The 72089-nt window shown below is 46.7% G+C and overlaps 2 protein-coding genes across 2 annotated transcripts; both read left to right on the forward strand.

Moving 5' to 3' along the window:
- The first annotated feature begins 3277 nt into the window (after positions 1-3277).
- LOC127303407 (uncharacterized) lies at positions 3278-8840 on the forward strand. The gene is made up of 8 exons (XM_051334148.2): positions 3278-3468; positions 4159-4284; positions 4850-4948; positions 5441-5583; positions 7388-7496; positions 7619-7726; positions 8050-8190; positions 8266-8840. The coding sequence occupies exons 1-8, from the start codon at positions 3379-3381 to the stop codon at positions 8548-8550; spliced, it is 1101 nt and encodes a 366-aa protein (XP_051190108.1). The 5' UTR covers positions 3278-3378; the 3' UTR covers positions 8551-8840.
- A 1776-nt stretch (positions 8841-10616) lies between these two features.
- On the forward strand, positions 10617-11960 carry LOC127303415 (uncharacterized). The gene has a single exon (XM_051334154.2). It carries the CDS (start codon positions 10631-10633, stop codon positions 11756-11758), a length of 1128 nt encoding a protein of 375 aa, XP_051190114.1. The 5' UTR covers positions 10617-10630; the 3' UTR covers positions 11759-11960.
- Positions 11961-72089: the final 60129 nt, after the last annotated feature.

Here is a 72089-nt window from a genome sequence, read left to right on the forward strand (position 1 = left end):
CATGGAAACAGAGAAGGAAGAAGAAGCTCGACGAGAAGCTACACCGGAGTCTCAGGCCTCATAGACTCAAGACCAGAGTCTCCGACTCATCCAATACCGGAGTCTCCTGACCCCAAGGACCGGGACCAAGACATGAGTCTCCGCCCTACACGAGTGGAGTCTCCGGGCTAAGTGATCCGCCTGCACCAAATCAACTCGGGACATGGTCATGTACCTCCCTAGGATATTCCCTTTTATGTGTAGGGTACCCCTAGCTCGTGGCTGGCTATATATATGCCCCCCACCCCCACTTAGAAATTGTAGACGATGTTGTATTAGAATTAGGCTTATGCCTCTCTTTTTCCGGGAACTAGGGAACCCCCTCCTCTTTTACACATTAAATCTTAGAGTTGTATCCAAGGCTCCTCTATGTGTGGGTGGATCTTTTCTCTTTGGTGATCTCTTCACCATTCTAGAATTCTATCCCTTAGCAATATTGGGTCTCTTGCAACTCTACCAATTGGTCTCTTGCAAGTTGCAACTCTACCTTTGGGTGTGTTTTGACTGTGGATTCTATTGCATTGGTGAATTGGGCCAACGAGGGTTCTTCCTCGTGTTCTTCCTGTTTTTCGCATCTCCTAGCATACCCCCCTCGAATCCGTGAAGATCGAGCCACCCAAGAGGCTTGGCCTTCATCATTTTTTTATAGGGAGATTCTTGTCATTTTTTGTGGAGAGATTCTTTTGATATTTGAAATGCTCTTTTTTTATTTAGGCAGGAACATGTACTTATGGGAACTATTTATAATATCCGCGGGGTTCCTTTAATTTATCTATGTTTGTTACTTCTTCCGTTTCATAATTCTTGTCTTGATTGTAGTTCAAAATTGAACTAATACGATGATACACATCTTTTATCTTTTATCTCTAAATAGGAGATCCCTACTACATAATTTCTCTCAACATGCAAGCATGCCACATCATCAATCTACCACCTCACCAAATTCTCAGATTTAATCCTACTTTTTTTTTTAGAAAAGCACCTCTAAGTCATGGATAAATAGTCATTAAATTGCCCAACACTACTTTCATGCTAGCGCAAGTGCGCAGCTGATCTTTCAGAGAAACCAAACGGCGCCCTCTTCTCTCCCCACTATCATCGCATAATCACACGTCCCACTACTCTTTATTGTTCTGGAAACGTCTCCCTTCAGATTCTATTTGATTAGAAGTTGGAAATTGCAGAGGCATTATATACCCTGCTTTCCGTGCAAAAATTTCATCTCACCTCTGCAGGGCTCTAGGGCTCCTTGCTCTCAAGAAACTATCGAATTGGACTGTGCGTGGTCCGCCATCGTCCGCCATCAGGCAATTTCCGCAAGTAGAAGCAGTTCGGCATGTCACAACACTACACTACTACAGATTGTCGCCGTCAGTGCCTGGTCGTGGTTGCCGCCTGGGTGCCTGGTGCCCCGCTTGACGCTGCTAGCGCCTAGTCACGGCCGCTGCCTGGTGCCCCGCTCATCATCGTCAGCGCCTGGTCGTGGTCGCTGCCTGCTGCCGCGCTCTTCGTAACCTTGACCATGGGATGCCGTCCGGTTCACCGGTTCTCACTCGTGGCCCCGTGCTCTTCGCCCCATGCGGTTCGTGCCGCATCACAGGCAACACACAAAGCAAAAGGCTTAAAGTTTGTCGACGGCTCGTGAGAAGGCGATGGTCGAGTAGCGAGGTGAGGCGATGGTGAAGCTGTCAACCGGCTTCCTTTTTTTCTTCTTCCTCTGAACTTGACCGATCCAGATCAATGTCCTGTTCACCTCATATTTAGTCTACAATCATCATCCTTAATCATGTTTGTGAACTCATGCAGTCACAGGCTCACAGAAAATATGAAAGGAACGCTCATTGATTTACTGACATAACATGTATGCTTAGTCGAACGTCCCGATTGTTATATTTTTTTTTGCGATCCATGTAAGTCAATCACTTGGCAAGTTACATCTTCATCATCGAGTACACATAAACCCAGCTTACTCAATACATCTTGTGAATAATCGTGGCTGCAAGTGATAACAAGGATAAGGTTAAGGAATGGTTAGTATATACTACGTACATATATTACCGACCAAGCGTACTTTACCATCGAATAGCGTGATGCCTTACTACGTCTAATGTTCCATTTGAAATAAGGAAATATGATTAGGTTGACTGAATCATGAGTTTGTGTATCGAACAAAAAAAGTCTGCAATTTATACCTTTGAGTGAGCATGTGAACGAAGTCATGTTTAACACTCTTTTTGATGCCCATTTTTTTGAGGGTATGCCTTTGGCCGTACCCTTGAAAACAAAACACTCTTTTTGGCTGGGATTGATGCAGCTATTGGAGCTCTTGGGTTGTTTTCCTACATATTTCCTATTTAAAATGGGCATCACTCCCACATTTTGCGCATGTTAATATGTTACACTAATGTCCTGCAGAGATGCAATGCAAATGAGTATTAATTTCATAGATGGTTTATGCTTTTTTGCATCAAGAAAATCATCTCAAATGCCCGCAGCAACGCGCGGGCATCAACTAGTTATAAAATGGAAAATGATAGCTTTTTAGTCTAGTTTTCTTATAAATGAGTTGCAGGAGCCCTACATTTTCGAGGAGGTCGGTTCGAAAAGTAAGAATAAGCGAAAAAGCAGAGACAAATCGTGTTGTTCACGAAAATTTATCATACTTCCTCCATCAATAAAAGAATATCGAGATTTGTTTAAGAATGCCTAGATAGATCAAAATTTTAGATAAACTTGTGACATCCTTTTACGGAGAGATAGTACTATTTCGTTTCCTAGCTTGGTGTTGTGCGTCTCCCAGAAAAGAAAAAGCAAACCATCTTCTTCTGCGACAGGATCTAGATCTGAGATCGCCCGTGCAGCCATTTCCAAGTCGAGAGGGAGAAGAAGAAACTGTGCATCTCGTCCGGAGCCCCGTGTCGTGAAGTACACATCGGATCCCGCCAAGCGAAAAAGAGTTCTTCAACCGGGGTCCCGGTCCGTCCCCTCCACGCTGTGCCCCTCTCTTTTCTTCCCGATCAACCCCAGGTCCCGCCCACACCAAAATAACTATCTCACTGCCATCCCGGCCCCACATATCCTCCACCAGGACGGTCCAACCTGTCAGTGAGGTAAAACCACCAAAATAGCTGGCGAGGTAGGCAATCACTGCCCACGTGTAGCATGTCCGGACGCTTTCTCCTCGTGATCTGGCCGTGGGTCCGGACTGCCGGGCCCACTGTCATACAGGTAAAGCCCCCCTCGTCGCCGAGTCATTCAACTGGATGCGATTCGCCTCTTCTCCGATTTGCCGTCCGTCGCCCTTCCCTCCTCAGGTCGGCGGCTGACGGGCTGAGAGAGATGACGGGTCTAGGAGGAGGCAGCGGCGCCGCGGCGGCGCCTGGGGACTACGTCTACTTCAAGTCCGTCGTCCCGCTCCACAAGATCTCTGTAAGCGCCGCCCCTCCCCAATCGCCCTCCCTGTCCACAACCCACGCGCGCACGGGCTTTACCGCGCCGCCGTGGCGTGGTCTCTCTCGAGCTAGGGCCATCCTCGAGTACTGTATATTCGGGTTCCGTTTCGTTCCGGGGTCCCTCGAATTGGATCGTTCTTGCAAGTTTGAGCTTAGAATTGTTTGTTTTGGGATCTGTGCTTGACTTGTCTTAGATGGATGGCTGATGCAATTGTGTTTTACGGACTGGGGTTCCCCCCCGGATGGATCGGATGTTCACATTTGTGTGCTCGGTTCAGGGTTATCCTTATTCGACATTCTAATTACACAACGATGATGCTTAAAGTATCTAATCAGTTTATGACGGGCCGTTCTGTCCAGTATCCGTCTATACATTGCTGCTAACGATCTAGTCATAGTAGAGTATAGCAAGATGTACCTTCAATTGACTTTGTGCGTTCTGAGTTTAGCTTCAATTTCTTAAGTTCTTCACCACCATTCCTCAATGCATAATGTTTTAAGAGTTCACACCCCAATCGCGACACATGTAAAAAAAAAAAAGACCACAGTTCTCTGTGTTAACTCGGTAAAATTATAATCTTGCATGCTTGCCCTTTTGAAGGAAGAGAAAGGAAATATACCTTTCCTATGTGTCTCTTGTAAGTTGACTTGTTTCTGAATTTTGTAGATCGGATCGAAATTGTGGAGGTACTATGATTTTGGCCCCAAGGCTGTGCAACCCCTTATCTGCATCCCAGGAATTGCGGGGACGGCTGATGTGTACTACAAGCAGATAATGTCCCTATCTATGAAGGTGCTTACATTAAGAGTGAATGCATCTCATCTCTTCTGATTTTAATTAGCTGTTTCGAGTGTTTATATCATCATACGCACCTGCAAATGTTCACATATGTCATATGCACACACTTGTGCTGACATATATGTTTATGCACTTCAGTTTCTAGCACTAGGGGTTATTGATTTCTGACAATATGGAAGAACATACACCCATATTTCATTAATTAAGCTATGTAAAGAAACAAAGTACTTGCTCTAGCAATTTTCCTACCTTGATATTAATCACGAACAAAGACATCTTTTTATTCGAAATAGAAATACCAGAGTTAGTATTTATGAAGATCTGAATGATTTTGAAAACATTTTGCGCCTAGTGTGACATGAAACTGCAGTTACATCTTTTGCTTTGTTTGTGCCAAAGCACATTAGTGTGGGCAAAGAAGCCTCGTGTTCTTTGTGCTACTTTAGTATTCACTGTGAAGTGTCTCACATTTGATTTAGACTTTTCTGTTCTTTGGATTTTAATGATTGCTAGATACATACTAGACCAACCTAAGATTTATGTCTTAATTTTCTTTCAGGGTTATCGAGTGATATCTATTGATGTTCCCCAAGTATGGAATCACCATGAATGGATTCATTCATTTGAAAAGTTTTTGGACTCCATGAATATCCATCATGTAAGGAACATTGTTTTTTTTCCCCTTTTTATGAGGCTGTTAGCCTAGCAATGCGTCACAATCTCATCCGTTTCCACTATTTCTTGAAGTTAGGCGCCCGTATTGTCTATCCGATTCATTTTTCACTTTATGAGGGTTACTTCTGCACCTATAACACTGAATTATTTTTGTAATTTTTCTTAACTTTTTTATCGATATATCTAGATAAACATTAGAATGATATAATGAGCTATGGACATGTGAAATTAATCTAATTGTGGCTCCTACTTGTTCTCAAAATACACATGTTTTGATTAATTAAAAGTTGTACAATTTACCCACATGTTTTTGTATGATCCCCTTAAGAGATGGCTATAGCAGGATTGTTTTCATAATTTAATTGTTTATTCTATGAAAATTTACATCAGTTCATTTATTTTATTCCCTTAACTCCCGAGGGACTCTTCTGAATTACAGTAGTACTCATGCATATTCAACCATCTTATGAAGCAGGTTCATATTTATGGTACATCTCTTGGTGGATTTCTCGCACAAATATTCGCTCAACAACGTCCAAGGAGAGTAAAGTCCTTGGTGCTATCAAATACATTTCTTGAGACACACAAGTTTGCTGCTGCCATGCCATGGTCTCCAGTGTATGTATTCTTTCTGTTTAAAGAGGCTTTTGTAAGACCACACAATTGTTTTGTTATAAAACGGTCTATTTGATTATGTTTAAATGTCTACACACTTTTGTACATACATAAATTTTAGGCAATGCATATTAACACGCTGTATCGCAATAGCTGGAAATGCATCTCAAAAGTAACATGTATAGTTTGTTTCTTAATTATTAGAATACGACAGACATGACTTGCAAGGTTGATCCCAAGCTCCAGTGATCCCTATTCTTGATTTTTTTAAACACACTTACAGGATTAGCACACATGCATATCTGTGGAAGCGTTACAGATCTACACAATATAATTGATAAATGCTTTCATTTTATGCAGCCCACAAACTAAACTACATTAGCCTAAGTTCTACTGGTTCATTATTGTGTATTTCAAAATTTATACTTCCATCAGTTTTGGAGTTTATTGAAACTTATGTATTTTTTTTTGAAATTTAATATAAGGGTTGGTTCAGTGGAGCTCAGTGTTAGGAATATGCAGCTTGCATCCCATGAGGCCGTAGGCTGATATATATACACACACAAATGTGTTAAATATGCAGAAAACCCCTTACACAATGGTGATAGTACACAACTAGGACATGGAACGTATATACAACTCTAACACCTCCTCGGGTACTAATAGTGGATCGACAACACTGAGTTTGGAGAGGTAAAAGTGGTGTGCTTTAGTTTGGGCATCCGTGAAGAAATCTTGCAATTGAAGCTCGGAAGGCACACATTGAAGAGCAATCCTGCACATGGGACCTCATGAAGGAAGCATCAAAACCAATATGCTTGATGAGCTCAGGCTTCATAGGGTCACGAACAATGATAATGGCATCTATATCGTCGGACAAAAGAGGAGCCGGTGTAGTAATAGAAACAGCAGATCTGAAGCAAGCACTGTAGCCAAGTAACCTCTGCCATCAAAAGCAACTTATCCTTGGCAGTAAAACAGGGAAATACAGAAAATATATCCTGTTTCTTCATCTCTCTAGGCAACAAGACCCGCCAAGAAAACACAATAAGCAGAAAACGACTGACGATCCAAGGGATCACCTAGTCAGCATCCAAGTATGCACTGTAACAAACTAGAGCGTGGAAAAGAAAATACGGCGAGAGATAGTCCCCAATAGATATCAGAGAACCCGAAGGAATTGACTCCAGTGAACCTGAATGGGATTGGAGACAAAGTGACACAGAAGTGAATAAGATAACCTGAATGGGCATAAACTACTTAGTACAATTGATCATTAAGGAAAAACATCCATTCATCCATTTTTCATGAGGCAATTATAAACTTCGCACAGCTTCACTTAAACCTGACAATATTTGCACCAGTGTCTGCAAGATGACCAGATATGTGTATTAAATTACCTTAAGGCTTTTGTGTTGTGTATCTTTAATTTATTCTATATAATCAAGAACTAATTGAGAAGTTATTGACCATATTTTATTCTGTCGTGGAATATGTTATTTTGAAAAAAAACTATTTAGCTACAAAGAAAAGGAAGTTGCATATGGTAAATACACTTTTTTTTTAAGTTCAAAGAGAATCCAACTCCATTGTCCGGATTATGCTAGTTGGAAATACACATTGGCTGTTTGTAACGGCTACAGGGAAGCTCATGTCGTCCAAATTAATATTGTTTTTCTGAAAATGCTTCTTTCTTGCAACATTAGCTAATGTTTATGTTCATATTTTTGCCTGTAAAAATCATACTTTATTGCTAGATGTAGATAACATTCAATAATTCTATCTCAGTAACTCTTTTATGTTGCAGTCTCAATTGGACCCCTTCGTTTTTGCTGAAGAGGTACCTCTTGACAGGAATCCAAGATGGTCCACATGAACCGTTCATTGCTGATTCTGTTGATTTTGTTGTGGGTCAGGTTGTATCTCGTTTGACACTTATGCATGTTATATTAAATATTAAGTAATCTGAGGAATCGATCTTGATGCCCTTCTATCTGTTCCTAGTTTCTCATTTTGTAATTAAACTTCTGCATGTCAGGTAGAGACATTATCAAGAGAAGACCTTTCCTCAAGGTTGATGTTAAATGTTAATGTTGCATCAGTTGGACCATTGTCGCTACCTGATTGCTTCATCACTATAATGGATGTAAGTACCTAAGTTCAAGTAAACTGAACCTTACACAGTACAGCCTAAAGTTCTTCTTTATTATTTTACAACATTCCATCGATTTCCTGTAATAGTTTTGCTGTGCTCTTTGGTTTAAGTAAGATTGATAAATCAATTCTTAACCTCTATTACTATGTATGGCTGAGAGATAAACATGCTAAACTTTACATACCATACAACAACCTATGCATTTGAAACCGTCAATCGATAAGGACTGCAAAGAGTGATTGTTTCTACAATCCATTAGTTTTGACACAACACCCCTTGTATGATAACTATGTTTAGTGAACATCTATGCACAGACAAACGACTACTCTGCTGTTCCTCAGCAGTTGAAGGACCAAGTGAATGAAAGGTACCCTAGTGCAAGACGTGCAGTACTGAGGACTGGTGGTGATTTTCCCTTCTTGTCACGTCCAGATGAAGTTACTTTGTACCTTCAGGTATTGTCGATTATCTTCTATTCCTTTTAATTGTTAATGCGGACATTTGAAGAACAAATCGGAAAACACTGGCAGCTACACATGAGGCGAGTTGGAGTGGAACCAAGACCAGATCTGGTCCAGGGTTTCACACGTGGTGGTAGCTCCGGCAGCTCAAACGATCACAAGGATGGAAACAGTTTTGATGACCGTCCCAGAGATGATGGGGATCGTAGTTCAGGCGGCGATGACCGTGAGGTGGAGCCTTCTGTATCAGGATCACATGATTCCGATGAACCGATACCAACAAGCATACTGCTTGCCAATACCGTGCTAGGTACGGATAACTCAGCCCGCCATGTTTCACTATTATGCTCATGATACGTCATTGCTATACATCCCCTTTGTATAGTTCTGTACTCGTCTTGTAGAATATCAGCAGTCGTGACTCGCATAGCTGCATTGGAACTGGTTCTGTCTTTGTCACAGCTGCTAGGAAATCGTACATCAATTGATGGAAGTCATTTATGTATGTTTGTATAATAGGTTCTTTTCTCTTCTTTGTGTATCCGGATATTTTGTTTGTTTGTTCATAGCCTGTATATTGATGTATTCGAGGTGCCTGAGATATGACTGGTTGTTTGCTTTTCTTTGAAGTATACCCTTGGTGATTTTGGGGTCTCTTTCTAATTTTAGATCTACGAACGTTTTCTTTGCTTATCTTTTTTCTCCAGTTGGACTGTTCGGCCATAGGCTGATCACCAACAGTTCCGAGATGTTGTAATATGTTTTGGAAATTCTAAGTTTTATCAATTATCTTGTTTAAGTAGTCGTAAATTTTCCATTCTCACCATAAGTTGCATTCCCGGTCTGCTGGATGATGAGCACCTAGTCTCCCCTTACCTGCACCAGGTGGCGCCACATCACCCCACTGTCTGTCTCCCTACTACGCAGCTACCTCATTGTTGGATTCCGTACTCCCTTGTTCTTAAATAAGTGTACTTCTAGGTTTTGCTTTAAGTCAAATCTTTTAAGTTTGACCAATTTCATGGAAATTATATCAATATTTATGACATGAAATTTGTATATCATGTAACTACCCAAAATGTATCTAGTGATACAAATTTGATTTTGTAAATTTCTATAAAATTGGTCAAACTTAAATGGTTTGACTTATGAGTTATGACACAACCTAGAAGTACATATTTGAGGACACATGACGGTGGGAGTGGACACATTGTTTTTTTTTTTTTTTTGACGGGAAGAGAACTTCCATTACTCAACTTGCACAGCTATATCGCTGGCAACAATATCTTTTACACAATTGGGGGCAGAATCCTCCCAATAGCAGACAGGCAAATGAGACCTGACACTAAACTTTGCGAGCTCATGAGCTGCAGAATTACATTCCTGACGGTAGAAAAAAAAACTGGAAGGAGTCGAAACTTGTAACAAACTTCCTTTTTGCCGTCTTCACCAAATCACCAATGGCTGAGTTTAGTCATTCCTTTGCAAGGCCTGCACCAGTGAGGAGGAATCTGACTCGAAGACGATATTTTTTGTCCCCAATCTTTTGGCGCCATCAATCGCAGCAATGCAGACACATTGCTTCTGGACTCGACGTAAACACATCTTGATAGTGCGCTCTGAACGCTCGGAAGCACTGTATCTAAATTACCGTATATCATGTTTTCCAATCCAGCCAAGTATAGTATTCATCAGTGCATCGTTGTCTGCGTCGCCAAATCGATCCATCCAGCCGACGCTATTCAAGCGGTGCCCTCCTTTGTATTGGCAGTATATTACGACCGTTAAAATAGAGTGATAGGGATGAATCTAGATCAATCTCTCGGCTGCAACAGGATTATTATCGGTTTAGATTGTCTAGAAGTGGTGAAGACGATGAAGAACGGAGCCATAAGCCACGGAGTTGCAGCTGCGGTGTTCGATGACTGTTACCACATTGCATATGAGTTCATAAAAATTTCGATCGAACATATCCCAAGGGAAGTAAACGTAGTGGCACATGAATTAGCTAGATCAGCTAGGAATTCATCTCTGTCTGTTTGGATGGATGATCCTCCGGGCATTATTTTACAATCCCGGTTAAATGATGTAACTCTTGTGTGCAATGAATAAAGTGTGCTTAAGTTGTTCAAAAAAGAGTGATATATAAATTCCCTGTGTTAGACAAACTTTCTGAAGATTGCACACACTGGATGCTACGTATTCCACCAATCAGACTAACCACTCTTGGGGCAGATAAAAAGTGGAGGCAATAATCGTAGACCTAGCTCGAAGCATGCTTGGATTATTCAACCCAATCGCCTCACCAAGTCCCCTACTAATGCTTCAAGTAATGGAACAGGTGATACACTAACTCCAGCTCATCTAAACCCTCGCTATCACTCCTACTCCATCACCACCTTAGCTATATATACACACCTCAACATGCTACACCATGCACAACGAGAACCGCAAAGCAGCCAGCACACAAAGTAAAGGCCTACCTTGCTACCCAGCCATGGAAGTCCTCCCTTGCATAGCCGCCCTCCTCCTCTCCTGCTCCCTCGCAGTTCAGGCGACAGTGCCCACCGGCACGATAGAGCGCGTGTCCAAGCAGCAGATCCTGGCGAGCATCCCGCCAGGAGGGCACGCCAGCCCGCCGGTGCTATTCCTGACGTCTCCGTCCGGCAAGTACGCCGCCTACTTCGTACGCACCCACACCGTCCCAGGCGCCGGCGGGCTTGGCGCCGATTTCTGCTACGTCGAGGTGACGATGGCCGGTGGCGTCAAAGCCGGCGAGGGCGAAGGCAGCGGCGGGAGCGTGTGGGAGTCGGAGTGCCGGCCGGTGAGCACGGTGAACACGTGCACGCTGCTCTTCTCGTGGCACGGGCTTGAGGTGTTCGACGGGAGCGATGAGGTATGGCACGGGGAGACCAACACCGACGGGACCAACTTCCTCCAGACTCTCGAGCTGGTCGACGACGGCGACATGCGCGTCCGCGACAAGGACGGCGAGCTCGCCTGGCGAGCCAGCGACGAGGGGCGCCACGGGCAGCACTGTGGAGCGCCGGGATCCCCAGGTCTCAATGCCGCGCTGCCGCCTTTCGCGGAGCCCATCGGTGCGCACAGCAGCAACCTCCCCTTCGGTCAGGTGCAGGGCGGCAATGGCCACGCGGCCGAGCTACCGCAGGCGGCAGAGCTTGGCGATGGAGTTGCTACAGGGGTCGGAGCAGGTGCCTTGGGCGACGCCTACGGAATTGCACCGACGCCAGGGAATGCTGTCGCGGGAGCAGGACCATTGGGTGACGGGTACGGAATTCCTCAGACGGCCGGACCGCTGGGAGACGGCTACGGCATTGCACCGGGTGCTGGTGCAGGAGCCTTTGGTGACGTGGCCGGACAGGGAGAGGCGGTGACGGCGGCGGGGGCTGGGGGAGGTGTGGCGGGAACGACAGGATTCGGCAGCCAGCCGCTGGTGGATAACAGCCCCTACGACAGTGCAGCCTGCAAGGACGGCCGTGGGGCCTATCTTGCAGCCATTGGAGCTGCGGTATTTGTTAGTGCAATGGCCTTAGGTTTCTGATCAGGGGCACGAATAAGGTGCTCTGTTTGGTAATATGTGTGCGTGTGCGTGTGCGTGTGAGTGTGAGTGTGTGTGGGTGTGTTTTCTCTTTTCCTGTATCTGTGCATCAGTTGTTGCTGCTAAGGGGTGACAAATTTGTAACTGTTTGTCTGTGATTTAAGTAAATTTCAAACAATGAAAATACTTTTAATGTGCTCCACAAGATGTGAATTAGAAAGTTGTCTTCCTGCCCCTGTACTACAATTCAAAATGTTATTACCTTTATTTACTAATTGGAGGCGATGCCTCCATATTGGATACTACCTTTGTTTCATAAAACAAGGCATTTTAATTCTGAAATCAAACAATGTGAAGTTTGACCAAGATTATAGAAAAGAGATTTCTATTTTTCATCCCTTTGTTACTTAGTTGTACTCAGTTTTTTCCGGACTCTAAACTTTTTCTCACTTTTGCCCAACCTCTTGTCTGAAACTCTCACAAAGAGCTCGAACGACAGTTGCCGTTAGGTTGACCGTTATGCTGATGTGTGGGGCCGCATCGTGTGTGGTCGCGCGGTGTGGGTCTGCATCGTGTGGGCCCGCGTAGGGCCGGGACATGTGCGTTCTATCTCTCTCGCCCAAATTGGCAGTTTTCAGTGTCTCTCTCGCTCATGTCATTCATTCGTTTTTTCCCAAACTGGTAGAAAATCTATAGTAACTTCTATTTCAGTCTTTCTTACCCCATTCATTTATTTTGGCCCTTTTTCCAATCTAGTAGCAAATCTAGAGCAAAAATAGGATATCACACCAGCAACATACATTTAGAAAACAAAATAAATGAAGATAAGATGCTTACAACAGCCATCATAGCATAGATAGATTACCGATAGATCCAATAGTACTACATTTACAACCAACACAAACATACACTTCCCATACGCTGCTTACAACAACCAACACATACATACTACATTCCTCGGGATTTAAGCTTCTTACAGATGCAACAATCGCATACAGAGAGTTCAACGGGCCCCTTCGACGCCTGGAGCTACTGCAGGTGAAACCCAAGGGCCTTGTGGTGAGCCATGAATGAATACACGATCACAGTTGTTCCCACATTAGGGCGGGAGGAGCCAAGGGCTTTGGCATGGTTCAGGATGAAGTTGAAGTTGGTGGCACGGAGGTGCCTCTTGCATAATGTGCACTTGTAGACGCCTCCAACAAATTCGCCATCGTACTTGCCAGACTACAGCCTCCTGATGACGTGACGAGCCTTGGTGTGGAAGGCCTTGTCGTCGCTGCTCTGCACCTGTTACTTAACAACACCAAATTCCGAGTGAATTGCAACAACGATGGAACAAATACTATCATTCATGATGGACATGAAAAAAAGAGGCAACCCCAGTTACATTGGACATACTTATATCCAGGATTGTAGTTAGTAAACCGAAGATCATGCACACCAAATTTGTACACACCAATGATTCACTAACCCCACTGTGAACCAATTTGTGTCCAACAATTCATCACCAACACAAATTAACCGAATGAGATTGATTACTTGCATAAATTAACCAAATGAGATTGATTACTTGCATAAATTAACCAAATGAGATTGATTACTTGCATAAATAAACCGAGTGGGTTAAATTCCCCAGTCCCCAAATCTTAAACAAAATAAAAAATTATTCCAACTACAAATCGACGCTAGTATTAACTAGGGAATCCCTTAACTACGACTCGAAGCACAAATAAAAGAGGATTGAATGAACATTCAGATTCATGCAAACACAAGATCTAACACAAGAGGATTGAAATGCAGCCAAACCCTAAGAACATTAAATGTAACAGAAGAAAAGATGGAAATGGGAGAAGAATAAGGGAAGGGGAGAAAACCCTAATTAGCTCAGGCTCCGCGTCGATGATGCTGGTGTCGTAGGGGTTCTCCGATGGGACGTACTCCTCATGTTCGTAGGGGTCCCAACCTGATAAGGGTTGAACCCTAGGGGAGGTCCGATCTTCACAGATTTGGGTGGGATTCGTGGGGGAGGTGGTAGAACACAAAGAACACGGAAGGGGATCAGGGATATAAACTCTCACACACACAAATCGGTTTGTCCTCGTTGGCCTGAACCACCAACTCGATAGAAGTTGCAGAAAAATACCTTTCGGTGGAAGTCCTGCAAAAAGATCTACGAATCGAACCCAAGAGATCTAGAAGGGTGAAAAGATCAAGGTTGGTATAAGTGCAAGCAAACGACCCAAAGGTAGAAGTGCAAGCAAAAGACCAACAATTGATAGAAGTCACCAAAGAGATCACAAGGATTCAACAAGGAGATCGGGTGATACAAGATCTAAGATCTAATGTAGGGATTCCCACATGGGGCAAGAGCAAGGCTCAAGTTCTTTCTCAATTCAACTCTAACCCTAGATTTGAGCCAACAAGGCTATTTATAGGAGGTGGGGCGAAGGGATAAGTCACATGCTGAAACATGCAGTTTTGACTGAAATTCGTATCAGCGGAAGTTCCGATCCTTGGGGGCGGAAGTTCTGGTCGGGGCGGTTGTTCCGGTCAACTTCTGTTCTTCTTCCGGAAATGACTGCTTTATTTGCAGTAACGTCCAGGGGGCTTTGAGCGTGTTTTCGGAACTTGGGCGGAAGTACTGGTGGGCGGAACTTCTAGCCATTGGGGGCACTAGTTCTGGCTGGAGCTTCTTCAGTGCGACTTTGTTCACTTCTGGACAACATCTGGAAGGCATCTGAGCGGTAGTTCCGGCCCTGGAGGGCGGTAGTTCCAGCTGGGGCGCTGGAGCTCCATCTTCTTCATCTTCAGCTCCCTCTCCATTGGCTTGATCTCCATGGCTTGCGTCTTGTTCGATGTACCTGATTGGATACAAGATATTTGAATGAAGTAGCATGCCATCCAATGATGTATCAATGTTATGCATGGAAAGGAGCAAATTGACCTCTTGGTGCGTGGCTTTGGCTCGTGCTTGTGTCATTGGGTCATGAGGAGTACTTGGTGGTCTTGAGGCGGAGGTGTCCAAAAGCCACCCCGTATCATCTCCCCCTAGGAAAAGAGTCGTTCTCGACTCTAGAGTGTCTTCATCTCCTTGACGTGGCATCCTATCCTTGATGTTGATGACGTACTTGGTCTTGAGGGTCGTACCATTGAAGTTCATGAAGCATATGTTTTGGTCCGTGGCGATGGTTGTTGGTAGTCCATGTAGTCGAATGTTCTCCCTAAGCAACAATGTATGCATGTGTGAAGCATTAATCGTTCTAGAGCATGGCTTGCATTGATCTAAAGGATGGACTCTAGCTACCACATCAAAAGTGGGAGCATGGTTATAGGGATTGGAAATGGACTTAGCTTGAAAACACATGGGGAGTTGTATGCATTGAATCTCGACATCTCTCATCATCTTGGTGCCATGGTTGTGTGTGGAGAGCATGGTAAGTGTCTTGTCCCGTCCCTTCTCAAGAGGATCATCAAGTTGGTGTTGAGGATTGTCCGGGATGATGTCGGTGCGGTGCTCCAAGCCTTGTAGCGGGCAAAGTCCGGGATGAAGGTCGTCGTGGCACTCCTTCAAAATAAACATCAAAGACAAAGGAAATGTGAATTCATTAGTCTCCGACGGTGGTTCCTTGTTCTTGCGCACATGGTGTGGTATGGTGTATGGGTTCTCTTGTGTTCCTCTCAACTCTCATTTAGTGTCTAGGAGGACACTCATCTTTTTTCCGCTCATATGTGTCTTGTGGCACTCACTCTCATTTTGGTGGTTCACCCTCTCACATCTCATCTCACTATTGGCAATGGTTTCTTGTGCCCTCGCTAAAGCCTTTGCATTGTCCGCAATTACATGGCTAGGAGTCATTGGGCGTAGAATGAACGTTTTGTCGTTGACCTTGAAGCTATAAGCATTGGTTGAACCATCATGGATTGCCTCTTTGTCATATTGCCAAGGGCGTCCAAGTAGCATGTGGCACACTCTACAGTGTCTTCATAGGCTCCAATCTTGAAGGATATAGTGACGGTATGTTCAATCTTCACATTTACGTTGTCACTTAACCATTGCATATGGTAAGGGTGAGGATTCTTCCGGAGTTGGAGGTTTAGCTTGGAACATAGTTTGTTGCTTGCAAGGTTGTGACAACTTCCTCCATCGATGATGACCTTGATTGACATGCCATTGATTCCGGCTCTTGTTTGGAAGATGTTGCACCTTTGATCTTCCTTGTGAAATGCATGAGTGGTCAAAACTTTGGATACCACAAGAGAAGGACTTGTGTCATGCTCACATAAGACATTCTCATGCTTTTCCAACTCCTCATCTTCAATTGTTGTTGAGGCTTGCACCAAGGCTTCATATGCATCTTCACTTAAGTACTCCACATTCCCATCATTCCAAGTTATCATGACTGTTGTGTTTGCGCACTCAAACGATTTATGTCCTTGGGCACCACACTTGAAGCAAGTGATGTTACTCGATTCCGTTGAAGCCTTGGATGACATGGTTAATGTAGATGGCCTTAGACTTGTGTTCTTCATGGCACTTTTAATTGGCTTTGTGGGGTCCTTTGAGGAGCTATCACTTGTGTTCATGGTGCTAGCGGAGTCATTGATTGCATTTCTTGCGGCGAAGAAGGACTTGGATTTATCACTTGCTAGGTCTTCTCTTACTTGGCGCTCGGCCCTTGTAGCTTGATGAAGTAACTCTACCATATTGGTGTATGGAAAGAATTCCACAATCCTCTTGATGGGTATGTTCAATCCATTTAAGAACATTGCCATTGTTTGCTCTTCTCGCTCATCGACATTTGCACTATCATGGTCATGTGCATCTCCTTGTAATACTCCTCAACGGACTTAAAACTTTGCTTCAGTTGGGTGAGCTTGTTGAAGAGGTCACGTTTGTGGTGAGAGGGCACAAAGTTGGTGTGCATCACTTCTTGCATCTCTTCCCATTTTTCAATGTGCTCTAAGTGTTCTTGAGCATGCTTCTTGTTTACTTCTTCCCACCATACATTTGCATATCCTTCAAATTCAAGTGATTCCATGACCACCTTCTTTGCTTCGGAGAAGTTGTGAATGCGGAAGATCTTGTAAACCTTGAGTACCATGATAAGTATGCATCGGGGTCTTCTTCTCCTTGGAACTTTGGCATGGTGAACTTAAGCTTCCCAAATATCTCTTCCTCATCGCGTATGTTGCGCCTAGGAGGTGGTCTTTCTTCACCATGATCTTGATGTTGTTGAGGTTGAGGTTGTGGTGTTTGAGCATCTTTGTTCCTATTTTGTTGACGAGGAGGCAATATTCCATGACCTTGAGCTTGATCTTCATTGTGGCGGCGTTGTCGAGGCATCACACTTTCTTCACTTGATGCTTGGTGATGACTTGATTCTTCATTTACCTCAACTTCTCGTGCCCGATGATGTGGTCTTCTACAATGAGGTTGATCATCATGATGGAGACGATTGTCTTGACCTTGAGGGCGTGGTGCCCCATCACGTTGAGGTTGAACAACATTGATGATTTGGCGCTCTTGGTGTGTTTGTCTTTGTTCTTCTTCAATAAGGCGTTGTCTTCTAGCTTGAGCTTCTTGTGCTTGTCGTTGCCTCTCTTGTTCTTCAAGTGCTTGTTGTTCATTGTGAATACGTTCTTGTTCCCTTGCACGAATTAGCTCTTGATCATGTTGTAGGCGTTCTTCCTCTTATTGGAATTGATCATGTAGAGTCTCTTGTTGGAAGCGCTCTTCCTCAAGGCATTGACGTTCTTGGTCAAGTAAAAGTCGTGCTTTCTCCGCTTCTTGAGCTTGTCGTTGAAGCACTTGATCATTCACATTATGGTGACGTGGGTCTTCATTGGAATCATGGCGAGATGGTGTATTAGCTCGGGACCTTGAACTTTGAAAGCGCGAAGACCTTGAGTGGTGTCTCCTATTGTCTCGCCGGTTGAGTTGTTGAATGATAGTGTCCAACACTGTCTTCATCTCCTTTGTTTCTTGAGCCTGTATGGCGAGTGTTGCTTTCAAATCTTGGCCTTGAGCATCAATCTTCTCATGGAGGTCTTGAACTTGGATATTGAGGTCTCTTCTTTGCAGTTGAGCGCGTTCTTCATAGCGTAAGGCGGTATTTTCCATCATTGCCTCTAGTTCATTGAGCTTGGAGTTGACGGCTTGAGTGGCTATCCAATGTTGGTGCCACATCATCGGTAATTGGTTCCCCTCTCCAGTAGACATGGTTACAAACTAAAACAAGAACTATGTTGTGGGGGGTTAGGAAAAACTACCAAAAGTGTCAAAACTTGCAATACAAAATCTAAAAGGTGTTTCAAGTTGGAGGACAACCGATATGTATGCACACACACAAAACAAAAACTCTATATGGTGTTAGGTATGGATGTGGCAAGCCAAACAGAAGAACCAAACAAAATGTCTATTGTCAAAAGTGGGTATGGTTCAAAAGTCACAAGTCAAAGGTGGTGATCACAAAAGGCATACACAAGATGGAACACACGCACGTGACCAAATGGGGTTAGCGCGACCAAGGAAAATGACCATGAAAAATTGGTCCTAACGAAGACTACTAGCTCGGTGTCACCCTAACACAAGAGAGACCGTGGCTTGGTTGCAAAATTGAGAAGCAACAAGATTTGCGCAAGACGCCTCTCTTCTCTTTTCTCTCTTTTGCTTATAAGCTTTGGATTCTTTTGTATATAGGTGTCACTCAGACACTATTTTCTTTTTTGTATTTTTCTTTATTTTTCTCACTATGTAAGGATACTGCTATCTATGTAAGTATGTCACACTTCTTTTGCTTATCTTTTCACAACGAGCTTGCTTCGTAGCTTTGCTCAACACACGCACACCCTCACGGTCGGGACGCTTGCGCAATGCTTTGCAACACTAGAAAGCCACTCTCGATGGGAAAGGTACGCAAAGGAAGCTAGGGCTACAAGTTAAAGGGAAAGTTATACCACTTGATGATGGTGGCCGACGATGATCTCAAACTTGCTATGGTGGTGGAAGGTGTAAAATGAACCGCTTGGATCCTCGGGGTGCCGTCATCTTTGTCGATGTTGCGGAAGCTTGTGGTAGTTGAAATGACACTCAAAACCGAAGTCCAAACACAAAGACGAAGTACCAAAACGAAAAACGAAGTTAGCTGTCAAAATTTTGGACGGGCGGAACCTCCGGTCACTGGGGGCGGTACTTCCGGTCCTGCGGGACGGTAGTACCGGTCACACAGATCTACGGGCTGTTCATCGAATTGGGCGGAAATCCGGTCCAAAAACCTTCGAATTCGTGGAAAATTTGGCAAAAAAGTTGTTGAAAGATGGGGGAGTTGTAGATCAACACCAAGGACAAGTTTCTATTGGAACAAAACCACCAAAAACTCAACAATTCGCGAGATCCAACCAAGTCCAATTCGGGGCTATTTTTTGGGATTTTTGAATTTTTTTCAAGAAATTTTTTTGGGGGTGTGCGGGTCAAATCCGTGGCAACCAAGTAGCTCTTGATACCATATGATAAGGGTTGAACCCTAGGGGAGGCCCGATCTTCATGGATTTGGGTGGGATTCATGGGGGAGGTGGTAGAACACGAAGAACACGGAAGGGGGTCGGGGATACAAACTCACACACACACAAATCGGTTTGTCCTCGTTGTCCCGAACCACCAACTCGATAGAAGTTGCAGGAAAAGACCTTTCGGTAGAAGTCCCACAAAAAAGATCGGCTACTCCTCGAATCCAAGAGATCTACAAGGGTGAAAAGATCAAGATTGGTAGAAGTGCAAGCAAAAGACCCAAAGGTAGAAGTGCAAGCAAAAGACCAATAATTGATAGAAGTCACCAAAGAGATCACAAGGATTCAACAAGGAGATCGGGTGATACAAGATCGAAGATCTATGGTAGGGGTTCCCACATAGGGCAAGAGCAAGGCTCAAGTTCTTTCTCAATTCAACTCTAACCCTAGATCTGAGCCAACAAGGCTATTTATAGGAGGTGGGGCGAAGGGATAAGTTACATGCTGAACATGAATTTTGACTGAAATTCGTATCAGCGGAAGTTCCGGTCCTTGGGGGCGGAAGTTCCCGTCGGGGCGGTAGTTCCGGCCAACTTCCGGTCTTCTTCCGGAAATGACCGCTTTGCTTTCACTAACGTCCAGGGGCTTTGAGCGTGTTTTCGGAACTTGGGCGGAAGTACTGGCTGGCAGAACTTCCGGATATTGGGGGCGGTAGTTCCGGTTGGAGCTTCTTCAGTGCGACTTTCTTCACTTCTGGACAACATCTGTAAGGCATCTGGGCGGTAGTTTCGGCCCTGGAGGGAAGTAGTTCCGGCTGGGGTGCTGGAGCTCCATCTTCTTCATCTTCAGCTCCCTCTCCATTGGCGTGGTCTCCATGGCTTGCGTCTTGTTCAATGTACCTGATTGGATACAAGATATTTGAATGAAGTAGCATGCCATCCAATGATCTATCAATGTAATGCATGGAAAGGAGCGAATTGACCTCTTGGTGCGTGGCTTTGGCTCGTGCCCGTGTCATTGGGTCATGAGGACTAGTTGGTGTTCTTGAGGTGGAGGTGTCCAAAAGCCACCCCATATCACAACCGACGGGGGCCTAGACGGGGGGTCTCCTTGCCAGCGGCCCTGGAGGCGACCACATCCTTCTTCTCCATCGCTAGCGTATGGGGTTTTCTTTCATTTCCAGAAGGTGGTGGGACAGGGGAGCGGTTACGTGAGTGTGTGAGTGAGAGTGGGGAGGTGGAGAGGGAGAGGGAGGGGCTCTATAAAGGCGCGGACACATGTGCATCGTGTGCGCTTCTGTGTCGTGCACCGTGAACACGCGTACGCTACTGCACGTGTAGGTGGACACGCGTACACCCTCGAGTCTAACCCTGGCGCATTAGGTATACTCATCTATACCCTCGAGAGTAAGACTGGCGCGTTAGGTGTACTCACTTTTACCCTCGAGTACTAACCCTGACGCGTGCAATATATTCAGCTCTACCCTCAAGTGGCTGGTCAAAACAGAGTCAACGAATTGGGTTTAGTTGCTAAGTCAGTCATTTTATGCACAATTAATTCAAAACAAAGATCAAAACATTGTGGCATCTACTCATGGAGTCTTCTTATGTGACCTGCCACCTAGGAAACTAGAAAAAACATAGAGAAATCAAGTTTTACCGTAAACCATGGTCTTCTAGATCTGGCGCAAGCCACCAAAGATACCATGCTCCACAACCACTTCCGCTTACATCCGCGTCACCCGAGCAGCCATAGAGAGTAGGAACAACATCAACAGTAATCACGCACCGAAAAGGTCGATGTTGCACATCATGATATCAGACTAGGGTGGTCTCCCCGGCTTTCAAACTCCCTCGCGCCACCACACCACAACGAACTAAGTGACCATCACCTCTAGCCCCAAGATTCTTGTAACTGCCAACAAATTTCCAAAGACAACAACACTCGCGAGCAATAAAATCACCTAGATCTGGACCAAGGTACCCGATCAAGCTTGAAGATTGAGCCTTACTGCCGGGATGGAACAACGAGCACCTAGAAAGCATAGAAATGTGATGATGAAGCCTTTCTCATCCAACTACCAGGAGGGAGGGGGACTAGCACACCCTACGCCATCCCGTGAGCAGCAGCTCCTCAGTCAAGAGCCGCTATATCTGGATCCACATAGGAAAGCTAGCTTCCTACAGGAGATCGATTATGTTACGAGGTTGTGGCCCGCCAGATCTGTAGTCTCTTATCACCCAATCAACGGATGAGGATGCGCACCAGCTGATACCACGACGTGCCATGCATGGTGACAACTATTGGGAATATGCCCTAAAGGAAATCATGGATGATGTATTTCTAGATGTATTCATATAGTTATTAAGTTGTCCTTGTATGCACATATGCATGTGTCATCAAATATGTAATCGATTCAGTTGTGGAACTGTATGTTTATATTGTTCATACTAGATTGTCCTTAGTCACCGAGGTTTTGCTGAACACGCAACTTGGACTAATGTGCAAGTTGGCTGATGACTCGGTCCCACTGGTCATGGGCATGGTGATGCTTATCAATCGAACTTACACTGACTTGATAAGTTTTTAGTGAGTCGGACTGACCCATATTGAGAAGCAATGAGAAATTTGTCATTTAGCCGCCTCAATCGATCAATGAAATACTTAGACCTTGAGGTTATCACATGATCTAAGTTGTGGATCGGCTAACTTAGGTTCTACCAAACATTCTTTCATAATAGGGCAGTTATAAAGGAAGAGTTCGGGTTGGTTGTGAATCAAGCCACGTGATGTGGATGACCAATATGGGTGTTTACCCTCCATCCAGGAGATATTTTCTATGCCCTCTCGAGTGATATGATTCAGAAAGCATGTCCATGCGCGATTTAGTTAATTGTTAACCAATGCGATCAACTAAGAGTTAGTCGGGTGGCTCACATATCACAAATGGAGAAGAGAGTTGAGCTATCTCCTATAGCTTGACAAGGTATATCATGAGACAAAGAGACTTGGATTAAAGTCACATTGGAAAGGTATGTTGCTATGACTTTATGTCACTTGGGAGCTGGCACGTTCTGCTAGGAGCTGCTACCAGTTATCAACTTGAGGCCAAGTTTCATGGAAGCGGGTGAGACTTGGAGCCATTACAAGATACTTGGATGAGTAAATATAGTCGTGTTCAAATGATCGTGAAACTACAGGGTCACACACTTAAGGATAGGAGCCTACCTGGATTGGATCCATGTGGACATTGGGAAAGAGGTCCGATGAGCCTTATGGGTTGAGCCCATCTAGAAACACTATGTAAGTGAGATGGATGGTAAGAGTTCATAGACCTACCCGTCACTTTCAGTCTCACTCCCAAATCGGGAAAGATCAGATCTAGCAGTCCACTGTCCGAGCTCCTCTGTACATGTGGATACCGGTAGAGGCATTGCATGTAGAACTAGAGTTTATCTTAAACGTGGTCTAAAGCAGCTAGGGGGTCGTCCAAGGCACTTATATAGGCGTCCGGGACGAGTTCTGGTCGAAAGATACAAGTAAAACCGACCCAGAATAGATCTGGTCGAGACAGACTCGGACTAATCCGGTTTGGAATCCGGTCAACCGGGCCTGGGACCGGGCTGGCCGGTCTGGCATCCTCCTTGGCAGCAGCCAAAGAGGGGGAAACACTCATCTACACCAGCACCAACTCAAGGAAGAAGAAGGCTAAGGGGCGGCGCTCCCCCATGATGTCGGTGGCGGGGAAGGAGTCTCCCGCGCCGCCGCTGGCGCCGCCCATGCCTCCGCCTCCCGGCGCTCCTCGCTGATCCCCTCTCCGACGTCTTCACCGCCATCTCCATCACCAACTCCTCATTGTATTCAGTGGTCCATCCTCTCACAAACCTCTGTACCGCCCTATGTAAACATGGTGTTTGATGCTATAAGTTATAATCCTATGATCTATGTCATGTTGCCATAGTTTATTTGTTCATTGATTGATTGGTTGTTTCTCTTTGGTTCATTAGAGTTGTATGTTGATATGTTACCGTCCTTGGTGCCCATTATATTTGTGCGCGCATGGATCAAGCACCATAGGGTTGGTAGTACTTGTATACTAGAAGGGGGAAGTTCTACCGGAGTGACAGAAACCAGAGGATGCGAACCGGATAGTTGCATGTATGGGAGTAAGAGGACCATTTACTTAAGGCTATGGTTGGGGAAACATTAATGCTTGCTAGTATTTACGGATGTTTGCTAGCAATCCAATCATATAGTACTTGTAATCCCGGAGGGAGAGCATGTATATTTAGCCTCTCCTACATAGAGAGCTGCATCGAAGACATTGAACCCAAGATCCTCATCAATTGATCTTGGACAAAGCCACCACTATTACCACCGCCTTTCCACACTCATGGTACTGTTAGTTTATTTTGTTTTATTGCTGCAGCACTGACACTCAAGCGAAGGAGTTGAAGGATCTGGAGAGCTATTTGTGGGATAAGATTGCACTACCCCGACTCGTTACATCGAGTTCCGTGTATGAACGTCTAGTGCTAACATTCGTGGTCTATCTCCTTGGATTGATATTGGGTTATTGCATAAAAGTTTTTTGTGGAGAGCGTTGCATCTCTACGTGGCCCAACAACCGCCTTGCTGCTGCCGTCCTCGTGAGCCTCACGGGCTTGCCCAGTGAATCAGTCATACGACGGCGCCATCCAAAGAGGAGGATGTGCGGCATGTTGGTAGCTATGGTTAGCCACCCACCGTTTTTCCTTGGAAGGAGAGATGCAAGGTCTAAAGGGTACACAATAAGTTGAATAATTAGGATCTAGTAACTGACAATTGTGAACCAATCTTGACATATATGGATATGATCTAATCTTTAATATGTTTAGTTGAGATGTAACTAATTACTCGGACCCATCCCTTTAACCAATTTCGTGTGATAATTGAGGAAGTTCAACTGCGAGAAAAGCATTTTGTTTTATCACATACATGAGTTCAGTTGAGTAGATCTATTTTTGTGTGTAGGTCTAGACTATGTTCAAAGACCAATTGGCCAGTGTTATCTACTTTTCCTATGTTTGGCATGCCTCCTTTGGTTGATTTTAACTTCCTCTCTCTCTCTCTCCCTCCCTCCCTCCCTCCCTCCATCGACATGAGGATGTTTCCAGTTGAAAACCATGGAGTGTGATGTATGCCGATAGGGTTTCCGTACACAAAGATGGACTAATTGTTTTGGGAGGTCCCATGGTTAGTTTTTACATGTACTTCCATTCACATCTTCAAATGTCAGGAAACAAGTTCTAATCTCATTATTGAAATTACAGCTCATCAATATATATGCTACCATCGTTCAGTCTGAAAAATATGTCATATTTTTATTTCGATGGGTCAAAAGACTATTTGTAGAACCTTCCACTTTCGCTTTCCACTTCTAACATTTTTCAGAACATTATGGAAGTGACATACGTAGCCCAGGCTGCAAAATTAAATGTTCTAAACTTCATATCAACCACTACTGAATTTCCTATACATTTCTAAATGACAGATCTTCTTTCTATCACTAAAATACCTTATGGTGCCCAAATAGACGGGTGCAGCAGCATGCCATCAACGATCTAGTATATAGTATGACTTCATTTTTTTCGAAACAGGAGCATAGCTCCAGCCTCTGCATCCAAAGGATGCATATTTTTTTTATTGGATTATTCACAAAACCTTACAAGGGAGATACAAAGATCAACTCAAAGCCACATTTCTAGCGACAACTCGCTATACCTACAAGAGTGATAAAGGGGGTGACCATGAACAGGGCAGTACCCTGATAATACACCAACGCACATCATCTAAAACCGAATGCCTTCCCAAGCCGCCAATTGGCGGGTGAGAAGCACAACCAGTCAAGCAGACCCTCAGCGCATGTCATTCACTAGTAGGAAAGTAGCTACAGATGGGATGCTATTTTATGGCGCACCACTTTTGCATGCGCCACAGAAATTATTTCTGTGGCAGTGCGCCACAGAAATAGCTTATTTTTGTGGCACACCAGGCACGCGTGCGCCACAGAAATAAGGTGGACCCCACAACCGGTCAGTCCCAATCATTGGTTTCACTATTTCTGTGATGCACATGACTACGTGCGCCAGCCCCAGTGCGCCACGGAATTAAGACATTCTATGGCGCACTGGTCATGGTGCGTCACAGAAGTAGCGAACCAGATCTAGAGAAGTGCCACCCCCACCTACCACACTACCCAAGTCATTCTTCTTCCTCCTCCATCTAGCTCGTCTCCCCCTTCTCTCTCATCCCATTTTAGCCATACTTTTCACTTGTTTTGGTACTTATTGCACTTACTTTGGTTGATACATAATTGGTGGTGAGGAGAAGGCTCTCCATACTCTCTCCTCCTCTCCAACCATACCTGGCCATGGGCAGCCCGGCCCGAGGCCCGGCCCGAAGCCCGGCCCGAAAAACTCGGGCCTTGGCCTAGAAATGTTGGCCCGACACCCGGGCCGGACCAGGCCTGGGTAGCCCGAAAATGCAAATTAACACTACGGCCCGGCCCGCGGCCCGATGGCCCGATGGGCTTTGTGGGTAATTGGTCGGGCCGGGCTGGGCTTGGGCCTAGATTTTGAGCGTCGGGCTTTCCTCGGCCCGACCCGAGGTCCGGCCCGGCCCGAGACATGGCTAGGTATGTCTCCAACACACCACACTCTCATCGATCGCGGTCTCGTCTCGGTATCGAATCTACAAGGTGAGTAGTTGGACGGGACATGCATATGCATGCCGATCTTCTGTGGCCGTCGGTGTGTATGGATGCTTCTTGCAGGTGAAGCGTTTGTGTGTGCCGGTGTGGTGCATGGATGTTTTCCGAAATGCTGATTCATTCTTGTTTCGGCAAATTTTTACACTACCCATACGTCCTATCTTTAGGAGAGGTCATGCCGAATTTTTCCACTCTATGTATACCTTTAGGAGAGGTCCATACATGTGTGTGCATGTGTTGCGGTTCTAATTTTCTGCTCTATGTATACCATTGGCAGGCAACCATGGTCCTCACGATGAGTTCCGCTTGAATCTCTAGATACAAGAAAGACACGAAGGAGGACATGATTCTGAACAATAGGCGCCAGATAAAATGTCCGTGTCGATCATGCAAACTCGTGCGCTGGACCAACCCTGATTCCGTACAATCGGAGGATAACTTGCTGAGGTGCGGTTTCATGCGTGACAACCAGGCGCGGCCGGCCCCAAAAAATGGTGCGCATGAAGACCATCGCGAGCGATATGACGAAGCACCACATGTCGGCAGAAAAGATCGTCATGACGGAGAAGTCGGTGGAGAAGATCATCATGAAGAAGAAGATGCCGACGAAGAAGATCATCATGAAGAAGAAGATGCCGACGCGACCCTGCTGATTTCGGACTTGCGGGACTCTCATGTTCAGGATCTGCTCCTCCAGGATACGAGCAACGACAGAGCTGCAGCCAGAGAGAGCCAAGCTGGCGCAAATGGAGAAAGACGAGATGACTCCGATCTTTCCTGGGTGCCGTCCGCAGGATACGCGCTTACACGTAACGCTTGATTATCTGCAAATGAAGACACAAAACAAATGGACCGACTCCAGCTTCAGCAAGAACTTGAAATTCTAGCACGATCGTCTCCCAGAGGAGAACATATTGCCAAGTAGTATCGAGGAGGCCAAGAAAGTCGTGTGGCCTCTTGACCTACCGCATGAAAATGCCACGCCTGCATCAATGATTGCATGATTTATTGGTGTGAGTAGAAGGACATAACCACATGTCCGGTGTGCGGCCACGGACGGTACAGGGGTGGGAACAAGAAGGTACCTCGAAAAGTGGTATGGTACTTTCCTATCACTCCCCGTCTGCAGCGGTATTTTGTGGACCCTAAGGAAGCAAAACTCATGCAATGGCACGTAGAAAGGGAGAAGCCCGAAGAAGATCCGGAGATGGGCTATATCCTGACACACCCTTCAGATGTTGGCCAGTGGGAAGCATTGGACATCGCCTTCCTTAGGTTCAGGGGTGATGCGAGGAACGTCAGGCTGGGTATGAGCACCGATGGACTCAATCCGTTCGGCAACCAGAGTAGCACGCATATCACCTGGCATGTGTTTGTATGGCCTTACAACCTACCCTCGTGGAAGTGCACCAAGCAAATGTACATACACCTGAGTATTCTCATTCAGGGGCCGAAGCAACCACGTGTCGACATGCATTTGTATCTCGGGATGCTGAAAGAGGAGTTAGACACGTTGTGGAAGACGACACCCCGTACGTGGATACGCTATGTGTTATTCTTGGACCATCTTTATTTTTGTTTTTAGTTTTCTTTAGTTTTGTTTGCTGTAGCATATGGTTGGATCCTAGCATTCTTGTGTGCGAGAGAGACACACTCCGTTTTAATTGCATAGAACACTCTAGTTTTCACTCTTATTGTTCTGCGACTGTTCTAGTTTTCTAGTACTGCGTTTAGCTCTTGCTCTTTCACTCGAATTTTGTTCGGAGCTCGTTAGTATTCTTTATTTATGTATGATTAGCTCTCCGGTCCATAATGTATTTCATCTCTGAGAGCTATTTCAGATAAGTTGATTGGTGTTGGATACGAGTAGAATGTTTCATGTCTATAGTGATGCAAAAGGAAGTTTGTCTAGACTGTGGCATAGATTTTGGCATGTCATATTGGATGTTATTCTTGTCATACGCTTAGTATTTATTGTTTCTATCATAAACGCATAATATTGTGGTATTCTCCTTTGATGCTTTATTGGGTTGACTTGGCGCATGCTTACACCATGTTATGCCTATAACCAGTCAACTAAAGCATTTACTTTCTTGCATGATTTGATTGATTGATAATGTTTTGTGTCTATGCATGATTATGGCCATTATTGCTCTCTTAGTCGGTCGCTCCCAGTATTTTGCTAGACTTCGCCCGCGCTGAGTATGATTTCTACTCGTGCATCCAACCACCATGAAACAAAGTTTGCCAAATGTGTCCACCATATCTACCCAGTAGCATTATTTATATTCCAAGTAATTCATCATGTTTTTATTTATCTTCCAAAGTAAATTTTGGCATGAGAAAATTAGTCAGTAAAACTCTCACGAACTTGATGGCACATTTACTTTCTTGCACTTAATAAATTTGATCATTGTGCCTATCTTATGAAGTTTATATGTTTGCAAATTGCAAGTTGGGAGTTAGTAGAACCATGGTTTCATGGGGAACACTTTCGACATTGCACTTATATTTAGTTCATGTCATGTTCTTTTGTTTATGGATACTTATAATTCCACGGAGTTTGTATATGAGTTAGGGAAACACCTGGCCGCTAATCTAAGCAATGCATCATTCATGGTGGCAATTTATTGCTAAGCCATAGTGAGCATTCTATGAAGCATTTGCAATAAAAAAGCTATACCCATAGTGACATGGGCATACCCTTCGGGTACCCATTATTAGTATACCTGGTTTGGCCCAATATGGAGAAGACCCAATATGGAGAAGGCCCAACAAGGCAACCCGAAGATGTAGTCGACAAGGACTCTTGTAAAACCCTAGGCTGGTTGCATATATAAAGCTAGCCAGGGCACCCGAAAGAAGGGGAACAACGGATAGAGAAGAGATAGACAACATAGCTCCGCCTACGGCGACACCCTGTAAACACATCTATGATCATATACTGGATTGCTAGCAGCACGTAGGGATCCTCCACCGAGGGGACCCGAAGCTGGGTATGTCGTGTGCCTAATCTCGCTCCCGGAATCTCCATCGTCGCTCTCTCCCGAAACCCAAGTCTACAATACGTAGGCATTGGCGAGGTGATCCCTCGTCAATTGGCGCCGTCCGTGGGGATCGCGGCGACTGGATTTCGTTATCCGGGCGGGATCCGACAAGCTCATCATCAGCATCATCAACGAGATCAAAGACAAAAAGAAATAGCAAGATCAATCGGGTGGATTTTCACTTGGCTGTGCACGCCACTGCATATTCGAAGAAGGCAGATCCAATCTTACGGCCGCTGCGGCCGTTCGGCGAGAAGACGCATACGCAAGATTCTACGAAGCAAATATTGAGGGTACAGATCGGTTTGAATAAGTGTTGTTCGAATCGTACTCTAACATACTATAGATCAATCAAACTAGCAAGTGGAAGTGGAAAGTTTCAAGACAAAATCCGTCAGATGGTCGCTGTACAGCGCGTTCATTTATTTCAGAGAAGACAGATCGAATAGGGAATATTTCGTGTTCCATGCCGTCCACCTTTTGATATGGCCAGCCAAGACGAGAACCAAGCGGATTTGTCAATGTTTATAGAAGAAGAGGGAAAAAAGATACACGGCCAAAATCATGTCGACTGCTCCTCGCTACACGGCCGATCAGCACGTCTTCGTCGTCATGAATTCATCATCTGCTTCGACAACTATTTCTGGCTGAACGCTGCTCCACTTCTTCTGCGTTATGCTTCGTCGCGAACTCGTTATCCAATCAGGTGTTATATTTCCAATTAATAATACTCGCAAAATTTATTTTAACCATATATTTTCAGTCTATACTATTATTTGCGCACGGTTTTTGCGCCACAATATAACTGCAGATTGAAACAAAGTTTCGACTACTTTGCGTGGTCGGTCGCGCCCGCCATCGCGCACTCTTCTTACTCGGGAGCTCACCCGTCGAGGATCCACCACGTCGACTGCATCCTCTTCATCGACTACTCTGTCACATCAACTACTTCCGGCCAGGCACCATAGGAGTACATCGACCACGTCCGCCATACGAGCTGCTTTCACATCAACTCTATTGCAGCCGGTAAAAAAGTTACTTCGACTGCGTCATCTTCATCAACCACGCCGGCCAGGCGCCGCGCGACTACATCAACTATACCAGTCAGGCGCTGCACACCTACATCGACCGTGTCCATTGCACGATCTACTTCTACGTCGACTCCACCGCACCCGATAAAAAGCTAAGTGTTCCTCTTCCGAGAGTCAATTATTATTTGCTTCTGCCACACCCAAATACTAGGGGGCTGCGTTATTACATCTTTACAATAAAATACACCCGACATTCTGGGCTGTGTCATTACTTCGTTACCGCAAATATACTCGGCTACGTGGTGAATTTCTTTTCTTTGGCTCTGGATATATCTCCTTCGGCTTAGTGGATTTATTTTCGGCTTAGTGAAATTACTTTCTTCGGCTCAGCGGATTCATCTTTTTCGGCTTACTGGATTCTTTTTCATCGGATTCATCTTATAAGATTCATTTATATGAATATTACTGGCTTACTCTTATACAACATTACCCGAGGCGTTTCGGGTCATTGGATTTATCATCGAGGATTATTACTGGATTTATTTTCTTCGGCGGATTCATCTTCTATATTATTGGATTCTTCGGTTCAATGGATTAATCTTCTATGATTATTACTGGAACTATTTTCTTCGGATCAATGGATTCATCCTCTATGATATCGGCGAATTCATCTTCTATGGTTATTACTGGATTCTTCGGGTCAATGGATTCATCCTCTATGATATTGATGGATTCATCTTTAATATATGCTCTATATTTAATGGCGTAATTTTCAATATGGATTCATCTCAAATACTTCATCCGGGGTTCATCTTCATATATTATTGTCTATGGCTTCATCTTAAATGGCGTCACCTTATATGACGTCGCAACTCCGTCAACTTCTTTCGACCTCATGGCAAAACACTCGGGGGCTCGACCATGACTTCGCCTCGGGTCGCAACTGCGACACAACATCTAAGCAACGATCATGATATCACCTCAGTAGCGCTTGGGGGCTCGGCTATTTCTCGATCAATAATTTGGCGACATCTATTTTCATTATTTTATGGTTTCTACTTCGGCTCGACTTTTTCGCTGTACTCGAAAACCTCATCGTGTCCAAAAAGCTAAGTGTTCTTTTATTTTGCACAAAGTTGATTATCGTTTACTTTCGTCGCACCTGACGCTCGGGGGCTGCGCGGCATATATTCACTTTATATATCATCGAATCTGAGCATCTAACACCGCATGCGAAAAAGAGAGTCAAGGAAATATAGAAAAAGTTTGTTTATTTGTGCAGGAGAAAGCAAAATTCAAAGTATATAAGAGAGAATCCGACGAAATTGTCTACAGGGAGAACTCGACGAAATTGTCTTCAAGAAAGAACAGGACCCGAAGAATTATCTTCAAGGAGGTCCCGAAGAATTATCTTCAAGAAGGTCCTGAAAAATTATCCTCAAAGAGGTCCCGGAGAACTATCCTGAAGGAGGAACCCGAAGTATTTTCCTGAAGGAGGAACCCGGAGAATTGTCCTCAAGGAGGTCCCGAAGAATTGTCCTCAAGGAGAACCCGAAGAAATTTTCTTCAAGGAAGAACTCGATGAAATTTTCATCAGGGAGGAACCAAACAAAAAAGAGGATGGACAAATCTTCGGGTCGATTGACTCGTCATATTGTGCCGAGCAAGAGCATCGGTGATGTACCCGACAATATAGAAGAACCAATATATTCGGTTGTCTCATCAAGTCCGAGAGAAAAATATAAGAGCCCGCAAAATGGGTCATTGCATCAGCTGAACAAGGCACTTGACAAAATATTCTCAGAGCGCCAAAGTCGCAAACAATCTCTGAATGCCGCAAAACTCTGCGAAGGTAAGACCCCAGATCCGTTCTGAGCGGCGTGGCACCGTCTCTGACGTCGGTTTGCTACTTTTTTCCGTATCAACAGATACGAAGAAAAATCCTAACGAACGCGTTAGGTACCCGATAAAACATGACTGGGACTCGACAGTATGGTAAGACCTTAAGCTGCACATGTCGAGTTAACACTAGTATCCCGGGATCATGTCCAGGGACGTGATCTTGAAGTAGGTTTTTGCGGATTGCCACTAGAGCAGTTAACTAGTACCTGATCCGTCAGATGAACTAGCCCCAATTAACATTATCCCTGTACAATATAGATATGGATGTCAAATAAAAATAGCAACGGCCTGGAGTCGATAAAAAGAGGGGCTGCGCCAAGTTGTTTATCGAGTAGTACAACTTGAGCCTATGCCTAGGTGCAAGCACCTGCTCATAGGCTTGGGGGCTACTCTTATCGAGAGTATTGTTCACCCTCCCGATAAAATACAATAAAGAGGAAAAATTGTGGAGTCAATTACAAGCAAGTTGAGCCTACACCCAAGTGCAAACACTTGGCTGTAGCCTCGGGGGCTACTCCCATCGGGAGCGCTGGTCACGCACCCGATAGAAAATAACTTCGACAGCATCTACGGACAATCAATGTTTGTAGACTCAACTCGATTCTACGACTCGAGTGGAGCCTACTCCCATCGGGAGTGCTGGATTTCATTAAGTCCTCTAACAGGAGTCGATAAAAAGAGGGGCTGCGCCCAGAAGTACAGTCAAATTCTTCATCGAGTAGTACAACTTGAGTCTATGCCCAAGTGCAAGCACTTGCCCATAGACTCGGGGGCTACTCCCATCGGGAGCGCTGCCGCGCACCTGATAATTTCAAGAATCGTCGACATCATCTACGCTGCACATGATCTACGACATGGACCTCGCCTTGTATTTTCTTCGACTTCGGAGATGGTTATGATTGGAGTTTCTACGCAAGTCTTCGACTTCCCTATAAACTCGGGGGCTACTGACATGGGCATACCCTTCGGGTACCCATTATTAGTATACCTGGTTTGGCCCAATATGGAGAAGACCCAATATGGAGAAGGCCCAACAAGGCAACCCGAAGATGTAGTCGACAAGGACTCTTGTAAAACCCTAGGCTGGTTGCATATATAAAGCTAGCCAGGGCACCCGAAAGAAGGGGAACAACGGATAGAGAAGAGATAGACAACATAGCTCCGCCTACGGCGACACCCTGTAAACACATCTATGATCATATACTGGATTGCTAGCAGCACGTAGGGATCCTCCACCGAGGGGACCCGAAGCTGGGTACGTCGTGTGCCTAATCTCGCTCCCGGAATCTCCATCGTTGCTCTCTCCCGAAACCCAAGTCTACAATACGTAGGCATTGGTGAGGTGATCCCTCGTCACATAGTAAATAAGAAAATTACTGAGATGCTCACTGTTTGTTTGTCTTATCATTTTGGCATTGGATTGCTCCACAAGAGTACCTCCATATCATCGGGCAAGAGGTATCCCGTTGGTGGTTCTCAATGATACATGTATACTTACAATGACAAGAACTTATTTGGGACCTAAGTTGAGTAGCATGAGGTTTAGGTACTTGTATTCAAGGGGCATGAGATTTTCAACTTGTGATTTGCAAGCATATGGCTCATTTTTGACTCACATTAACTATAACCATTCAAGATGCTTATGATAGGGGCAATGAAAGCTCAAAGCTAATAAGTAAGTACCATACTTTTTGGAAGGTTTATAAAACTTGTTTATCTTGCTTAGAGTCACTCTTTTACTTTTATGTTGAGTCTTCATCTTCTACTTTATGCACCAATTAAGAGAGCATAGTTGTTTTTCTTAGTGCAATGTGCATAGTCCCAAAATTATTATTGATTGATTCATGATTGTGCTATTTTTTGTTCCTAAATTACTTGTATCTAGTCATCCTTTGAACTTTAAAAGTGTCCTAGCATTTATGTTTTGCTACTCCATAAAGGACATGTTGAGTACCACTTTGTTATGTTTACTCTATGCTCATAAACACACAGTTGCTTTCAATGCACTATTATTCATGATCCTTTGTTTGAGTTACTCCTCATGTTATAACATAGTTGCTAAGTTCTATTGAATTATATCTATCATGCCTATGTTAGAGTACTTACATCCCAGCTCACAATGCTTTACATGCTTGATCAAGATTGTGTTGGCTTCATGTCACCTCAAAATTATTTTGTTATCACTTACCTACTCGAGGACGAGCAGGAGTTAAGTTTGGGGATGTTGATACATTGCAAATGTATCTCTAATTTTTGATGCTCCATGCTTGTTTTACACCAATTGCTATATGTTTTGTTTACACTTCGTGGCACTTTTATGCATTTTACGGAACTAACCTATTGAAAAGATGCCACAGTGCTAGTTCCCTATTTTCTGCTGTTTTTGTATTTCAGAAAAGTTGTACACAAAATATTCTCGGAATTGGACGAAACAAAAGCCAAAGTTCCTATTTTCCCGGAGCGAAGACGGAGTCCAGAGCAGAGATGGAGGAGGGCCACAGGGTGGCCAAAACACCCCTAGGCGCGGCCTGGCCTTGGCCCGCGCCTAGGCATGGTCCGGGGCCACCAGGCCTCCACCGACCTTGCCTTTCCGCCTATATAAGGCTCCCGATGCAAAAACCCTAAATATACTACCCTCCGCCCACGAAAAGTTCCGTAGCTCCACCGCCGTCGCAGACAAGATCCGGGGGACAGAATTCTCTGTTTCGGCACCCTGCCGGGACGAGGAATTGCCCCCGGAGCCATCTCCATCGACTGCACCGCCATCTCGATCGTCGTTGCTGACTCCCATGATGAGGAGGGAGTAGTTCTCCCCCGGGGCTGAGGGATCTACCGGTAGCTATGTGTTTTATCTCTCTCTCCCATGGTGTGATCTTTATGTGACCATGAGCTTTGTAATCTAGATGTCGTTATGCTATTCAAGTGAACTTTATGATGCGGGCTAAGCCTGAGGGTGTGCCCAATCTTCACGGTTTGACCCGGGTGAGTGTGATTGCAGAGGGGGATTCGCGGGGAAGTGGATGAACGCGAAGAACTCGATACAAACACACGCACACACACAAATCGGTTATCCTCGTTGGCCCGAACCACCAACCGATAGAATCGCGAGAGAAAGACCAAAGGTAGAATCTCTTGCAAAAGATCGACAAATCCAAATAGAATTCCCTTAGAGCAAAAGACCAACTAAGAATATAGTTGCAAAGCAAGAGATTCTCAATTGATAGAATTACTAGAATGGAAAAAGATCCGGATAAGGAGGGATACAATAGATGGTTAATCTAAGGTGGGGGTTTCCCAAATCCACAAAGGGATAATAGAGGCATAAGCCAATTCATCTAAACATCATCTCTCCCTCATGAAGGTGTGGGTAGGTTCCTATTTATAGGTAGGGGGCCGAAGGGGTAAGTTACAAGCCAATGGGGGCTGAGATCTGGCTGAGGTTCGACAGGGCGGAAGTTCCGGCTCCTGGGGGCGGAAGTTCCGGCCGGGCGGAAGTTCCGGCCATCAGGGGTGGAAGTTCCGGCTGCATCTCCACAGTGCGAGCATCTTTGGTCTTGGCAGCATCTGGGCGGAAGTTCCGGCGAGGTCGGGCGGAAGTTCCGGCCTGGGGCACGTCTAGGCGGAAGTTCCGGCGAGGTCGGGCGGAAGTTCCGGCCTGGAGCGTTTAGCTCCTCTTTCTCCTTCTCTTCAATGCTTCTGTGACATTGGCCTTGCGTCCTCGGGTCTCCATGGCATCCTCTCCTCTCCCCGTACTTGTCGTCGAGTTCCTATCATCAAGATATGATGGGGTATGAAGTAGTATATCGTCCCAAATAGGCGATTCGAGGCACGCGTAAAGGAGAAGATTCACCTTAGCGTGCCGTCTTGGCGATGAAGCACATGATGCGGTGAAGACCGAAGGTCGCCCCGTATCATCCCCCCCCCACTTGAAAACGAGTCGTCCTCGACGATAGCTCTTCATGAACTTGTATTGGAGGTAGATGACAACCATGCTTGAATGTCGCTTCACTTGTCAAGAGCCCTATCAATAGCACAAGAAAAGCCAAGCAGCACTCAAAGCATAGCCAATGTTCCACGGGTTTAGCAAGATAGCGCAAGTAGAAGGAGATCACCTTAGCAAGATGTCGGTGTGCTCTCATTGAGATATCTTGTGTAGTAGATGTATGGGGTTGAGCCCATTCGTTGACGCTCATCCATATGTCACATGTACCTTCACATAACAAAGACCAAGCAAAGTATATGTGTGCGTGATAGAGGAGCATATCATCAACGACATGTCCATTCATGTTCACAACACCGTTAGCACAACACAAATATATCAAGAATAAGGCATGTGCAAGGTCAATGTGTAAGAAATCCTTATGAACATCTTCCAAATGTGGAAACACAAAAACTCCCAATTGTGAGACGACCGTGGTGTCCATCTCATGTAGAAAGTCATTTTCATTGTTGCTCTCAAGGCATCGGAAAGAGAAATTGTTCAACATCCTTGAAGCAACAAGTGGAGAATTTGGCAAAAACACATACGAAAGAGTGTCCAAAATGTCATCAACATGTGTGCACACAAACCATTGGAAAGAGAAATTGGTCCTCATATTTGGTGCAACACACAACATATCTTCCAAAACGTTCACCAAAACAACATTTACACAACCGTGTGTGCCAACAAACCAAATGAAATAGGAATTGGTCAACTTGTTTGAGGCAACACCAACGGTAAGAATCATATCATCATGCTTGCAAAAGAACCACACGAAAGAGAAATTGTTCGGCATGTTCAATGCAAAGCATGGGAAAGGTATTAGAGCCGGGTTCGATCTTGTACTCACTTGAATTATGCTCTCAAGAGCTCGTTTGGTCAACTCGTGCTCAATCGAGGTTGACCGTGTCTTCCGTGTACCTACACACACAATAGGCAAAGCAAAGAACGTGTGTGCATGGTATATGAACACATCATCCATCATGATGGTCCATTTGTTTTGCACATCACCATTAGTGTTAAGCAAAGCATCATAATAGATATGGTGAATATGCGGAGTAAACATGGGAACATGCTCAACATGGATATATGCAAAGTCTCCAAAATTTGAGAGAGCTATGGGGGCAATCTCATTTACAAGCATATTAACATCATTGCAAACCAAGCATTGGAAAGAACAATTGTTCAACATTTTGGTTGCATTAATGGGAGAGTATTGCAAGCATCTAGCACAAAACATGTTCAACATTTTATCATTGTTGTCGACAAACCTAGGGAAAGAGCAATTGTTCATCAAGGTTGTCACAACATAAGCATTAGCATCCTCATTATCATCATTGCAAGCAACACATGGGAAAGAGAAATTGTTCGACAAGTTGCATGCAATGGGAGATATATTGAAACATTCATCGCATGGCATGATCATATTGTCACAAGCAAGTAATTCCACATGATCAACAATGTTATCAAGCAAAGCATCACATGGAGGAATGAACGAAGCATATGACATAGCAATTGTATCATCATCATCATCATGCATGAACTCACAAATCATCATGTCCACTAGTGGGATCATGGCATCATCAACACCCATATAGGTACATTTGTAGTCCGACTCATTTGAAGTGGGTGTTGTGGAAGATGTAGGCTCCATGTGGCCTCCATGTTCATCTTCAATCAAGCATGGTGTGATAGCATCATCTTCATGCACCATGTACATCTTCTCCATGATCGGGAACTCGTCCTCCATGGAACCTATTGCAACATGAGAAAACACACTAGAGGTAGAGGTTAAGTTGTTAGAATGTGAAATGGCCTCCATAGACCTATCGACTACCTCTCTCAACTCACTCGGTGTATCACTCATGTCCTCCAAATGGAAGCACTCAAACTCACATATGGGGTGGGAGTCACTCAACTCACTATCACTCTCACTCAAGTGGGCTAAGTGGCTCTCATGCTCACATGGGATTGGTACCATCTCCTCGTTCAAGCATATTGGAGTAGGCTCGATTTTCTCATCTCCATGCGCCTCCATTGGTGAAGGGATCATCCCATGCTCACCATTCTCAACTCCATTCGCCTCCTTGGTTGAAGGGAAAATCCCATGCTCAACCTTCTCAACTCCATCGCCTCCCATGTTGACACCATTTGATGGCGCTATGGTGTTGTTGAGAGCTAGGCTCGAATCAACGTCACTCTTGTCTTGGCCTTCTCGTGCTCCATCTTGAAGTGTGGTCTTCATAGTCGTCATCTTGTCCATTTCCTTGCACCTTCTTTGAACACGATGGTATCTTGAAGTGTCTTGTTGGCGAATTGGGCATCGAATTGGGCGAAGTAGAGCTTTTGGGCTTGTGGTGTGTTGCACTCCCATGCCATGTGTTTGTTGGATGTGCACACATCACAATGGAGATTGGGGCATCCCCATAGATGATTACCGTCTTGTGTGCAACGAAAGCATTGGGAGCTACATGGTCTTGGAGGACGAACCATTGTCATGTTGCCATAAAGATGGGTAGATCGTCCTTCATCTTGAAGTGTAGACTCCATTTTCTTCATCTTGGGGCTTGAGCTTCTTGTAGGGATTCGTAGCATAGAAAACAAAAAATTTCCTACCGCGAGAACGCAATCCAAGCCAAGATGCAATCTAGAAGACGGTAGCAACGAGGGGATGAACGAAACTAACCCTTGAAGATTTCCAAAGCCTACAAGATTAGATCTCGTTGTTGCAGAAGATGATCACTTGCCGCTTTCAAAAGCGCGTAGAAGATCTTGACGGTGCCACAATCGGGCAGCACCTCCCTACTCGGTCACACGTTCGGTGTTGATGAAGACGACGTCCTTCTCCCCGTTCCAGCGGGCAGCGGAAGTATTAGATCCTCCTTGGAATCCCGGCAGCACGACGACGTGGTGGCGGTGTCGATGGAGATCTCCGGCGGAGCTTCGCTAAGCGTATGCGGGAGAGGTGGTGGAGGAGGGGCGGCTAGGGTTTGGGAGAGGGGGGCGCCAGCCACTATAGGGGTGCAGCCAACTAGGGCTTGGTGTAGCCGGCCCCCTCCTCTTGTCCCTGTTTTTATAGGTGGAACCCCCAAGAGTTGGTCTACAAGTCTTCGAATAAGACCCCAACCCAAAACCTTCCATGTGTAGGGAAACCTACCCAAGGTGGGATTCCCAGTCAAGGTGGGATTCCCACCTTTCCTTGGAGGGGGGTGGCTGGCCACCTTGGTGGAGTCCACCTGGGACTCCACCCCCTTAGGGTTGGCCGGCCATGCTAGGTGGAGTCCCTCCGGGACTCCGCCTTCCATAGTGATTTCTTGTGGACTTTTCTAGAACCTTCTAGAACCTTCCATAAATGCACCGGATCATTTTCAAACTTATAAAATGACTTCCTATATATGAATCTTATTCTCCGGACCATTCCGGAACTCCTCGTGATGTTCTGGATCCCATCCGAGACTCCGAACAAAACTTCGAACTCCATTCCATATTCCATATCTACTTAAATGACATCAAACCTTAAGTGTGTCACCCTACGGTTTGCGAACTATGTAGACATGGTTGAGACCTCTCTCCAACCAATAACCAATAGCGGGATCTGGAGATCCATAATGGCTGCCACATATTCAACGATGACTTAGTGATCGAATGAACCATTCACATACGATACCGATTCCCTTTGTCACGCGATATTTTACTTGTCCGAGGTTTGATCATCGGTATCTCTATACCTTGTTCAACCTCGTCTCCTGACAAGTACTCTTTACTCGTAACTTGGTATGTGGTCTCTTATGAACCATTCATATGCTTGCAAGCTAATTAGACGGCATTACACCGAGAGGGCCCAGAGTATATCTATCCGTCATCGGGATGGACAAATCTCACTGTTGATCCATATGCCTCAACTCATACTTTCCAGATACTTAATCCCACCTTTATAACCACCCATTTACGCAGTGGCGTTTGATGTAATCAAAGTACCCTTCCGGTATAAGTGATTTACATGATCTCATGATCGAAGGACTAGGTAACTATGTATCGAAAGCTTATAGCAAATAACTTAATGACGTGATCTTATGCTACGCTTAATTGGGTGTATCCATTACATCATTCACATAATGACATAACCTTGTTATTAATAACATCCAATGTTCATGATCATGAAACTATGATCATCTATTAATCAACGAGCTAGTTATACAAGAGGCTTACTAGGGACTCCTTGTTGTTTACATAACACACATGTATCAAAGTTTCGGTTAATACAATTTATAGCATGGTATATAAACATTTATCATAAACACAAAGATATATAATAACCACTTTATTATTGCCTCTTGGGCATATCTCCAATAGTCTCCCACTTGCACTAGAGTCAATAATCTAGATTACATTTAAGGTACCTAACACCCATGGCCTTCTGGTGTTGGTCATGCTTTGACCTAGGGAGAGCTTTAGTCAACGGATCTGCTACATTCAGATCAGTGTGTACTTTGCAAATCTTTACTTCTCCATCTTCGATGTACTCGCGAATCGAATGATAACGCAGCTTGATATGCTTCAGCCTCTTGTGTGACCTTGGTTCTTGTGCATTGGCGATGGCACCCATGTTGTCACAATATATGACTAGTGGTGACGTGGGCATTACCCTTCGGGTAACTGACATTGCCCTATCCTGTACAACCTAGTTGGAGGCCCATGAAGGCACTTGAAGGCAAGGCGGGCCACTTGGATGGCGCACCAGAAGGTTCCTTGGCGGGCAAGACAAGGAAGGAGCCGAACACGGAAAGTTTAGATTTAGAACTACTGTAAATCTAGTCGTACACGGTTAGACCTCTTGAGACCTGGCCTCCTATATAAAGGCCAGGAGAGGGGCTGCCGAGGGACACGATCAATCGTAGCAATCTTAGCCACCAGAAGTCTAGAGCTAGGTTGCCGCAGCACTTAGCCTCTCGACGAGATCTCAGCCGAACCCTTCGGCACCCCATTGTAACCCAATATTTTCATAATCAAGATCAGACAGGCAGGACGTAAGGGTTTACCTCATCGAGGGCCCCGAACCTGGGTAAATTGCTCTCCCCGCTTGTCTGTGAACCGATGTCTCGTGTCAGCCTACAGGATTCCATCAACCCTAAGCCCCAATCGGAGGGCATTGCCGAGGAGTACCCTCAACAATTGGCGCCGTCTGTGGGAACCCTGTCGGCACAAGATCGGTCATCGGCAGATCCAGTCATGTCATCGGCAGCTTCATCGACACCGTCATCTCCAAGTCTGGGAAGCCCGATTCGCTTAGGCTCCTATGAATTCACCCCGCACAACAACTCATCTCGCTCGACCTTTTCTGATCTACAAGGAAACATGGAGATGACCTTCGGCAGCGTCCACTACAATGTCAACTCGGAAGGAGTCCTTCGACTGCTGGAACCACTCACCTCCAGATCGTCAGGTCCAAGCACGTCATCATCAGTCGACCTTTCGGTTGGTTTAACAGGCTCAATGAACTCGCCTGCGCCATCGACTCCTCGTTCGACGTCTTCCATGTCGGTTGGATCTGAAAATCCCACATATTCGGAGATGACTTCGTACTACTGCTTGAACTGTGATACCAGGCACAGGCTAGGGTCAAGCGACACACCGTTCATCTGCAATGCCCAGTACTCATCGGGAGAGGACAGTGTCAACATCATCGTCCAAAGTACCACCCGAAACACGAGGAACGGGGGGACGGAGATCACACCCCCGCTCCAGCAGACGAGCAAGTTTTGAGAACAGCGCCAGTAACAACAACAGCGATTACACCATCGCAGAGGAGGAGTGGGCAGCAGCCAAGGCAGCCGTGCTTAACAACACGCCGCTCCCTGCAGGAACCACGGTTGGGACCCTCAACGCTTACCGCTCCATATTGGAGAAAAACCGAGAGCAACTATCCAAAGAGCAAGCCACCCTCGAGAGACGCCTATCCGCGGCAGACCAATCTAGTGAACGATGGAGAGGCTCGCGAGGAAGCGCCTCTCGAAGCACTCAAGGGGCAGGCAAGCACCGATCAAGATTATCCAGGCTCTCGGAAGATGACGCCAGAGAAATAACGTCAAACCTGACCAAGTCCTTTATGACCACGGACACCGCGGGCATGCCACGACCAAAAACCGTCACGGGAGCGACTGCCAATCTCGATGCATACCTCATCAATCAGCGTCCTGAAGGTTCCATGGCTCAAGCCCATCGAGGTGCCCTAGAAAGTCTCGCAATATTGGGAGACAATCTGGTCCCGCGGAAGGAAAAGACCACGTTGCAGGCTAGTGGCTCAAAGCATCATGCGAGAGACGCTCGAGATGAAATCACCCAGAGCAGAATCGACAAAGCAAGGCGATGACACGCCGCTAGGGAGGAATATGATAGTGATTCTTCGGATGAGAGTCAGGAGAACGACGGCGAGCTAAGGGGAGCCGATTGTTTAAGCTACAAAATCCGCGAGGCGATGCCACCCAGAAAGTTCAAACCCACCCCTACTGACGCTGCCAAATACGATGGGTAGCAGGAGCCAAGGTCCTGGATAGACGACTATTTGCAGACTGTGATTCTGCACAAAGGAAATCAGATAGTAGCAATGCAATGCTTGCATCTTTACCTGAAGGATTCAGCACGAGCCTTGTTAAGAGGCCTGTCGAAGGGTTCCAACAAATCATGGGACGACCTAGTAGACGCTTTCATTGCCAATTTCCAAGCAACATACAAAAGGCCCGTCGAGATTGAGGAGTTACGGCATTGCCAGCAAAAGCAGAAGGAATTGATGCGCGCATACATCGGGAGATTCACCAAGCTCCTAAACACTTACGAAGATGTATCTATCGACAGAGCAATCGACGCCTTCAGCGATGGTATCCGACTTGAAAGCTATATAGAGGAACTCGGGCGCAAAAAGCCAAAAACCATAACCAAGTTAATGGAAATCGCCAACAGCTGGGCTGATGGCGAGGACAACGTACGAAAGCCGCGACAGCGCAGTGACGACGAAGACGACGACCAGCCGAAGCACGACTCGGGTGGACGAAGGGATCGCCACAAGAAGAGGAAAAACCTCAGCTATGACGATAGTAACCTGGTAGCCGCAGGATACTCTGATCGACAGGATGATCGGTATGACGACAGACGAGACGATCGGCAGGACGGCAATCAGAACAACTCTGGAAACCGTGGCAACTACAAATCATGACCACAGAGGACTCCCGAACTACCCTACGCCGAGCAGATCAACGCTCCCTGTTACTTGCACTCGTACGTTGATTCTAAGGACAACAAAACGAAGTCAAGCCACCTACTCAGAGATTGTAGGCAGTTCATTGACATGCAGAAACTCATCCAGCAGCAGCAACAGCCACCACCGCCACCACCACCACCTCCACCGTAGCATCAGGTCCAGGAGGCCCAACCTCACCAACCCAATGAGGCGTTTCCACCACCACGTGGGCAGATGAGCATGATCCACAGAACAGGCGTTTCAAGGAGAGAAATGAAGAAGCTCACCCAAGAAATCAATCTGGCAGAAAGTATCATGGCGAACATCCCTGAGTATGTCGAGTGGTCGTCTCAGAACATAACGTTCAGCCGAGCAGATCACCCGATGACCATACCAATACCAGGACACACCGCCTTAGTAGTCGAGGCACAAATCGGGGGGTTCAAGATGAGCAAAGTTTTCATGGATGGTGGAAGCGGATTAAATCTGATATTTGTCGACACAATCAAAAGTATGGGGATCACCATGAGGGATTCTCCCTACTTCACCGGCGTACTCTCTTGGCAAAGTTTACCTGAACGTCGTCTTTGGAAAACCCGACAACTTCAGGAAGGAAAAGATCGAGTTTGAAGTCGTGAACTGGGAATCGCAGTATCACGCTATATTCGGAAGACCAGCTTATGCCAAGTTCATGGCTGTACCGCACTACGCATACCTCAAGCTGAAAATGCCTGGGAGCAACGGGACAAACGTCACAGTCTATGGAAGTTTCTCACGCTCGGACAATTGTGATCGCGACTTTCAGAGGATTGCTGCAAAGTTTGGGCTGAGACAGGAAATTACCGATCTCCCTTCCAAGTCATCGTCACGCGATAATAAGGAAGAAGAACGCGTCAGAGGAGCAAAGAAGAAGCCAGCCGACCTTGCTCTGGAAGCTTCGGCAACACAAACTTCGGCAGAACAAACTTCGGCAGCAAAAACTTCGGCAGTTGATGGCACAGCAGTCATAGGAGACAGCAAGACACTGGCAATTGTTGCCGAGACCCCTGGTGAAATCAACGACGCTTCGATAGCCATTAACGTGGTGGACAAGCTGGAAGATAAGAAGAACCCCTTACTTGCTTAAGCAGTTTACTAGTGTTTAGTTTTCCCTTTCTTTTCAAACAGGGCTCTCCCTTTTTCGCCCTTTAGTCCCGTGTTTCTATTATTAATGAGAACTTAAGTTTTGATTCCTTGAAAAGCATTGCAGTAATTCGGAGCACCTAAACCACATCATCGTAAACCTTGCTTACGCCCCTTGGCGAATGACGGTGCAACGTAGTACGCGGCAAAAGATCGTGCTCCGAAAAAGCCTCTACGAGTGCTACAGGATGCAAAATAAACAAGGACACTAACACTTCCCTCTGCTATAGATGCCTCTACGAGCGTCGTAAATAGCAAGAGGTTGGAAAGACATATAACACAACCCACGTTCGATATTTCACTTATGGAAATACCATAGAACAATGGGCTCATCGGCAGAGTTAATGCACCCGATATATTCGGGAGCTGCTCTCCGAACATACATCGGTTGAAAGAAAAGTTGCACATACAACGGGTTTAGCAAGACCTGCAACACGAGCTAATCACTCAAATAATTTGCTGACCAACGAATACACATGCGTTTAAACGGGCAATTAAGATTTGCTCCTTCAAAATTTGCCAACAGCATTGACACGGTAAAAGTACATATACATGTATATACCGAACAAAAAGTTTCAACTATGCAATCCAAACGCTTGGACGAAGTAGCCAAAGTAACTATTTACAATAAAAACTTAACCCTGAATTACTCTTGCGGAGTCTCTCTTTCTTCAGGTATCTTCGAATCCTTTTCAAGCTTGTCGACAATTATATTGGCGGGCAACAATACTTTCGGGTACAGTGTCTCCAAATCACCAACCGCGTTGGCGATAGCCAGCAGATTCACCGAAGGATAACGTGCAAGGACGAGGGCAAGTGTAAATCTGGCCCCTGCAAAAACCTGAGCTCGCACCAAGTCTCGAATCTTCTTGGTATTCCCAAATTCAGACATCAGAGTCAACAGCGTAGGAGGGACCGCGTTCAAGGGGAACATCGTCCTCCAAATTACCCTTAGGGCTTTGTAGCACTTGTCGAAGAAATGGTGGACCTGCTAGACCCGATCCTAGAATTGTGCGACAGCCGAAGCTTTCGAGTGCTCCCTCCAGAAAATTTCCGCGGCTGATGACAGCTGAGTCAATGCGTTAACGCGCTCGTGGATCCGCTTGTTCTCTTCAGCACAGTTTAGAGCTATGACTAGCAAAGGAATCAACAGAAGATCAGGCAATGCATTTTTGACAAAGAGTAATGAGCACAAGGACCAGGGAACTTACAGTTTAAACTTTCAGTGGCTTTATGCAGTTCAGTAAGAGCATAGCGCTCTACGTCGGCTGCAATCTCGCCCTTCTTCTTGATAATGGTAGCCAAGGCATAGGTACTGCGCAGATCCTTTTCCGTCTGCGCGATCCGATCCTTCATACGCTGGATTCGATCATCTTCAGAAAGAGCACCCGAAGAATCATCAACAAATGCAGGCACTAGGAAAACCTTCAAGGAACAGCGTCAAAGGCATGACGGATCGCTTCACATCAACATCAGAAGGTACTCCCATCGGGAGAGTGCAAGTGAAAATATCATAATAAGGGTGTACTAGCAACATTGCTAGCACGGAGTTTATTACAAACATAAGTTTTGCAACAGAACATTGTTTCACATCAACTCAAAGAGAAGTTTGTTACAAAAATCAAGGGGCTTCGGTCTGAGTCGATAAACTGGGGCCAGCCGATGTTTTCCTTGATGAAACCAGCTCAAGGAGCTGGCGTGCACACTTAAGGGCTGATGTTTTGAAGATGCTTAAATCAATGAACCGCCCATCTTGCTCTTTCGGTAGCTCCCTAGACATCTCTTCGATATCGGCCTTGAAGCCATGACCCATCATAAGTTGGAAGGCTAGGAGGGCACCATAGGTACGCGAAGTGCGTTTGAATACCTCGATAACCTCCTTGGTGTCGACTGCGAAGGCATCGATCAACTGCCCCAGAGTCTTGTCTTGACTGATCTTGGGGAAGATCATCGAGTGCATCCGCGCCATGGCACCTTTTCCCTTTTCAAGAAGCTCCCGTGTAAGCTGGTGGGAGGCGAGAGTCATCAACACACCGTTTGCCGGAGAGTTGTTTGGAATCTTGTCCAAGGCATTGGTAGGGATGTCGGCGGCCTCTGCAAGAGAATGAAATAGAAAAGATTACTGACAAAGAATCGAATGCATAAGCGCAATAATCGACAGAGAAACATAAAAGAAATTACCAAGCAAAGCCAAGGAAGACTGGCGAAGAAGTTCATCTTTTTCGGTCGCCCGAGCCTCGGCGACCAGCCTAGACGCTTCCTCTTCTTTCAACTTCTCCTTCAGCTTGCCTAGTTCCTCCTTCAGGGAGTCGACCTCTTGGCGAGCTGCGGCGGCTATTTTGACTGCACCGTCTAGTTTCGAGGAAGAAGATTTAACTTCCTTCTGCAGCCGAGCCTTGTCTGCTTCCAGGGAAGTAAATTGGGAGGCGAAGGCCTCCAAAGAAGATATAACACCCCGCAGGTCCTTAAGGAAAGGAAAAAAAAACAGATGTTTGACAAAGAATCATTAAACAAGGCACATTCAGGGAAAATTTGCGTTGTAATCGAAAAAGACTTACAGGTTTTCCTGAAGGAGGGGTCGTGGCGGCAGCAGTTGAAGGGACATCTTTCCCCCTAGAAAGGGAGGAAGCAGTCGATACCTGAGCCGCGGGGGCTGCCGTAGGAGCCGAAGCTTCGAAAGCCGCGACGTCCTGCGGAGCAGCGCCAGATTTGGCTTTCTTAGAGGGAGGTTCGATGAAACGTTCGTCACTGCGAAAGGATGGTTGGCACAAGTTAAAAAAGGAAAGTGAATGATGGAAGTAGGGTACAAATCCTAGGAAAAAGGCGCTTACATGTCGAAGAGATCGTCTTCATCGGCAAAGCCGCCGGTTGATCTCTTCACGGGTGAAGCTCTGGCCTCCTCCACAGCTGCATTAACAAAGGTATCACGATCAGTGTCGTCATCGCGCACTGATCCCGCTGTGTCACAAGCATCATTGGCTGAGGGAGGAAGATCGGTGTAGACAGCCTCAGAATCTATCGGGTCCTCATGTTCGTTCTTTGGGCTCGTGTGCTTGGCAGTATGAAAATCAACAGGGGCTGAGGAACCTCTTCCCTCGGAAGTATCGTTTGGCAAATCATGCAAGTTTTCAGAAACTATGGGGACCTGTCGAAGAAAAGAACAAATAAGAACAATAGTAGTTATGTCGACAAAGTGGAACAGAGTAATAAGAGTATGAGAAGGAAAATTACCTCTGACGGTGGATGATCAGCATCAAGAGGAGAATAAGAAGATATCAACAGGATCAAGTCTTCCTGACTAAAGAGAGTAAGGCGACGAACTTCATCAAGCAGCTCCTTTTTCGATAGTTCAGCAATGTTTATCCTGGTTTCATCCTTTGGACCTGAATACAACCACATCGGATGAACCCTGGCCATGACTGGTTGGACTCGACGTTTCAAGAACACCGCGGCCACCTCTGTGCCGATCATAGTTTGACCATCGGCTTCTTTGATCAGAAGGAATTTGGCAAATAACTCGTCGGCTGCTGTCCTTTCGTCGGGAGAGAGGATGTTCTTCCAAGAATGCTTAGGCTTGGCTTCAAGGACGTCGGCAAAGCAAGGAAGCTAGGACTCGGTTGTTGAGGAATCCTTAACATAAAACCATTTCAGTCTCCGTCCTTGCACGGATTCTCTCATTGGGAAACTGAAATAGTTAACCTCTGAACGGACAACAAACCCCACTCCTCCAATGATGTTGGGGGGATGACCCCCGGTATGCCAAAGACATGCCAAGCCGGATGGTTTGAGCCATCAGGATACCGGTTTAATGTTTATACCGGAGCATAAAGATAAGTGTTTGGTTAAGTAAAGCCAGGCCGGTATCCCCAAGAGGGGTATACTGGAACCGGATGAGGAAGACACCGGGCTACCGGTAAGAAGAGCATGTCGGCAAGACCGGTCAAAGATTCTCTTCAGAGCTAGAGGACAAGGATGAGCTAAGCAAAGTAGCTTTAAACGAAGCCCTGGCGCCAAAGAGGAGGATGACGCTGAAAGAAGCCGGAGGACGTCAGCTTCCCTGATTAAAGAGGACCCCGACGTCATCTATGATTAAAGTTACTTTGTAAAGTAGTTTGTCCAGTCAAAGATGCCATTAGGGTTTCTTGCTCTGTAAGCCACCCTCTCCCCTATATAAGGAGAGGGTAGGCAGCCCCTTGCGGGCACGATGAGACCGACGATCAACCAGTAGAGGCTTATCCAGTAGACGAAGAACCTTGTATCCAGAAACTTGTATCCTGTTGAGATCAATGAAGATAGTGATCTAGAGCAGAGTTCTTCCTTGTGTGTTTCTTCTTGTATCATTGCCTTTGGCTGAGTTCTTGAGGAAAGCATCCGGAAGTTCATCCCATCTAATCACAAACCCTCCCCCGAATCCTCTTGCGCCCATTCGGCCCCAACTTAAGCTATCCCATGGCATCTGCTCGTTCGCCACGACGACAGTTGGCGCCCACCGTGGGGCATGAAGTGGTGCTTGCTAGATTTCACATTCGGGCGGGCATCCTCCACGTCGCCGGCCAGCGTACGGTGTCCGTGCTGGTGCAGCGCATCTATGCCATGGACTTCATCAACGACAACGCAGGCTGCTTCGCCAACGGCGGCATCTTCCCCAAGAACGGCCGCATCATCGAGTTCGGCAGCCACCGCGTCTACTTCGGCACCGTCCCTGTGCGCCAGCGCCTCTCGCCGGTGCTGGTGGCGCCGGATTCGCCAAGGTGGCTACATGCTGGCCACGCACCCGGGAGCGTGGAGGTGATGATGGCTGGCGTGGTCGGTGCCGGCAAAGAAGCTGTGGAAGAAGGTGCTGGGCGTGCGGCCTCAACCCGTGCGGCCAAACCACCGCTCGAGCGCGACGCATGCGCTGCGGGAGCATCGTTCGCGCTACCGGAGACACCGCTCCAAGCGGCGATGAGCGTCCTCGCCACACCCATCGCGCAGAACATCGATCCGGCAGCGGCTCAGGCGGAGCTGGAGGCGCAGCGCCAGAACCTGCTCGAGAACAGCAAGGACGTCGTTAGGGCGCAGCGCGAGCTGAACCTAACCATACGTGAGTACAACGCTGCCCATGGCTTTGCTTCTGTTAGCGCTCATGCTGCTAGGATGCCGGAGAACCGGCTTAAGGCTCGCAATCTAGATCAGGATTTGCGTAAGGAGATTCATGCCAGCAAAAGCGCCTCTGCATCTGTAAGCATCGTAGAGAAGCCTAAGTATAGTAGCCCGGATAAAACCATAAAAGCTGCAAAGGCTGCGGTACAGCTGTATGAATCGCTTTCCGGGGACGCTCTAGCAAAACAGCAAGAGCGTGTCCGGGAGTTGCTTGAAACTATCGAGCAGCAGAACGCTGAGCAGCTTGATAAGCTAAACAAGGCTGTGGCTTCAAAATCCGCGCGTTCAACAAGGAATGCCGGTAGCAAGTCCCATGGGCAGGCCTCGTCCCCCCATCCAGACAGAAGAAGAGAAAAAGAGATGAATGCGCAGCAGATGACTATGTATGATCCGGTACTTGCCGGAAAACAACAAGCCGGGCAACATGATGCCGGTAGAAAAAGCCAAGGGGTAGACAGAGGCTACGCCAAAGGAGGCTATGCCGGAAACAATCATGCCGGTAGACACGAAACCGGGCAAAATTATCAAGCTGCAAGGGCAGCGTATGATGAGGAGGAAACGCTTCCCCCGAGGTACCGGCAGGCAAGGGCCGCGGTACCGGATTGTTATGATGAGGCTGATTCCACAAGACCGGCAGCATACCGGAACCCATTGGGAGAACGCTTGGGAGAAAGATACCTACCAGAACGGGATGCGAGGCACCGTCTGGATAGAGTATATCTGTCAGAAATGATTGAGGCAGAAGGTCCCCCGGGCCCAAAGTGCTTTGGTCCAAGGATCATGAAAGAAGGGCCACCGGTTCGCAACTTCCAGTTGCCCCGTGACATAAAAACATACGATGGCACCACGAAGCCGGAAGACTGGCTCGCGGATTACGTGACCGCGGTGTACGTCGCTGGTGGCGGAGGAACCGTAGCTGGAGGAGGAAACCGGCGTTGGGCAGTGAGGATCATACCATCATTCTTGGTGGGACTGGCAAGAATCTAGCTGAACAACTTGCCGGCAGGAAGTATAAACGGTTGGTTGGATTTTGAGGAAGCTTTTGTGAGTAACTTCAGCAGCACATACCGGAGGCCAAACAGGCCGCAACAGCTGGCCTTGTGCGTGCAGCGCCCAAATGAAACAGACTGGGATTATCTGGCCCGGTGGAACACCACAAGGAACTCCGGTGAAGGGGTGATAGAGGCGCAAGCCATCGCTTGGTTTAGCAGTGGGTGCAGAAGAGGTTCGCCGTTGTGGCAAAAGCTGCAGTGGAACATGCCGACAACGCTAGCAGAAATGATATGCGTGGCGGATAACTATGCGTTGGGAGACCCAATGCAACCGGCAGTACAACCTGAGCCGGAGCAATCAAACCCGCTTCATCAACGCCAAGAGCAACACCGGGATAACCGGAACAACAAAAGAAGGGAAGATTTCCCGGATCGAAGGTACGGTCCGCAGCAAGTTGCTGCTGTACAAGACAACTCTGAGGCCAGCGGCAGTCAGAGGCAAAGAACCGGATCGCAGCCATGGGTGGGTCCTAAGAAACAGTGGGTCGAAAAGAAACCCTGGGGCCAGAAAAAAGAACTGGCAAGAACCTGCGAAGTACACCATGAAAGCTGCCATGGATCAACCTTGCCGGTGGCACACACCGAATCCGGCTCACCCGTCAAATCATTTGACGAAGGATTGCACTTGGACCAAGTACCTGATGCTCAAGGGAGCAGCGAAAGATGCACAAGCACAAGGGTGCTCCACCATGCAACCACCATCCCAAGATATGCTACGACAGCAGCAACTACCACCACCACCACCGCTTACCGGGGCAAACGCTTTACCGGTACAGCCTCAGCCAAACCGGCAGCAGTACCAGCAAGTTAACCAGGTGGGAGAAGGCAATGGCCAACCACCTCCACCGGCACCTTTGGGCCGGAACGTTTACCATGACCCAGATATGTGCTGCGTTGTGTTCGTCACTGAGCCAACCGACAGACAGAGCCTGCATCGCCGTTCTATGGAAGTGAACGTTGTGATGCCGGCAGTGCCAAAATACATGCTGTGGTCAGATCAAGAGATCTCTTGGTCGTTCAAGGATCACCCCAAGATCATGCCTAACCCGGGTGGCTATGCTCTTGTCCTGGACCCGATCATGCAGGGGCCAAACGCTCGAGTCAAGTTCAGCAAGGTGCTGATAGACAATGGGAGCAGCATAAACATCATGTACCGGCACACGATGAATATGCTGGGCATAACAGAAAACATGCTTCAGCCAACTCGTACAACTTTCCACGGAATTGTTCCGGGCCTGTCCTGTGCACCGGTTGGAAAAGTTAGGGTCGATGTGTCCTTTGGGGGACGTGACAATTGCCGGGTTGAAAACCTTGAGTTTGAGGTGGTGGACTTAGATAGTCCCTACCATGCGTTGCTGGGGAGACCGGCATTGGCTGCTTTCATGGCCTCAACTCACACGGCCTATCTCAAAATGAAGATGCCGGCACCTCGTGGACCCTTAACCGTGGTGGGAAACTACAAAGTCTCACTGGAAACCGCTTCAGCCGGATCAAACCTGGCAGAATCGCTGGTGATCGCTGAGGAAAAGAGGAGGATGCAAACTGCGGTTGCGCTGGCTCAGTCCTCACAGCTGAGCTTAGCGGCAATGAGTGCAAACCTGGGCACACCGACATTCAAGCCGACAAAGGAGACAAAGGACATTGTGCTAGATCCGGCTTACCCTGAGCGCACCGTTCGTATTGGTGCCGGCATGAATGAGGCATAGGAAAGCGCGCTCGTCAGCTTCCTCCGTGAGAATCGGAATATTTTTTCCTGGTCTACTGATGACTTGGTAGGTGTTCCGAGGGAGCTGGCTGAGCACTCATTAAATGTCCGGAAAGATGCAAAGCCGGTAAGGCAGCCGCTGCGTCGGTTTGCTAAAGACAGGAGAAAGATCATTGGAGAAGAGGTGACAAAGTTGTTGGTTGCCGGTTTCATCGTGGAAGTACTGCACACTGAGTGGCTAGCAAATCCGGTGCTGGTCGAGAAGAAGAAAGAAGAGAACCTGGAAGCAAAAGCTCCAAAGGTGTGGCGCATGTGCATCGACTACACCAACTTGAACAAAGCTTGCCCAAAAGACCCTTTCCCTTTACCACGGATCGATCAAGTGATTGATTCCACTGCAGGATGTGAGCTGTTGTCTTTCTTGGATGCTTATTCCGGTTTCCATCAAATCCCCTTGAAAAAGGAAGATCAAATAAAAACTGCGTTCATCACCCCGCACGGGGCTTATTGCTATGTCACAATGCCTTTTGGTTTGCGCAACGCTGGTGCAACGTACCAGCGCTGTATGAAAAAATGTTTGTTTGATCAGATCGGAAAAAACGTGCAAGTCTATGTGGACGATGTTGTGGTAAAAACCCAAAGTAATCGATGACCTCCGGCAAACATTTGATAACTTGAGAAGATTCCGGATGAAACTCAACCCGGCAAAATGCACCTTCGGTGTCCCTGCCGGCAGGCTGCTTGGTTTTCTCGTATCAAGCCGGGGCATTGAGGTCAATCCGGTAAAAATCCGAGCAATTGAAAGAATGACTATACCGCGCGATCTCAAGGACGTGCAAAAGTTCACCGGAAGCTTGGCATCGCTAAGCCGGTTCATAAGCAGGTTGGGAGAAAAAGCTCTGCCACTCTAATACTCTATGCTCTCATGAAAAAATCTGATACGTTCGTCTGGACCCCTCAGGCAGACGCGGCGTTAAAAGAGCTAAAAACAATGCTGGCCACAGTGCCAATACTGGTTTCACCTCTAGAAAGAGAGCCTATGCTATTGTACATAGCAGCAACAAACCGGGTTGTGAGTGTAGTGGTTGTGGTTGAAAGAGAAGAGGAAGGAAAAAACCGTCCAGAGGCCGGTATACTACCTGAGCGAGGTGCTCTCCCTCTCAAAACAAAACTACCCTCACTTCCAGAAAATGACTTATGGCGTGTTCATGGCCGCCACAAAGCTTAAGCATTACTTTGAGGAGCACCCCATGAAAGTGGTGAGCGAGGCACCCATTTCCGATATCATGTGCAACAAAGATGCTAGCGGTAGGATTGCAAAGTGGGCAATTCAGATATCACCATTTGTACCGGTGTATGAAAGAAGAGATGCCATAAAATCGCAAGCTTTGGCTGATTTCCTTGTTGATTGGGCGGAGATGCAATACAAGCCGCCGGATCAAAAAGTGGAATACTGGAAAATGCACTTTGACGGATCCAAACTCAAAGAGGGTCTAGGTGCCGGTGTGGTGCTTACCTCACCTAAGGGAGATCATCTCCGGTATGTTCTGCAAGTACATTTCAGGGCATCAAAGAATGTCGCTGAGTACGAGGCTTTGATTCATGGGCTTAAGGTCGCAAAAGAAATCGGTGTGCACCGGATCATTTGCTACGGGGATTCAGATCTCGTGGTGCAACAATGTTCCGGAGATTGGGACACAAAAGATGCAAACATGGCTTCGTACCGGTTTCACGTGCAAAAGATTGCCGGCTTCTTTGAGGGCTGTGAGTTTCACCATGTGCCACGAGCGGAAAATGAGGCCGCGGATGCTTTGTCCAAGTTGGGCTCGTCTAGGCAAGAAATTCCTCCCGGAATAGCCTTGGCACACTTAAGGGTACCGTCGATCAAACCAAGCCCGGAGTCGGAATCAATTTTCGTACCGGAATCGCACGTAGTACCCATGGATATCGATGAAGGAAACCCGGGGACTGCTCCGGTAAGCTCGGGGACTGTCGCGGCCGTACCGGAAGAAACAATGCTGGTGGATAACATGGAGATAGACGCACCGGTGTTTCTGGTTCGAGAGGCACCATCATGGGTTAAACCTATTAAGGAATTCCTGATCAACGACACCTTGCCGGTTGACAAAAATGAGTCCAGAAGGATCCAGAGGAGATCCAAAGCATACACTATCATCAATGGCGAGGTGTACAAGAGAAGTGTTACCGGTGTCCTTCAAAGATGCGTGGAACCGGATGAAGGAAAAGAAATGCTTGACGAGATTCACCAGGGAGAATGTGGGCACCACGCTTCATCAAGGGCGCTGGTGGCAAAAGTGTTCCGGCACGGGTTCTATTGGCCCACTGCTTTGGAAAATGCTGAGGATTTGGTAAGAAAATGCAACGGGTGACAGAGGTACGCCAAGCAAAATCATACCCCAGCATCCGGTTTAAAAACCATACCGCTAACTTGGCCATTTGCTATTTGGTGCCTTGACATGGTTGGCCCATTCAAAACTGCAAGAGGGAATATGACCCACATCTTGGTTATGGTGGATAAATTCACCAAGTGGCTAGAAGTGAAACCTATCGCAAAATGTGATGGGCGCACAGCGGTGAAGTTTTTAAAAGATGTTATCTTGCGGTATGGATACCCGCATAACATTATCACTGACAATGGAACCAACTTTGCTCAAGGTGAGTTCAAAAGATTTTGTGAGGATAACAACATCCGGTTGGATTTGTGCTCAGTGGCACACCCACAAGGCAATGGCCAAGTGGAAAGAACGAATGCTTTGGTGCTTTCCGGTATCAAACCAAGACTCATCGAGGTGGTGGAAAAGTCACCAGGGTGTTGGCTCGATGAGCTACCATCAGTGTTGTGGAGTATAAGAACAACTCTAAACCGGTCCACCGGATACACTCCAGTCTTCATGGTTTACGGAGCAGAAGCGGTCATACCAACCGACATTATCCATGACTCACCAAGAGTGCAGCTCTATACCGAGCAAGAGGCAAAAGAGGCCAGAGAAAATGATGTGGACTTGCTAGAAGAAGCAAGAGAGTTGGCATTGGCAAGAACAGCCATTTACCAGCAAAACCTCAGGCGCTATCATAGCCGGAAGGTTAACCCGAGAGTATTCCGGGAAGGAGTTCTGGTGCTACGCCTAGTGCAGCGCACTGAAGGCCGGCATAAGCTTTCACCTCCATGGGAAGGTCCCTTCATTGTGAGCAAAGCTCTTCACAATGATGCCTATTACTTGATCGATGCACAGGAATGGAAAAAAGGAAAGGCGGACAGGTCCGGAGAGGAGAGCAAGCATCCATGGAACGTAGCTCTGTTGCGTCCCTTCTACTCTTGAAGTTGTGGTGTAAGAAGTTCCTTTTTGTACCTTATATGCTATGAATAAAAGATGTCGGAACCTCGAATGAATCTCGGGGACTACCTCTGCTAAATTGCATGCAATATGTTTATTTTTTCAGTTCACCGGTTGCTTAGTGAACATTTTTTCTTTCCGGTTTAGTAGCGTGCTAAACCTACCGGAGTCTTCGACTCTGCTGCTGTCCGCAACCCGGCTTCATGGCAAGCAAGATAAACCAGTAGCAATTAAGCACGTGAACTGCGAAAAGAGAGAGTGGGAACGAACAATCCGGAAAAGTTTAACTAACCCCGGTTAAACCGGTTTTTTGCAAAAATTTCCAGTTATTTCTAAGTTCAAGAAAGTGCTTGTTTGGTAAAAGAACTTTGTGCTCATACGCCAAAGAACGCCCAGAGAAGGCAGGCAGAGCCAAAGCAAAAGAGCCAAGTGTGCATCGAATTGAATGCGGAAACAATTTCGGAATCTTTGCAGTGCAAGAAAAAGCAACACAATAAGCAAAAATGCTAAGACAAACATAAGTTAATATACCACCGGTATAGTGTACCGGCATAAGCTGTTGCAGCACAACCAAAAGAGCGATTAAGTTTTATCTTACAGCATAAGACCCCGGCATACCGGGGTAGAATTTAACCAGCATTGTTTCAAAGTCACACAGGATAGGTAAACAGATCACAGGCAATATTCAAGCAGCAGGGGCATCAAGAGGAGCATCATCGGCGCCAGGGCCTTGCGGAGGCGCATCACCAGCTCCGGCTTCCTCATCGTCTTCATCTTCCTCCTCGTCGCTCAGATAGTCCTTGACGTCTGGAGGAGGGGGGATGAAGGTGCGCATCTCGGCGTACTCCGCGATCCGGTACACTCGATCCTGCCGCTTCACGGTGAGGACCGGGTCCAGGTCGGTTGGAGCTTGCTCACGCACGCCAATGAGGGCGTCCAGGTCCAGGTCCGGATACCAGGAGCAGGCAACGCGCATCGCTGAGTCCGCTCCGGCACGAGCAGCTGAACACTGCCACTCCCGAATCCTCCGACCAGCACCCTTCAGGCGGTCGTTGATGAGCGAGAAGGTGTCTGGCACCACCTCTCTAGGCCAGAGAACCTTGAAGAGCTGGGTGGCCACCTGCGGGATGTCGGAGAGGTTCCGATCCACAGCGCGCATGTGGGAGACCCGCGCATTCAGTGCGACCAAGTGGTCATAGGGGTCCCAGGGCGCATCCAGGTTCTGGTATGCCTGTGCAACCCGGCGCTCTCCAACCTTCTTCTGTGCAAATGCTTGGGAGTCCGGAAAGAGTCCTGCGAGACAAAGGAAAAAAGATAAGGACATGCTACCGGAAGGTGTAAGCTTATAAGCAAAAACCGAAAAAGGAAAAAGGAAAAAACTTACGGAGGGCAAGCGCGTCAGTTTGCGTGACCAGAAGGTCATATTCCTTCTGCTCCGCCTCCAGACGGGCGGCCTGGTCCTCGGCTGCTTTCCGCGCCTTGGCTGCCTCCTCCAGCTCATTCTACAACACTACAGTGGAGTTGCTGGCATCCTCCAGCGTCTCATTCAGCTTGGCCTCAGCAGCGGCTTGGGCGGCCTTCATCTCCTCGTTATGCTTGAGCCCAAGCTGGATGAGCTGGTCCTTCAGATCCTTGGAGATGGCCTTCTGAGCGCTCAGAGCCTCCTGGTGCTGCTGGATGAGCTGGTCCTTTTCACCTGGAGCCCGGAAAGAAAATGTTAGCAAGCTTGTGTTGATAAAATGAAGGGAAAGCAAATCAACCAGAAAAGAGTAAGCAGTACCTTGGAGCGCGGCGAGCTGAGTCCTGAGGGCCTCAAGGGAAGCTTCCGGGATAGCTATTAAGCAGAGAATCATAAGTACTAAGAAAGAGAAAGCTTTCCGGTAAGAAGATGCTGGAGGCATAAAAGTTTACCTTGGCACTTGCTGTGCGCCTCAGCAAGGTCCCGGTGCTCCCAAAGAAGCTCCTCAAAGAGGATCTTCCCGGCGTCGGCCGTGGCCTGTTCAAGAAAAAGTGTTAGCTAAGTTCCGCGCTAAGAGCAAAGTTCTTAACCCGAAACTCGGGGACTGGCTATGCCGGTTTCGTGCGTTTCTAGCTAAGTTTTGCGCTAAGAGCAAAGTTCTTAACCCGAAACTCGGGGACTGGCTATGCCGGGTTCGCGCATTTCTACCTAAGTTTCGTGCTAAGAGCTACGCTCTCAACACAAAACTCGGGGACTGGGAAGATAGACAAGAACAAGGAAAAAGAGAAACCGGCATAGATTTAAAAGTTGAAGAGAAGATAGACAAGGTCCGGAAGAAGAGAAACCGGCGTGAATTGAAAAATAGAAAAGGTTTGGTGGGACTTACCATCATATTGTTCGTAGCGTCAAACCACGCGCTGTCAAGCTCCTTCACGGCGCGGCGTAGCCGCATGAAGTGCTCCTCAGAGCACCGAGGGCCAGCAGGGTCAGGCGCCGCAAGCCGGTGCTTTCCCAGGCCACGGGTAGCCTCGGACACGTCCGCGGCGTTCCACTTCTCGGCGTAGGGCAGCAGGTGCCCCAGCTCGCGACCCTCGCGCTTGAACTCCGTAATCCGGCCAAGCAGGCCGGTGGCCTTCTCGCCGGCAGCGACAGCAGCGCGGGCGGCGTGCAGCACCAAGGGCTGCGGGCCGGCGGAGGAAGTGCTGGGAGCCGTCGCCTTCCCCTTGACGATCTTGTGGTAGGGGCCGCGCGCCCCGCACTTGTGGTGCCTCCCAAAGGGGAGGCTGAAGCGTTGCCGGCACCGGATGGTGTCGGGCTTGGATGAGGAGGAGGTGAGGCCCTTGCGGTTCCCTCAGAGCTCTCGGTCCTGGGGCCAAGCTTGAGCGCAGGGCTGAATAAGAGAAAAAGAAAGAATTGGAAAAAGCAACCGAAAGAGAACTTGGTAAAAATGAAACAAGCAAAGAAACAAGAGCTTACCCGGAAGAGGTCGGCATTTGCTTGCCCTTGTAGCGCCTCCTGCCCGCTACTTTCCCCACAAAGGCCTCCGTCCGGAAGCGTTTGGAGGGAGGAGCCTGGCTCGAGCTGGCATCAGAGGCCGGAGCCTTGTTCTTCTGGCCCTGGGGCATGAGCTTCTCCAGGAACTCTTGGCCGGCCTCGGCCCGCAGGGGAGGAGCGTGCTCATGGACCTGCGGGTTGGTGTTGGCTGAGGGAACATCTACAGAGGAACAATAATAGAAGAATATGAGAGATCAAAAAGAAGAGCTACCTCAAGCAAGGTCAGGTCGTCGGAGGAACCGGATGCTTCAAGTAGAGATTTACCGAGGCGCGAAGTTTGCGTCCGGCCCATCTTCAGATCTTGCCAATGGATGTAGGGGTCCGGGTCTACCGAGTCCAGAGGGCGCTTCCGGCAAGGGCCTCACCGATCCGAGTCGATGCGGGGGAAGCGGTCCTTGGCCTGAAAACAAAAGAAATGAAGGTTAGCCACAACATAAAAGTTACCGGTATAGCAACCCGGGTTACACAAACTCTTACTTCTTGAGTTGGAGGGTTAGTGGAACTGAGAGGCCGGAAGCCCCACTCCCAGTCATTCGGCATGGCAGTCTGGCAGATCTGCCTAGCCTTAAGGACTATATCCTTTTTGCTGAGAGGAAGGCCGGTGATCTTGGTAGGATCTCCGGGACCGTACATCTCGCTCATCTTGTGAGCCCGGCGCTTGAGAGGAAGCACCCGGCGAGAGATGAAGGCGCGGATGATATCGTCGGAGCAGATGTTAGTCTCCTTCATCAGCTTCTCCATGAAGCGTATCACCCGGTTCATTTCGACATAATTTGTCCCCGGGTTGAAGCTCCAGTTGACTCTTCTGGGCGGCGCCGGATTAAAGGGTGGCAGATTGATGAGATCTGCGGCGCCGTCGTTCTTCATGTAGAAGAAGGTCCCTTGCCATAACCGGCATGACTCGAGACCGGAAAATTTGAAGAAGGGGCTCCCTTGGCGGGAGCCGATGATGCAAGACCCGCATTGTACGGGGGGTTTGGGTTTAGGAATCTCCTTGCCCTGAACGGAGTTAATCCGAAGAGCAAAGAAACGGGCAAACGTCTCGCGAGTGGGACGAATGCCGATGTAAGCCTCCATAAAGGTGGCATAACAAGAGAGATAGAAAACGGCATTGCCGGGAAGATGGTGAGGTTGGAGTTGGTAAAAATCGAGAAAACTCCGGAAGAAATCGGAGGCAGGAAGGCCGAAGCCACGCTCGAAGAGAGCGAGAAAGACGACGTACTCACCGGGCCGAAGCACCGGTTCGATTTCATCGCCAGGAAGTCGGCAGGATACTCCTTCTGGTATCCTTCTAGACCGGTAAAGCCAGTATATCTCGTATTGGCTAACGTCGGAGCCTTTCCAGGCTCCGCGTGTGATACCGGTAAGATCTATGGCGGAGGATCGGCTAGAGCTGCCGGCATCTTGTTCGTTGCCGGCGTCGGTGTCCATCTGGGCTATATCAGCAGTTAGCCCGTCGGAAGAATCACTATGGTGGCTACTAGAGGATGATGCGGAGGAGGACTCTACACTAGACATGAGAATCGAGGCGAAAAAACACAATCCCCAAGATTTACCCTCGCGCGAAGATCTACGAGTAAGAGAAAAAGAAAAAGAAAAGAGGAAGTAAATATTCTACCGACCCAAGATCTAGACAACGAGGAAAAGAGGGGCAAATGCAGATTGAGCCCAACCTAAGGCGGCGGGGTTGCTGAGGAAGGAGTTCGCCGGTGGAGCGGCGAACTTGCGGTTGCCGAGGAAGTCCGGCGACGGAGAGGTGGAGAAAAGCTTGACGGAGTACCAGTGCCGCGCCTGCGAGGGAAGCACCGCGAGGATTCTCCGCGCGGCGAAGCTCGGCGAGGTCCGGCGGAGCAGCAGCGGAGGTTCGACCGGCGGCGAAGTTCGAGCGACGAACGGGAGCGACGGAAGCGCAGAGGGCGAAGAGCTCTGTGCGCGAGGAAATGGGGAATGCGAAGAAAGGAAGAAGAAGGGGCGGTTCCTCCTTATAAAGGAAGAGGAAGAAGTGGGCCGAAAACCGCCGGGCCGCGACGGTTCGCTCCGCGGGCCGCCACGTGGCGCAGGGATACACGCGCAGAAAACAGAAAGCCACAGGGAGGCCACATGGATCCGGAACGGCAGCCAGGATCCGGTGTGCAGCAGTTAATGCGGGCGCAGAAGCTGAAGGGAAGTGACCCCTGACACTGGCGCGTCAGGTACAGTGCGCATGTCACTGACATGCACTGTACCCGAGAAATTCTCGATTTCGCCGAGGAGAGGATTAATGACTAAGATACCAGGGAATAAGATACCGGAAAATACCTTGCAAAGAGAGAACAGTAGAGTCCGGGCAAAGATGCCGGATCCAAGCTAACCGCCGGAAAGATTAAACCGGTACCTTAAGATATGAGAACCTGGCATGGTCTGTTGGATAGAATCCACCAGACTATACCAGCTTCGGGGACTAATGTTGGGGGGATGACCCCCGGTATGCCAAAGGCATGCCAAGCCGGATGGTTTGAGCCATCAGGATACCGGTTTAATGTTTATACCGGAGCATAAAGATAAGTGTTTGGTTAAGTAAAGCCAGGCCGGTATCCCCAAGAGGGGTATACCGGAACCGAATGAGGAAGACACCGGGCTACCGGTAAGAAGAGCATGTCGGCAAGACTGGTCAAAGATTCTCTTCAGAGCTAGAGGACAAGGATGAGCTAAGCAAAGTAGCTTTAAACGAAGCCCTCGCGCCAAAGAGGAGGATGACGCTGAAAGAAGCCGGAGGACGTCAGCTTCCCTGATTAAAGAGGACCCCGGCGTCATCTATGGTTAAAGTTACTTTGTAAAGTAGTTTGTCCAGTCAAAGATGCCATTAGGGTTTCTTGCTCTGTAAGCCACCCTCTCCCCTATATAAGGAGAGGGTAGGCAGCCCCTTGCAGGCACGATGAGACCGACGATCAACCAGTAGAGGCTTATCCAGTAGACGAAGAACCTTGTATCCAGAAACTTGTATCCTATTGAGATCAATGAAGATAGTGATCTAGAGCAGAGTTCTTCCTTGTGTGTTTCTTCTTGTATCATTGCCTTTGGCTGAGTTCTTGAGGAAAGCATCCGGAAGTTCATCCCATCTAATCACAAACCCTCCCCCGAATCCTCTTGCGCCCATTCGGCCCCAACTTAAGCCATCCCATGGCATCTGCTCGTTCGCCACGACGACAAATGACAAAAGATCCATTGCTACTTCTGTATCTCTTTACGAAGAAAATTTTCTTCCACAGCCCAAAGTGAGGCTCGATGCCCAAGAACGCCTCGTAGAGGGTGATGAACAAAGCAACGTGGAGGATTGAATTGGGGGTGAGTTGCCACAGTTGGATTTCGTAAGTCCGCAGAAGACGATGAAGGAATTCGTAGGCAGGAAGCGAGAGACCCCGATACAAGAACGACAAGAACATCACGGTAAAACCAGCAGGGGGATTGGGCCGAGAAATCGCACCTGGAAGAATCACATTCCCCTCATCGGAAGAGATTAACCCGAGGCTTCGGGCTCTCTTCTCATCACGCTTCGTGATGGAGGACGCTAGCCAGTCTCCGGGTTTGGCTATCGAGCTTGGCGGCGCTGGCGGCGCCGGAGCTGGGGGAGGAGCATCTAGAGCGCTCCTCTTCGGAAGATTCGAGGAGGCCTTGGCGGCGGCGCCACTGCTCGTGGAGCTGGCGGCGGCAGTGAGGTTCTTCTTCTTCACCATTGCAAGATATGGAGAAGATCTGAAAAGCGGTGGTGGCGGCGCAGCGGTTGTGAAAGCGAGAGGAAGAAGACGGATAGGAAGATGTTACAGTGAATATGGGAGAAGATTAAAGATTTTGTCCTCTGAAGATTTTAAGAAAGGGAGAACTTGAGGATTGCGTGGGCACGTGTCATTGCTGCCAGTTCATTAAGGGGACCTTTTTTTCCATTGGTGATCGCGGAAATCGAGGAGGCGCCTTGGTAACCGTATGAGAAAGGCGGATATTACTTAAAAATAGGGCCAGGCAGAGGAAGAATGGGCCCAGCAGGTCGCGTCTTGTCAGTCAAAATCAAAATGTCAGTGACGTCATCAGTGACGTCGTGAGGAATGCTCGAAGCATTCGAAGGAATGGAAAAGGTATCGGGTTGTGAACTTGAGTCTATGCACGGATTGCGAGCATCCGCACTTAGACTCGGGGGCTACTCCCATCGGGAGCGCTGGACGCGCACCCGATAAAATGAGGACTCAAAGATATTCCTGTGAAGAAACGACTGAAGAAAAAGATGATTGCTCAGCTCGAGTCTGCACCCGGTTGCAAGTGCCCGTGCCCAGACTCGGGGGCTACTCCCATCGGGAGCGCTGGACGCGCACCCGACAGAACTTTTTTGCACTCCAGGATCATGCCTGGGGACTTGATTCTGTGTAGGGTAACGTTGTTTTTCCATCGGCAGTTAACCAGCAAAAGTTGGGCACGTTACTCATTATCCCTTACGCGCGGAAAATATATCGGATGACCTATGAAGACTTGCAGAAAAACTTCGGCAGAGCAAAACGTTCGAGTGGTACAACTTAAGTCTACGCACAGATTGCAAGCATCCGTACCTAGACTCGGGGGCTACTCCCATCGGGAGCGCTGACGCGCACCCGACATAAGAAGATGATGCTGATTCAAGATGAACAAGAACAATCAAGGAGAAGAACGTTAAGAGGAGGCATGCTTTAGTCTCTACCCGAACTATTTTCGGCTAGACACTCGGGGGCTACTGACGTGGGCATTACCCTTCGGGTAACCGACATTGCCCTATCCTGTACAACCTAGTTGGAGGCCCATGAAGGCACTTGCAGGCAAGGCGGGCCACTTGGATGGCGCACCAGAAGGTTCCTTGGCGGGCAAGACAAGGAAGGAGCCGAACACGGAAAGTTTAGATTTAGAACTACTGTAAATCTAGTCGTACACGGTTAGACCTCTTGAGACCTGGCCTCCTATATAAAGGCCAGGAGAGGGGCTGCCGAGGGACACGATCAATCATAGCAATCTTAGCCACCAGAAGTCTAGAGCTAGGTCGCCACAACACTTAGCCTCTCGATGAGATCTCAGCCGAACCCTTCGGACCCCAATTTAACCCAATATTTTCATAATCAAGATCAGACAGGCAGGACGTAAGGGTTTTACCTCGTCGAGGGCCCCGAACCTGGGTAAATTGCTCTCCCCGCTTGTCTGTGAACCGATGTCTCGTGTCAGCCTACAGGATTCCATCAACCCTAAGCCCCAATCGGAGGGCATTGCCGAGGAGTACCCTCGACAAGTGGGTCCAATGCACTAGGAACCACACCAAGCTCAACAATGAACCTCTTCATCCATACCGCTTCTGATGAAGCCTCTGAAGCTGCTATGTATTCCGATTCTGTTGAAGACTTCACCACCATGCACTGCTTCGAGCTTGACCAGCTTACTGCAGCACCATTCAATATAAACACGTACCCAGACTGAGACTTAGAGTCATCAGGATCAGTGTTCTAACTTGCATCGGTCTAGCTGGTTACAATGAGCTCTTGGTCACCTCCATAACAAAGAAACATATCCTTAGTTCTTTTCAAGTACTTCAGGATATTCTTGACCGCTGTCCAGTGTTCCATCCCTGGATCACTTTGATATCTGCTAGTCAAACTAACAGCATGTGCTATATCCGGTCTAGTACATAGCATGGCATACATGATAGAGCCTACTGCCAAGGCATAGGGGATCTGATTCATCCTTTCTCTTTTTTCTGCCGTAGCCGGACCTTGAGTATTACTCAAGACCTTACCTGGCAACATAGGTAAGAACCCTTTCTTACTTTCGTCCATTCTAAACTTCTTTAGAATCTTGTCCAGGTACGTACTCTGTGAAAGCCCTATTAGGCATCTTGATCTATCTCTATAAATCTTGATGCTTAAAATGTACGATGCTTCACCAAGGTCTTTCATTGAAAAACACTTATTTAAATAACCTTTTACACTGCTTAATAGTTCTATATCATTCCCAATCAATAATATGTCATCTACATATAATATCAGGAATGCTACAGAGCTCCCACTCACTTTCTTGTAAATACAGGTCTCTCCATGACACTGTATAAACCCGAAGTCTTTGATCACCTTATCAAAGTGTCGGATCCAACTTCTGGATGCTTGCTTCAGTCCATAAATTGAACGCTGAAGTTTGCACACCTTGTCAGCATTTTTAGGATCGACAAAACCTTTGGGTTGTACCATATACAACTCTTCCTCAATGTCTCCATTAAGGAACGCCGTTTTGACATCCATCTGCCAAATCTCATAATCGAAAAATGCAGCTATTGCTAACAAAATCCTCACAGACTTTAGCTTCGCTACAGGTGAGAAAGTCTCATCGTAGTCAACACATTGAATTTGTCGGAAACCCTTTGCGACAAGTCGAGCTTTATAGACAGTAATATTACCATCAACATCTATTTTTCTTTTGAAGATCCATTTATTCTCGACAGCCTTGCGGCTATCAGGTAAGTCTACCAAAGTCCACACTTTGTTATCATACATGGATCCCATTTCGGATTTCATGGCTTCTTGCCATTTGTTGGAATCTGGGCTCATCATCGCTTCTTCATACGTCGCAGGGTCTTCATAATTGTTGTCCACAATCATGACATTTAGACAAGGATCAAACCAATCAGGAGTGGTATGTTCCCTTGTCGATCTGCGAGGTTCAGTAGCTATCTCGTTTGAAGTTTCATGATCATTATCATTAGCTTCCTCTGTCACCGGTGCAGGCGGCACAGGAACATCTTCCGGTACTGCACTACTCTGATCAACGAGAGAAGGTTCAGTAACCTCGTCGAGTTCTACTTTTCTTCCAGTCACTTCTTTAGTGAGAAATTCTTTCTCAAGAAAGGTTCCGTTCTTAGCAACAAAGATTTTGCCTTCGGATCTGTGATAGAAAGTATACCCTATAGTTTCCTTAGGGTATCCTATGAAGATGCATTTCTCCGCTTTGGGTTCTAGCTTGTCCGGTTGTAACTTTTTTACATAGGATTTGCAACCCCAAACTTTAAAGAACGACAGCTTAGGTTTCTTATTAAACCATAATTCATACGGTGTCGTTTCAACGGATTTAGATGGTGCCCTATTTAAAGTGAATGCAGCTGTCTCTAATGCATAACTCCAAAACGATAACGAAAAATCAGTAAGAGACATCATAGAATGAACCATATCTAAGAGAGTTCGATTACGACGTTCGGACAAACCATTTCGTTGTGGTGTTCCCGGCGGTGTCAACTGTGAAAGTATTCCGCATTTCTTTAAATGCATGCTAAACTCATAACTCAGATATTCGCCTCCGCTATCAGATCGCAGAAATTTAATCTTCTTGTTACGTTGATTTTCTACTTCACTTTGGAATTCCTTAAACTTCTCGAAAGTTTCGGATTTATGTTTCATGAAATAGATATACCCATATCTACTCAGATCATCTGTGAAGGTTAGAACATAACGATAACCACCGCGAGAGGCTACACTCATTGGTCCGCACACATCGGTATGTATGATTTCCAGTAAGTCTGTGGCTCGCTCCATAATACCAAAAAATGGAGTCTTAGTCATTTTTCCCATTAGACATGTTTCGCATCTATCAAGTGACTCAAAGTCAAGTGATTCAAGTAATCCATCAGAATGGAGTTTCTTCATGCGTTTCACTCCAATATGACCAAGACGACAATGCCACATATAAGTAGAATTATCATTCAATTTAATTCGCTTAGCATCAATGTTATGAACATGTGTATCACTACTATCGAGAGACTTAATAGAAATAAACCATTCTTCTCAGGCGCGTGGCCATAAAAGATATTATTCATAAAAATAGAACAACCATTATTCTCATACTTGAATGAATAACTGTCTTGCATTAAACAAGATCCAGATATAATGTTCATGCTCAATGCAGGCACAAAATAACAATTATTGAGGTTTAAAACTAATCCCCAAGGTAGATGTAGAGGGAACGTGCCGACAGCAATCACATCGACCTTGGATCCATTTCCAACGCGCATCGTCACTTCATCCCTTGATAGGTTTCATCTATTCCGTAGTTCCTGTTTCGAGTTACAAATATGAGCAACCGAACCAGTATCAAATACCCAGGCACTAGAACGAGAACCAGTAAGATAAACATCTATAACATGTATATCAGGTATACCTTTCTTCTTCTTGACAAGGCCGCTCTTCAGATCAGCCAAATACTTGGAGCAATTAAGCTTCCAGTGTCCCTTCTCCTTGCAGTACTAGCACTCAGCATCAGGCTTGGGGCCAGTCTTAGGCTTCACAGGAGGCGTGGCAGCTTTCTTGCCGCCCTTCTTGAATTTTCCCTTAGACTTGCCCTGTTTCTTGAAATTGGTGGTCTTGTTGACCATCAACACTTGGTGCTCTTTCTTTATCTCAATCTTAGCAGATTTCAGCATGGCGAAGAGTTCAGGTAACTCTTTGTTCATGTTCTGCATATTGTAGTTCATCACAAAGTTCTTGTAACTAGGTGGCAGTGATTGAAAGACACGATTAATCCCTAGTCTGTTAGGAATCACTATTCCCAAGTCACTGAGTTTCTTCGCATGCCCAGTCATGATGAGCATGTGCTCACTAACGGAGCTGCCCTCTTCCAGCATGCAACTGAAGAAGTGTTTCGATGCTTCATAGCATTCCACGGCCGCATGAGTTTCAAAGATAGCTTTCAGCTCATTGACCAAGTCATGAGGATCGTGGTGCTCAAAACGTTTTTCAAGATCGGCTTCCAGACTGCATAGGATGGCACACTGAACTTGAGAGTACCGAGTTTTCCGTGTCTCGTAAACATTTTTTACTTCATCGGTTTCAGTTTCTGCAGGAGGGTCACCTAGCGGTGCTTCGAGCACATATTGCAGGTTTCCACCAGCGAGGAAAATCCTCAGTTGCTACCATTGCTCTTAAGCTTTTCTTTCTCTAGGAACTGGTTAAAATTGATTGATGGGGATGCCATAATCTACAACATATATCTGCAATAGTTTAGACTAAGTTTATGACAAATTGAGTTCAAATTTTAATTCAACAAAATTAATAATCTAGGTGAACTCCCACTCAAAACAATATCCCTCGAATTGGCTTAGTGATCACACGAACCAAATCCACCACACCAAGTCCGTTCATCACGAGACAAGATGTAACTTCAATGGCGAACACTCAAAGTGTTCATCATATCAATCATATGATTCATGCTCTACCTTTCGGTATCCCGTGTTCCGAGACCATGTCTGTACATGCTAGGCTCGTCAAGGCAATCCGCGTGTGCAAACTGGCTTGCACTCGTTGTATGCACATGTTGAATCTATCACACCCGATCATCACGTGATGCTTCGAAACGACAAGTCTTGGCAACAGTGCTACTAAGGATGAACACTTTATTATCTTGATATTTTAGTGAGAGGGATCATCTTATAATGCTACCGTCGCGATCTAAGCAAAATAAGATGCATAAAAGGATTAACATCGCATGCAATTCATATGTGATATGATATGGACCCTTTGTCTTTGCGTCTTTGATCTTCATCTCCAAAGCACGGACATGATCTCCATCATCAACGGGCATGATCTCCATCATCGTCAGCGTAGCGTCAAGGTCAATGGCGCCGTCTTCATGATTGTTCTCCCATGTAGAAACTATTACAACTTCTTTGAAATACTACTCAACATGAAATTTAAAGACAACCATAAGGCTCCTGCCGGTTGCCACAATACAATAATGATCATCTCATACATATTCATCATCACATTATGGCCATATCACATCACCAAACCCTGCAAAAACAAGTTAGACGTCTCTAATTTTGTTTGCATATTTTACGTGGTTTAGGGTTTTCGAGTAAGATCTAATCTACCTACGAACATAAACCACAACGGTGATACTAGTGTTGTCAATAGAAGAGTAAATTGAATCTTCACTATAGTAGGAGAGACAGACACCCGCAAAGCCACTTATGCAATAAAAGTTGCATGTCGAGCGTGGAGCAAATCTCATGAACGCGGTCATGTAAAGTTAGCCCGAGCCGCTTCAACCCACTATGGCACAAAGATGCAAAGTACTCAAACTAAAGACAGCAAAGCATCAACACCCACAAAACAATTGTGCTCTACTCGTGCAACCAATCTATGCATAGACACGGCTCTGATACCACTATAGGGATTCATAGCATAGAAAACAAAAAAATTCCTACCGCGAGAACGCAATCCAAGCCAAGATGCAATCTAGAAGACGGTAGCAACGAGGGGATGAACGAGACTAACCCTTGAAGATTTCCAAAGCCTACGATATTAGATCTCGTTGTTGCAGAAGATGATCACTTGCCGCTTTCAAAAGCGCGTAGAAGATCTTGACAGTGCCACAATCGGGCAGCACCTCCGTACTCGGTCACACGTTCGGTGTTGATGAAGACGACGTCCTTCTCCCCGTTCCAGCGGGCAGCGGAAGTAGTAGATCCTCCTTGGAATCCCGGTAGCACGATGGCATGGTGGCGGTGTCGATGGGAGATCTCCGGCGGAGCTTCGCTAAGCGTATGCGGGAGAGGTGGTGGAGGAGGGGCGGCTAGGGTTTGGGAGAGGGGGCGCCGTCCACTATAGGGGTGCGGCCAACTAGGGCTTGGTGTAACCAGCCCCCTCCCCTTGTCCCTCTTTTTATAGGTGGAACCCCAAGAGCATAGTTTTAAAAACCGGACCGGTGACCGAACCGTGAGGCTGTTGGTTCAGGTTTTTACTGGTTTGACCACTGGTTCACCGGTTCACTGTCTGGTTTTTTAAGATATAGATTTGTATAGTTTTTACTTTTTACTTATAAATGCTGCAAAATAATATTGTATGCAAAATATTTTAGAATTGTAATTTTCCATAATAATTAACATAATAACATAATAAATTAGTGAGCAGCTGAGCATCTACTTTTTTGACTTTACTATGTCCGAGACAGCCAAGTACCTACACACATGTATGCAATTTTGCATGCAAAGCTAAACCTAGTAAGCAGTAAACAACTTATTTTTATTTTTTGAGGGGAAGCCAACGAACAGCTAACACACAATGTATGTCATGGAGTGCAAAGCTGGAACAAGAAGCCCATCACGTGTACCGGTCATGTACAAACGAGCTTGTGTCATTTTTTGGTGCTACCGTGCGGATCATGTACAAAAGGAACCTGTGTCAAGTCTGTACATAACAGAATGGTAGCTCAACTGGTAGGAGTGCAGGACAACGTTGGTAGCAGGTTCGATTCCTGCTTCCAGCATTTAATTTTTCTCGCGAGGCAATATTTCCGGTTGGACCGGCGATCTGTCAAGCTGGTTTTTCTCCTTAAACCACTGGTCGAACCGCGGTTCTACCGGTTTTCACCGGGTCACTTGCCTGAACGGTCTTCTGCGCTTAACAGACTGGCGGAGGCACCGGTTCCGGTTTTTTCCGGTTCAACCGGCGGTCCGGTCCGGTTTTTAAAACTATGCCCAAGAGTTGGTCTACAAGTCTTCGAATAAGACCCCAACCCAAAACCTTCCATGTGTAGGGAAACCTACCCAAGGTGGGATTCCCACTCAGGCCTTGTTTACTTCTAGAGTATTTATGGGGATGAGAGGGGATTATTTCGTATCCCGAAAAATCCCCACTAGTCCGTTTACTTCTCCGGTTTTGAACGACATAATCCCGAGATATCCCCTCCCATCCCCACATTTTTTGCCTAAATCAAAAACTCTCCATCATACTAGTGTATTTTTGGGGAGGGGTATTTGAGGGGATTGGGTGAACACCAAATCCCCTCCCATCCCCATACCCTTTGGAAAGAAAAATACGAGAGAAGTAAACAAGGCCTCAAGGTGGGATTCCCACCTTTCCTTGGAGGGGGGTGGCCGACCACCTTGGTGGAGTCCCCTTAGGGTTGGCCGGCCATGCTAGGTGGAGTCCCTTCGGGACTCCGCCTTCCATAGTGATTTCTTCCGGACTTTTCTAGAACCTTCTAGAACCTTCCATAAATGCACCGGATTATTTTCAAACTTATAAAATGACTTCATATATATATATATATATCTTATTCTCCGGACCATTCTGGAACTCCTCGTGATGTCCTGGATCCCATCCGAGACTCCGAACAAAACTTCGAACTCCATTCCATATTCCATATCTACTTAAACGACATCAAACCTTAAGTGTGTCACCCTACGGTTCGCGAACTATGTAGACATGGTTGAGACCTCTCTCCGACCAATAACCAATAGCGGGATCTGGAGATCCATAATGGCTGCCACATATTCAACGATGACTTAGTGATCGAATGAACCATTCACATACGATACCGATTCCCTTTGTCACGCAATATTTTACTTATCCGAGGTTTGATCATCGGTATCTCTATACCTTGTTCAACCTCGTCTCCTGACAAGTACTCTTTACTCGTACCTTGGTATGTGGTCTCTTATGAACCATTCATATGCTTGCAAGCTAATTAGACGACATTCCACCGAGAGGGCCCAGAGTATATCTATCCATCATCGGGATGGACAAATCTCACTGTTGATCCATATGCCTCAACTCATACTTTCCAAATACTTAATCCCACCTTTATAACCACCCATTTACGCAGTGGCGTTTGATGTAATCAAAGTACCCTTCCGGTATAAGTGATTTACACGATCTCATGATCGAAGGACTAGGTAACTATGTATCGAAAGCTTATAGCAAATAACTTAATGACGTGTTCTTATGCTACGCTTAATTGGGTGTGTCCATTACATCATTCACATAATGACATAACCTTGTTATTAATAACATCCAATGTTCATGATCATGAAACTATGATCATCTATTAATCAACAAGCTAGTTATACAAGAGGCTTACTAGGGACTCTTTGTTGTTTACATAACACACATGTATCAATGTTTCGGTTAATACAATTTATAGCATGGTATATAAACATTTATCATAAACACAAAGATATATAATAACCACTTTATTATTGCCTCTTGGGCATATCTCCAACACTTCTTGTAGGCGCCATTGTGGTGGTGGCGGTAGGAGGTGGAAGCACCATGATAGGTGGTTCCTCTTTATTTGCACTTGCCACCATCTTCCTTGTTGATGTAGCGTCTTGTCTCGTACCATTGGAGATCTTCTCATGTGTAGGCGGTCTTGGAGATGCCATTTTGGTGGTGGCGCTAGGCTTTGTGGACACCATATGGTTGGTGTTGTTGTTCTTTGTAGCCTTGGCCGCTTCATGTCGAGGCTCTCGTCTTCTTGCATCATCACCATGTCTTGGGGGGTGTCGTCGAAGATCCTTGGGAGGTGTTGGTCGATGGAGAACTTGAGGTGACTTGTATCGGCGACGGTCATGTGGTGATGCATGTCGATGGTGGTCATGAGGTGGTGATGGTCGAAGACGATCAT

The sequence above is a fragment of the Lolium perenne genome, chromosome 1, assembly GCF_019359855.2.
Source record: "Lolium perenne isolate Kyuss_39 chromosome 1, Kyuss_2.0, whole genome shotgun sequence".
Lineage (NCBI taxonomy): Eukaryota > Viridiplantae > Streptophyta > Magnoliopsida > Poales > Poaceae > Lolium > Lolium perenne.

Coding starts and splice junctions, on each gene's coding strand:
- LOC127303407 (XM_051334148.2), top strand. CDS start 3,379: ATGACGGGTCTAGGAGGAGGCAGCGGCGCCGCGGCGGCGCCTGGGGAC. Junction 3,469..4,158: donor TCCCGCTCCACAAGATCTCT/GTAAGCGCCGCC, acceptor TGAATTTTGTAG/ATCGGATCGAAATTGTGGAG. Junction 7,497..7,618: donor TTGATTTTGTTGTGGGTCAG/GTTGTATCTCGT, acceptor TCTGCATGTCAG/GTAGAGACATTATCAAGAGA.
- LOC127303415 (XM_051334154.2), top strand. CDS start 10,631: ATGCACAACGAGAACCGCAAAGCAGCCAGCACACAAAGTAAAGGCCTA.